This window comes from Glandiceps talaboti, chromosome 20, assembly GCF_964340395.1.
Source record: "Glandiceps talaboti chromosome 20, keGlaTala1.1, whole genome shotgun sequence".
Lineage (NCBI taxonomy): Eukaryota > Metazoa > Hemichordata > Enteropneusta > Spengelidae > Glandiceps > Glandiceps talaboti.
In genome coordinates, this window is record NC_135568.1 from 15,157,514 (window position 1) to 15,229,602 (window position 72,089).

A 72,089-nucleotide genomic window follows, 5' to 3' on the forward strand; every position below is an offset into this window, starting at 1 on the left:
ATGGGGACAGTACCTGTGGTGTCTAGTTGGGAGATTGTTCAAAGCAACATGATCAGATCACAGGTGTGTGATTTGGGTCAAACCTGTCCTTATAATTAGTCAAAAAACTTAAATTCAAAAACTACTGGTCAGATTGATCTGAAATATTATGGGAACACTTCTTAGGGGTGTGTTGATTTAAGAATTGTTCATGTGTAGATGAAGGACGTGTATTCACGACATGATATGTTTGCATACAAATTGTTCATGACATGCATGATGATCCCAACAGTAATATGATAATATGCAAATTAGGTCGAAATATGTGTATTTTGTTCAAACAAATTGGCTATCCTAGCAGTTTTGGTAAATTTACTATTGTGCTGGAAAAGTTTACTAGGTCATTAGATACATTTAAACTATGGCAATCATATCAATTTCTTCTGTTCAAAATTTGAAAATCTGTATTTGTAGCCTTACTGAGGGTATGACAAGTAGTTATAAGTTCCCATTTTTGATGTAATTTTCTCGGTATCCTCTGAAATGAGAGTTGACAATCTAGAAATTTAATATCAATTGTGTACTTGTAAAACCTTATCATATCATCATGACTTTGATCAATCTCAAAATATTAATGTTTTCCCTTTACAGATAGTGTCCCTGGTAGATTTGTAAACCTTGGCTGTTTCGTGCAATCAGCATCAGACCCTGCCATTCCACCCATAGAGGGCACTGATGACAAATTATCAGACGACTACAAGCAGCGTTCACAAGCCATTCGGAAGTGTGCCATTGTATCTGCTAAACAAGGGTTTCCAATCTTTGGCATTCACGATGGCGGTCAGTGTGTGTCAAGTGATACTGCCTGGCTGACTTATGATAAGAATGGAGAATCGACTGACTGTGGGGATGGGAAAGGTGCACTCAATGCGATTGATGTATATGCTGTTGTTTATGATGGCGGTGAGAAATCTTCCTCCAGCTTGTGTACATGCATGCATGCATCGGCACGCATGCATGCAATTGTGCATGTGCACGTTCCACTATACGAAATGTCATATTTTACCATGTCTTTCCACCGGGGTAAATCTTTAGCAGAGAATGTGTAAATGTGGTGAGTATGAGACGAAGTGACACCTTTTTCATACTTTACCCCCAGTGATGTCTCCCCTGGGGGTTGTAGACAGTCAAAAGTGTCACTTCATCTCGTACTACCCCTTGACAGAGATGGTAGTTAGGTGGGTCACAGGTAGCATACAGCTCTTTCCAAAATCAACCGGGCCAGATAAGTACATCTAGCTTTTTCATATATTCTTTATGAGCACAACCATCTCTTTCAGATTGGCTCTGACCCCGTATTGTAATCTTTGGGAGTTGCCCCCCCCCCCCCCCCGCCCTTGTGGCATGTGTGGAGGGGGATGCAGCATATCACATACAATAATGCATAGAAGCAGTAAATATTATTTCTAACTAGTAATTATATCAATATTTATCTAATTATAATAATAAAGTAGACATAAATACAGCACTCGATAAATTAAGCTTGATAAATTATTTTCTCAGATGATACACCACCTGAAATGAATTGTTCAAATATGGTGGAAACAACATCTCCCGGTTTAGATGTCAACATTATATCAAAGTATGACATCAAGGTGACTGACAATGTGGACTTTGAGAGTGATATAACGATATCCTGTGATCCCTCACAAGGTGCTACATTTCCTGTTGGTGAAACCAATGTTACATGTGTAGCCACTGATTCGTCTTTCAACAACCAATCATGTTATTTCACTATACTTATTGAAGGTTAGTAGATTGTTGTATTTGTGGCATAATTGCCTTACAGATTTGCATGCAGCTCTTCTTATTAATTAGTTCTCATTTTTAGCACAACTGAACTGATAAGGCTCTCAGTAGTGCTATAGGCATGGTGCAGTGTCTGTCCGTCTGTCATTCTGTGTGTGTGTGTGTGTGTGTGTGTGTGTGTGGACAACTTAAAGTCAAAAACTACCAGACCGATTGGCTTGGTATTTGGTGGGGACATTACTTTTGGTGTCTACCAACAGGGATTCTTAGACAATTGAACAAACATTCAAAAAGTGTATACAAATATACTTAACAACAAGACCATGCCCATAGCAACAGCCAAATGATCGCATATATTTCAAAGATAACAAGGATTAATAGACAAGTGAATAAACATTCAAAAAATGTATGTTAATGTGGCTAGCAACAAGACCACACCCATAGCAACACCCAAATGATCATGTATATTGCAAAGAGGGATTAATAGACAAATGAATAGACATTCAAAAAGTTTATGCAAATAAACCTAGCAACAAGACCCCACCAATAACAAAAGCCTAATGATCGCATATATTGCAAAGATAACAACAGGGCTGGATAGGCAACTGGATAAATAATTCCGCAAATGAACACCTATACCTAGTATGGATCACCATGTGGGTAAACATTTTTAAAAACTGTACAGGTGTGATGCAATGCAATTAGCACTATTGTTTTGTTCTACCAATGAGGATTTTCAGTTGTATACCATGCATACATGGATCCTCTTGTGGCATACGTTTAGTTAAATGTGATATTATCAAAATGTTGTCTTACCAATAGTATAATTTCAGAAACGATATATTCTTCATTGTCATATTTTTGTATATTTTCAAGATTTTTTGTTTATTTGTCACATTTTTCTTTATTTTCACGTTTTTGTTTGTTACATTTTGTTTATTTTAAAGTGTTATCACATTTTTAATATCATGTATTTTGCTTGTTACATTTTTGTTTATTTTTACGTTTTTGTCAGTTTATATTATTTTCACATTTTTACCTCCCGTAAGTGTACGGGAGGTATCAAAATGGCGATGTCTGTCTGTCTGTCTGTCTGTCTGTCTGTATGTCCGTCCATCCATCTGTGTATGTATGTATGTGTGTGTGTCTGTCTGTGTCTGTCTGTCTGTCTGTCTGATTGTCCGTCCATCTGTGTGTGTGTGTGTGTCTGTGTGTGTGTGTCTGTCTGGCCTATGATGTGGGTTGTTGATACAACTTTTACCTTTAAAGAGTACATGTACTGTGAATAATTAATGATATTCAGTAGCGGTATCATGCACTCTTCAAATTCCGTATAATTTGGAAGATACATTAACCAAAGAAAGTGCACTTGTACAAAAAAAGACTGTTAGCATATAGCTTTATTTTAGTTTAAATGAGTTTGCATAATTAGTGATTCCCTTACAGGAGGCATTCAGTTTAAATCTGGTTTGTTTATTTGTCAGTTTTGTTGATTTTGACTTTTCTTTTGGTCACATTGGTGTTTATTTTCCCATTTTTATGTTTATTTGTCAATTTCTTGTGTATTTTCACATGTTTTGATTTTATTTTATCCTGTTTTTATCTATTTGTGACATTTTTGTTTACTTGTCAGACAAAGAATCACCCATACCCGAGTGCCCTGATATGACCATAGAAACCCTCCCTGGAGTTGACTACGGTGAAGTATCTGCATTTGATGTGACAGCAACTGACAATGTGGATGGTCAAGTAAACATCATCATAGCCTGTACTCATGACACAAACATTCAATTCCGTTTCGGGATAACATCTGTTTCTTGTAACTTCACTGACAGAGCTAACAACAATGCTAACTGTATGTTTGCGGTTAATGTTGAAGGTGAGTTTTATAATATTTTTACTGCTATACTAAATCTACCAAGTCTTCTTATACACTGTTTATTAAAACATGTAACATTAGACTGCTAGGTAATATTTGCATAAAGCAACATTTAAAAACAAAAATATGTGTTTCTGATAACCCTACCAACCCTAGCCTGTACATATTTCATTAAACAATCACAGAAGGAGTATTCTGACTAACATTTGCTAGAAATTGGTACTTTTGCAAGAAAGTTACCAAAGACAATCTTGCAAGACGAGTTGAATGATATGGTGTTTGATTGAGGTTTTATAAATACACCAGTAAAATTATATTTTTTGCGGAAAAAGTACAAATTTTCTTCCAAGATCGCCTAATGTTTCTGGAAAAAGTTTCAACATCTCGCAACCATTGTCGACTTTTTTGGAAAACATATCTGATTCAATATCTTTTGAGAGAGCCTTCTTTTCTGGAAAAAAATTTCAATTACATTTGTACTTGTAATCATTGTCTAGTTTTATGGAAAAAGTCATAATTAAATTCTTGCAATATTGTCTGTTTCTTTGGAAAAGTTTCAGTTTCTTGTAATTATTGTCTACTTTTCATGAAAACGTATAAATTTTTATACTGTACATGTCTGAATGAGATGAAGTTATAACAAATTAATCACTGCAAACAAAACAAAACAAAACTTTTCTTTCAATTCCATTCTTCGGATAGATAACGAACCGCCAACTGTGATGTGTGTTGATCAAAGCATACCACGTTTCAAACTACCTGCTGAATATAATAACTATAGCGGCATCAGTTTCAGTGACAATGTTTACGACGATTCTGATATCGAAATGACGTGTGCTCCTCCAGAAGGTAGTCAGTTTGCTGAGGGTGACACCCCTGTCAGTTGCGATTTCACTGACCCATCAAGCAATGTTTATCAGTGTAACTTTATTGTTACAGGTAGGTGAATCACTGACCTTTACTTTAAATTTACTTCAATTTAATTTATTCTTGCAGTATGTAGTTCTTGTTAAACGACCAAGGTTTCTATGACTACGTGTTTGTACCGTTTTGCTTCTTCGTGTTGGAAGGCATTGTCAAGCTGTCCGTTTTATGGCGTAATTCATCTTAGGTGGGTAGGGGGGGGGGTGGTGGCGTTGGAGCTGAAGTGGTTGGGTTTAGTTATTCTTGTTTTTATCAAATGACCAGCAGTGGTCTATCATTTCCTTAAATATTGCTGATGAGTTTTGTAATAGTTATATGATACTTGAATTACTTTGACTCTATACTAATTTGAAATCAATATTCTTTAAACCTAGCTGCACTAGCTGTAACTGGGGTGTTATTTTTTTGATCAGATGATCAACATTATATTCATTGAAAATTGTTCAAATACCAATAATTGGACATTGTATATGTTAATTAGAGGCAATATTATTATGTACATGTAGTATAAAGGTGAAATCGTGTTTCGGTGGGGTGCTGAAAATCAATTTGATCACTTACACAAATATGTTTATCCACACATGTGTCAATACTGTACGATATCACAATTAAGTCATTATATCTAGTACTAAAGTTTCAGAAAAATGTACCAGTTGCAGCTAGTGCAGCCTTACCTTCATTTTCTTCACCAATCTCGGTAAACTTCTTTTAGGTATTCTTGTGCTTTTGTGTGTTTCTTATAAATTTTGCTTGTACAAATCAGTTAACCTCAGTAGCATAAAATAAAGTCAAGTACCCAAGTCACATGTGGGCATGTGCCCTGGGGGGGGGGGGTACTCGGGTGGGTAATGGGTACATATGTACCCTGGTGGACAAAATTTACAACCACAAATACTACAAAAAATCAAAAAGTAGGGGTCAAAAGTCTACATTTTAGCCAGAAACGGGGGTCAAAACTCTGCATTTAACCGACTACAACATTCACGGCGCTGCTCCAATCGTCCGAGTGGTCATGAGTTTGAACACTTTTGATACACTTTCACATGACACGTGCATGCTCTAGTCATCGCTAGGTCATTGGCTGCCGGGGGTGCCTATTTCCGATAAAGATGACTGAAAACAACCCGTGGAAACAACCTTGTTCAAAATATGGGGTTTAAGGTATACATAGAAGTGGCCGTATGGATGATGGATGCGAATACTTAATACGTGATTGGTTCAAGCAAACTTTCCTATTTCACCAGTTGATTATATGATGAAAAAGAGAGTCATTCAAATACTCTTCAAATATAATTTTTTACTTTCAATGATGTTTTTATGGTTCTTATCAGGTATAGTATTGGAACTGATTTGCCCGGAGAACATTTGGAAAACTGTACCTGATATCTTCACTACACCAGAGAGTGCATATGTAGCAGTCAGCTGGGAACCACCATATACTTACAACCAGACTGATATCAAATTATTATGTACACATAAACCAGGGAGTAATTTCACACATGGCAATACAACTGTAACATATACTGTACAGGATGAAACAAGATTGGATTATCTTGCAAGTTGTTCTTTCAACATAGAAGTTGAAAGTAAGTTCTCATTTAAGCTTGATAACTAGATAACAAAATTACCCCGCAATAGTCCCCAAACTTTCTGCTTAAGGCACCAGGCCAACAAAGTTGAATAACATAGTAAAGCTAATATGTGTTGGATGGGTCACATGGAATTTGCACCTCTCTGGTTCATCAAGGACATACATGTATATAAACAGGGGGACGTGCCACACCTTGATTCCTCTACAGCCATTTGACAATTGAATTTTTAAGTCGCTTTTGTTGTTGATACTTTAGTATATTCAGATGCCATTTTATGTAGTGTTTCTCGAGTATGTTTTCCACACGAGACATAATCTGGCGTTGGTTAAAAATTGACAATTTTTTAGGCTATTTTATACAGAAATTTGAGCATTGATGAGGTCGAATATACATAGTTGAGTCAACACCTTTTTAACAGTACTGAGGCTATTGTTTCAAGAGGTATGAAGCTCCTAACTTTGTTTGTTTCCCAGAATGCCTCACAGCAGGCCTCTTCTAGGCCAGATTTGCCTATTCCTATAAATCAATTTTAGAGTTAGGTTGGGTATCTCAGGCAGGGAAAATGACTTAACCTAAAAAAATCGCAGCTATGATAAATTCACACCGCTTTTATTATGTGTGCTCCTCTTAAATTTACCACATGGTATCCCATTCTGGGATCGGCACAGTATCCCACAGGTTTTGTACTGGGTGCATACAGCTGTGCAGTTAGCAGCACAGTTTCTGCACAGAGATTGTTGCACAGCTTGTAAGTGAAAAATGCTGTCACACAAGTGCTGTGTTATTGAAATGTGATAACTTAAAGGCATATGTCAAACTGTAATTTAACTTCCAAAGGTAATCAAGCTGGCCTCACATCATCTCTTATCTTTTTATCTTAACTGCACAACTTGAAACAAAGACGCGTTTTTTGCCGTGGCAGTTACATGATGGAAGAAATCATGAAATGAATACAGAAAAAAACTAAGAAATAAGAGTCTCTCTCTCTCTCTCTCTCTCTCTCTCTCTCTCTCTCTCTCTCTCTCTCTCTCTCTCTCTCTCTCTCTCTCTCTCTCTCTCTCTCTCTCTCTCTCTCTCTCTCTCTCTCTCATATTAATGAAAAATGTTCTTTTTCCTTAGTTAACGAAGCGCCATATGGTGGACGGTGTATCATACAAGCAACAGGTAAGAGGTATATGTAGAAGAGGCCATATGGAACATAAGTGGGTATATTTAGAATTTACAAAATAATATACACCACTGAATTCCATGTTTATTATTCACTGAAATGCCAAATAAATTATCTGAATACCTAAAAAACACTTTCAGAAATGGCAGATGACTTAATTAGCATCACTATCCTCGCGACATTTTGCCAGGTGAAATTTGTATGTGTGTGCAAAACTCAAAGCACACAACTAAGTGCAAAATTTAACATGTTATTGTGATACAAGAGTAATACTTTAGTTTATTACTTAAAAAGAAAACACAGGTGAGACTGATCTTGTACTAACTGCATTGGTTGGTATCCAGTAAGTCTTCAAAAGTCACTTTCATCACAAGGACTACATTGCTCGACTTCTCTAAAAATAAAACAAATGAAAGTATTCAAATTAGTCATAACGTTAAGTGGCCTCTATGCTGTGGTAAGTAATTCTGGGATTGGCACCAAATTACCCATGCTGATGTCACCAAGAATACAGTATTTGTATGTAAAATGTTTAATAGTTACACCTTACATGCTAATGAAGCGGAAACAATTCAAAGTGATAGACTGGGACACTGGTGACATCAGCATGGGTATTTGGGTGCCAATCCCATAATTCCCTACATTAGTGTACAGAGGGCCAGTTCATGGCAAATTTGAATAATTTTATTCTTGCGCTATGTAGAGTTGTGAAAGTGAATTTTTGAGACTCAGACTGGACATCAGTTAAAGGACCAGAGCTATGACAAAATCACTCTCGTTTATATTCCCCTTTAATCAAAACTTTACAATAGAACACTTTGCATCCCACAGAGAGAATAAACTGTTAAGCATCCATCTAAAGTTTGGTGATCTTTATTTTGATTAGCAGACTTTGATCTTTTACAACAATTTAAAGTCACTTGTGTTGGATGGAAAGATGAAGGCTACAGTAAAGCGACATCTGCTCAGAATGTTGACATCAACAATAACACCAATGGTTTAACATACGAAATAAGAGCAAAGACTCCTGGTGATGAAACTCATGGACAACTTATATACACATCCAACAACTCAACGTCACCTCCTCTATGCTTACCCCAGGGTCGACAGGAATCGGACTTTACCATTGCAGTTCTGATCAGCATCATCGACGTTTTTCAAGCATTTGATATCTTCACTATACCTGTTAAGGTCAGTATGCATCATACGTTCATGCTTTGTTAGCCAAGATCATAATAATGTATTTTACAAATCTTGATGAAGCAGGACCAGCACAAGTTTTACTACATGACATATGTTTTATTTTGATTTGTCACAGGTCAATTTACCCATGACTAATGCAGAAATCGTGATGGAAATTGCTACAAACGGTGAAATGCTGAATACAATATTGGAAAATGATGACAAGATGTTGATATACAATGTTTTATACATCTTAGCTGATATCATCTATATTTGTAACGAGGTAATGTTTTCAGGTCTTCTTTTTATTTCTCAATAAATAAAATTAGCAAGAAGAGTGGCATGATTGATATAGATAACATAATGTAGCTTCATTAGTACAGCATGTTTAAAATAATTGTGATGTTCCACTTTATGAGACCAGTTGATGTGACACCAATCTCTGCTCAAGGCTTTCGGTAGATGGACCATAGGCATCACAATTGTTTTTAACTGGCAGTTCTAAAGTAGTGGTATCTAGCTATCAACCTTTGGAACTGCAACTAGTCTAGCATATTATATATTGTTATAGATGGTAGATTTCACCAACAAAACTGAAGAGGTATTTGAAGGAAAAAACACAAAATTTAGGATAATGGAAACTTTCATCTTAATGTAAAGAATACATTCTTTGAAACCAGTTATAGCAACCTTGGGTTGTCAAAATTTGTCGATTTGTAAATAGGTCTCATTCACTTGCAGTGATTTCATCCAGGAAGTGATAGCAACTTGTACCTATATTAGTTTTGGTAACTTGTACCTATATTAATTTTGGTAACTTGTATCTATATTAATTTTGGTAACTTGTACCTATATTAATTTTGTCAACTTGTACCTATATTAGTTTTGGTAACTTGTACCTATATTAATTTTGGTAACTTGTATCTATATTAATTTTGGTAACTTGTACCTATATTAATTTTGGTAACTTGTACCTATATTAATTTTGGCAACTTGTACCTATATTAATTTTGGTAACTTGTACCTATATTAATTTTGGTAACTTGTACCTATATTAATTTTGGCAACCTGTACCTATATTAATTTTGGCAACTTGTACCTATATTTATTTTGGTAACTTGTATCTATATTAATTTTGGCAACTTGTACCTATATTAATTTTGGCAACCAGTACCTATATTAATTTTGGCAACTTGTACCTATATTTATTTTGGTAACTTGTATCTATATTAATTTTGGCAACTTGTACCTATATTAATTTTGGCAACTTGTAATTTTGGCAACTTGTACCTATATTAATTTTGACAACTCGTACCTATATTAATTTTGGCAACTTGTATCTATATTAATTTTGGCAACTTGTACCTATATTAATTTTGGTAACTTGTACCTATATTAATTTTGGCAACTCGTACCTATATTTATTTTGGTAACTTGTACCTATATTAATTTTGGTAACTTGTACCTATATTAATTTTGGCAACTTGTACCTATATTAATTTTGGTAACTTGTACCTATATTAATTTTGGTAACTTGTACCTATATTAATTTTGGTAACTTGTACCTATATTAGTTTTGGCAACCTGTACCTATATTAATTTTGGTAACTTGTACCTATATTAATTTTGGTAACTTGTACCTATATTAATTTTGGTAACTTGTACCTATATTAATTTTGGTAACTTGTACCTATATTAATTTTGGCAACTTGTACCTATATTAATTTTGGCAACTTGTACCTATATTAATTTTGGCAACTTGTACCTATATTAATTTTGGTAACTTGTACCTATACAACTATGGAATATAGAGCGTTGCGGTTGCTTGCACGAAGTGAGCTTCAAGCAGAGACAATTTAGGTAAAGACAACAAGATAAGTGACACAAAACAACAGCCGGTGCCTCTGATGTCGGTTGACGGAAAGCTTTATGATTTTGTTTATATCTGTCATGTTCTAAAATAAACTCCCACGGTGTTCTAGGACTGTTCATGCCGTCAACGTGACTTCCTTTACTGCTGATAACATTAGATTAGAATTAATTTTGGCAACCTGTACCTATATTAATTTTGGCAACTTGTACCTACATTAATTTTGGCAACTTGTACCTATATTAATTTTGGCAACTTGTACCTATATTAATTTTTAAAAACTGTCAATCAAGTCAGACACTGTATACAATTTTAATTAAATTGCTCTGAAATTGTTTATCATTTCAGGAATCATGCATGGAAGAATCAGTCGAAGCTGAACTGTTGACCAAGGTAACTTATACTATCTTGTACTTTTAGTAACCCCAAAATCAAGGCAGGCAGACCATCTGTGCATCCGTCTGTAATACAACATTTCACAGACATATGCACTATTTGATTTCTGTTAATCTAAAACGATTAAAGTTTGACTGGACTTTTCCTTTAAAACTGCACTGGCTGTAACTGGAATATTATTTTTTGATTGGACAATCAACAATATATTTTATTGAAATCATGATCGAGTTGCAATGTTCATTTTAGGGTGTGGACCGAAAATTCAATTTGATAAAATTTATTATACCATATCATGTGTACATCAACTACACAATTGCCTACAGATGATTCAATACTGTATAGAGTAAATGATATAATCATGATTCAGTTGTTAATAGTTAAAATAAATGTTGCAAAAACAACTTCCCAGGTGTACAAATTTTAAGAGCCTTATTCAGTTGAGTCATGATACCAACTGAAAATAAGGTAAAACTCGACCAATCCCAGTATTCACCAAATGAGTCTCATATGGGTTCACCATCACAGCTGGTAATTTCAAATTTTAAACATTTGTCTGTCATACAGCAGCAAAGGTTTAGGCTTGGTTGAGTGCATAAAATAGTACTAACACACATGTAGAAAATACCAGGACAATTCTCAGTTTAGAGACCTTCTTGTACATGTAATAGAGTATTAGTAAAACCAACATGATGTTGTGTCAAAAAAGTCTAAAATAGAAAATTTCACTTTAATACAGGGCGCATGGTGGATAATTGATACATTGGAAGAGGTCATGAGCACTGACTTGGACTTTAGTATCCAGGATACAGAAATTGTGGCCCAAACCTTAGCTGTCATAACAACTACTTGTACTTCAGACAGATTCACTTCAAAAAGTGAGGTATGTAAAATCAAAATGAGTTATAAGGATGTAAAGTAAACTAATTCACAGTTGTCTGAACTTGTCTAGTTGTGAATCCCTGTTTTCTTTTTCCTTTCTTTGGTTTAATTACTTATTACTATAAATGCTTGTTTATAGAAATGCCATGTAGTTACATTGTACCCAACATTCATTTAGTATTTGATGTTTCTATATATTATGTGGAGTCGTGATGGGTGAATGGTTAGCGTGACCGGCTTGGAATCTACAGGTTGCAGGTTTGAGCCCCATTGCTGCTGTTTGTTTCTGAGTGGCTAAAATCCTTGGGCAAGATTTGAACCACGACTGTGCCTCAGTCAACCCAGCTGTATAATTGGGGACCTGGTAGGATGTACGTTGCAATGTGAAGGCTTTAATCCTTTAATCCTATGCACTTAAATGGCTGCAATGGATTGTATGCCCCCCCCCCCGGGAGTTAAAAAAGTCTAAAGGACTGTTTTGCCGTTCTGATCTGAGCCTGTGGTAATAATTGCAAAGCGCTTTTGAACATGGCATGGGAAAGTGCTATATAAGAATTCAACATTATTATTCCTCATCAAGTGAGAAAATTTCTCACTATGGACCAAATACAACCCATTGCAATTTACCTTTCAGTGGCTCTGTTTGATATAACCTTGCAGAAACTAATAAGAAACTGCATATGCTACACTTTAAAGATAGCAAGATTAAATGAATACAGTTTCTTGTGGCATTTTGTCAAACTGAAATGAATCGATATGCCACCATCAAATGCAAAACAAATGTCAAAACTTTGGTGCCCATGTGTCTTTCTCGTTGCATTATGTTTCAATGGTTTATTTCATTTAGGCAAATGTAACAAGAAATTGCTATCTTGCTATAGTGTAGAACATGCCATTTCATATTGATTTCTGAGTGGTTGTAACAAACAGAGTCGATGAATGGTAACTTGAAAGTGCTGCAGCTGTGTTTTGATCATAAAGGACTCTACAAAGACTAATTTACACCTCCCAATTTAATAATATCTGCTAGTCTAGCATGTAAATTAATAAAAATTACAATTTACAAAAAAATCATTTATATCATAGATGATAAAGAAAGCATCAGATATGATTGGAACAGCAACAACATCATTGCAGAGATTCATGGAAAACAACCCTGGTAGCTATATCAACAACACACCTGTAGAAAAGATCAGAAATGGTAAGTCGTACAATCTGTACAAACCTGATTTGTATTAGTGAAACTGCTATGCTCAATTATATTAATTACTGATAGCATTGGTCTCTTACCAAATCTCCTTTTTTCTCACTTATCTTTAGATCTTCTTCGTTCATCTTCTAATATGTTGTATGTGGTATATGATTCTACTGTACAAGATATTGGTGAAGTTGACAAGGTATGAGAACAAAGGCTAGCCGTCCAGCAAAATCTGACTAGTTTTTAATAGAAAAGGCCAACTATACACTGGAGCAAGGCATTTGGGGAAACAAAAAAAGTTAGGAGCTAAAACGCATACAACAATAGTGTCAGTTTGGGGAGAGTTTTGTAGATAGTTAGCTGCAATTAATGTTTAGTCCCATAATGCCTTGCCCTTGTGGACAGTAGACCTCTTCCGCGTCAGATTTCCAATTTGTATTTAAAAGCAGTCAAGCCATGTAGAAGTTGGTGTAAATAACTTTTCTTGGTTCCCTAAACATAATTTGACTATATTTAGAGTTGTAGAGTGATGTGGAATGTTTATTCCCATAATGCCTGGTTCCAGTCTACAGTAGACCTCTTCTAAGTCAGATTCCCAATTTGTGTGTAACTATATTTTAGAGCAGTCGAGCAATGTAGAATTTGTGGAAGTGAATTTTCTCGGTCCAAACTTTTTATGCATTATGTGGATAGCGGACAAACTATTAGCTCCGTTCTCAGTAAAAGCTGCAAGGAGCTTAGGGGTTAGGATTATTCTCCGCTGTGCATCGTCCATCCATCAACTTCCCTACTTTCGTCTTCTCCTCTAAAACTGGATGGTCAATTGGCCTGAAATTTGGTGTGTATGTGTCATGTGATGAGCAGATATGTTTGTTCAAGACAAGTTGATTGGGTTATCAATATGCAAATTAGGGGTAAAAACAGAATTTTTTTGTTATAATATAAAAGTACAATTATAGTTTACCAACTTTCTGTGTGAAATGTGTTCTATAGTGTGTGTATGTTTGTGTGTGTGTGTGTGTGTGTGTGTGTGTGTGTGTGTGTGTCATCATATGAAACCACTATAACAACTTTTAAATTATTACTTTGCTAAACCGAAACTGCATAGTGGAAGAGCTGAACAGCAGAACCACTTCTACACATGTTACAAAAAAAAACCAAAAAACCCAGCAGTGCTATTCCAATGATAGGTCACTTGTAATTATTAAATTTTGCAAATCATTAATTTATGAAGTATTCCTTTACTAAATATATGTCACTTTTCTCTGATCCAGATAAAGGAACCTACAACTACTCTATTTGATGCAATTAGTACATGCCTTGATATTACTGTGATGGCAGCTGACATTGGTAATAACTTGGCTATGTACGAAGATGAATGGATTGTTGCCATGGCCGACAGACGTAGTAGAAGTGATTTCCATGGTAGCGAGCTAACATCTGAATTTGGCGGTTTCACTCTTCCTTCTGGCAATGAAAATGATAATGAAATCGAAATCATGACTGTAAAGGTAGGATACAAATGAAAGATTTGACAATTAGTTGGTGGGGAAGAGGCAAAAGAAGAAGAATGTGTACTAGGAACAGAATTGTCATTCCAATTATCATCTTATCCTTGGGCATTAGTATATGCAAAAGGCATACTGTCCAACTTTGCATACATGCGTCCTTGTCCACATGTATCTCTGGAATGTATGAGTCAATTTCTGATCAAATATTGTGCATATTTGCTTCATTTTGATTTTTTGACCTTCATGTATCGCTGCATGAATGACTGCCATAAAAATTCACATGTATCATTAAATGTTTGTCTCTCCAACTTTGGAATCTTAATAGATAGTGACCTCATTTGAGTGTCCAGACCATGTTATCCATGGTGAATGTTTTAATGAGACCTTGACCTTGGACTCTATGTTTAAATTCAAATGACCCAAAATATACCAAGTGTTCATGTATGCCATTGACATGAATGGACAAACCCACAGAAGCTGGCGCTGTTGCTTAGTTCACCACTAGAGGGTGACCTGAAGGGTTGCCTTGCGAGTGCGAAGCATTAGCGTGCTTCGTACTCACTAGGCAACCCTTCAGGTGGTGAACTTAGCAACAGTGACAGCTCCTGTGGACAAACCTGGCACAGCTGTCAGCTACTGTAGTCAATTTATGTACATCACCTTTTTAATTACCTTCGCAATAATGACCGAACGATAGCCATTCAGAATATTCAAACTGTCGGGGACTATGTTTTCGATTAAACTTTTTCTTTTCTTTTTCTTCACTACCATCTCACAATATCATCACCATCATCACATTAACAGAACGAGTCATCATCATCATCATCATCATCATCATCATCATCATCATCATCATCATCTTTATCATTATCATCATCATCATCATCACCATCATCATTGTCGTCCTTTCATTACAGTATTGAGACTAAATTAAGATATTCAAGTAAATACTATTACACAAAAAGTACTAGGATGAGCTCTTAGACAAATTTTGTAGAATACATTCTTCAATTGAATGATTTTACATTTACCAAATGCTCATTTTTCTTGAATTCTAATATGTTTCTCCCTTTTCGTCATAGTTCATAGGAGTTGCCATGAACCCAATCACATGGAACACCCCCAAACCATTAATAGGTTCGCCTTTACTGTCTTTGGAAGTGCTTGATGAAACCAGAACCGCTGATCCACTGCCAGGAACTAATGTTCTTGAGATAAAACGTCAAGAAAGAGGTGATAAACGTAAATCAGTAATTACCACAATTGAGACAAATCTGCTGATTGAGGAAAGGCTGTACTTTCAAATCAACGAATCAGAGCCAGAGAGCCTACTGACTTTAACCATTGATTCAGACGACCCGACTTCAGAGATTGACGTCTACGTCATGACCGATGTCTTACCTAATGAAACCATGTATGACAACAAGTGGTCACTTACTGGAGACTATCCAATGACAGTGTTCTACAACAATGATAACAAAGACATCCACTCATACAATCTGTTGATTACATTCGGTGAGTTATATGACAAAACCCCATGGTGAGTGAGTGCATGTGTAGCATACTCAGGGTATTTGCATGAGTGTGTATAGTGTTCAGTGTGGTTGTACTTTCATGAGCTTAGTGATTGAAAGGCACAAAACACTGCAAATATACATATAAACCTGAAGTACTCACACTGACACTCCTGCAGGATGGGGTTGTGTTCTTATTACACATATTTATCCTAAATAGTTTTCACTACATGTAGTTACAAAACAGACAAACTTTTAAAGACTTGGACTTCATATCAATGTTTCTCAAAAAGTATACTCTATCGCCAGAGGGATTCTATTGTATTTTCCATGAATTAAAGTAAGGATGATAATAAGATTTGACAAAATAAAATTTTGTTATCTCTTCCCTTGCATGTCTAGGAAATTGGACACAAAATACTCAAACAGTAACTTTGAATGCAGGGTTTAAAATCTGCCGATATTGGGATGAAACTGATGAGGAATGGAAATCGGATGGATGCTGGGTAAGTACAAGTTTATACTTCACTTTCTATTTTAATACAATATCACTTTGTGGTATCATATATTTAGCATCTGTATTTTAGTTTTAACAAAAACTCTGATAATTTTGTTTATGAATAACATTATACTGAGGTGTATGCAAATAACAAGAATGTTTTTGTTTTGTGATTATTTTTTATTGTCGGCACCAATTTTTTTGAGAGATTTTCTCATTATCCTTTTGAAATAATGCAGTGTGATGTAATATTACTAAGAAATAATTGATAAGTTAAATTTTTGCTGTTATATCATGTTAAAATAGTTAGGAATACTGACCACAAGGGTGTGATTCTAGTTAACCATGACAGAGTTTGACAGCTTTGCATTGCTGATCATTCAGCCTGAATACAACAAGTAACACAGACGTAAAGCAATTTCTGTATGTGGTACACTCATTTATAGCATTCATATCAAGTGTAAAAGTATACTGTTTCAATTGGTTTGATTAAAAGCCTAGCATGTGGCCTTTCTATGTGGTCAATTAGCAAATTAAACAGTATATTATTAAATTTAATATGGATGCTATAAACGATAGACCTGTTGTCGGTTCCAAGATGCATTGGCCATTGTGCGTTTCTCCATGCAATGACATGTATTGAGTACGTGACCATACCCTGGGTTCACCTGTAAAATCACTGTCTGTCATTGTGGCATTTAGTTTTATGTTCTATAAAATCACTCATAATCAAAGAGGTGAACATGAATTTCCATCATTTCCTGATGAAAATGTTATTTCAAACGTAATAAAGACAATGCAAGACTAAATGTAACAATATATTAACCAACGTCCTCTCACACAATGCATCTTGGAACTGGATAATCGACTTTTGTGGTACATACAGAAAATGCTTTACTTTGGTGTTATGGGTTGTAATATCTAACAAGTACGATCATGGCAATTGGCCATTTAATGCTTGTAGCTGGTGTACAGGAAATTGAAGTACTAACTAGCACAGTGACCCTTAGTGAAGTTCCTTAAGAACTGGTGTTCATGTTTGTAACTGTGTAATGATCATACCAGTATAGCTGAATTCTCTGTGTTGCAATGGCTTAATATACTCAATATACTAAGTATTAATCCATACAGCAGAGAATTGCCAAAGTCAAGTTTTAAAAAAAATGATGCTTGAACAAGCTTATAGCAGTTATTTTTGGAAAGGTTGTTACGTATGTGGCCAATTGTACGGAGATGAAAGTAATTTGAAAATAACGTATAAAGGGTGAAAGAATATTAGATATGTGTAATTTGTCGATGTCTCACAAAACTTCTGCATTCTATTCCAGCCTAGTGATCTTGTAACCAGTGACGGCACCATAGTATGTGAATGCAGTCATCTGACCAAATTTGTTGCTGCTGATATTATTGTCCCTGTGAATACAATAGACTTCAGTACTGTGTTCACTAAAGGTATTACTGACAACTCGGTGGTGTTGTTAACGATATCAGCTTTCTTCATCGTTTATATATTGATTGTGATGTGGATGCGAAGAAAGGACAAACATGACTTGATTGAGGTACGTTTCATTATATATTAAGCTTACTAAAAGTCTAATAGTAATAGCAAAATAAATCCAGTGCAATCCACTTTGTTTAAAGGGGAACTATTAGCTGAGTTATACACTTTGGGTGTAATTTAATGTACAGTACATATTTAGGCATTCATAGTATTCTACTTACTGATGCATACTTCACCATCACATGCAAACAATTGAACTTAAATCTTGTATTAAGACATAATGATGTAATCACTGACATACTTTATTATATGTATATTATGTGTATTATTAAAATGTTGAGAAAACCACTACCATGCAATTGTAAATATTCCACAGTGCCAGAAGCCAGAATGTCATAGAAGGCATACAGATCAACAAAAACATTTAGAATTTAATCATGGCTTAAGTATTTTCATGCCCCCCACCCAGAAAAAAAAGATAACTCAGCTTGTGCCAATTTTAGTTATAATGCATTTCTTCTTTGTCAATATTAAAGCATGGTATGAACCAGTATACTTCATTATAGGACGTTCTCACATTTTCTTTTCATCATTTTGTTCAGAATTTCTAGCCCAAGTTGTGTGCTTAAGTAAACGTTTTTACGACAGTGTCTCTCATTTTAAATATATGTTTTGTCAGATATTATGCCCAGTGATAGCTCAGAAATATTTATCTCAATATTTACTTTTCCAGTGGCTGTCGCCTCCTTTATTTGGGAACAAGACTGAAGACAACTATTTGTACCAGATAACTGTTTACACTGGACTCAGACCAAATGCAGGGACAACGTGTGATGTTTCATTTGAAATAACTGGTGAACAAGATCAAAGTGGGGTCAAATTCCTCAAGGATAAGGAAAGAATTGTGGTAATATGTTGTATGTTGTTCAATACTAAAGATAGAACCCAATGAAGCAGAAGTATAAGTGTTGCGATGAATAGTTGGAGTATTTGCATGAATGTGTACAATGTTGCCCAACAGTCCTATTTTCACGTGCAACAGAAAACACCACAAGCATTTAGTGCAAATACCCCAAAGTACTCGCTCTGGTACTCACACGTCACACGTCCAGCCTAATTTCTCCCGGGGTGGGGGGGTGGGGGGGTGGGGGGGTGGTACTCCCCTTATATGAGTATACGTATATGTGCCGCCCTTTGGGGTGCATTTTCTAGCCCTTTTGGTCTAAAATGGGGTGTGTTTTTTTGAGTTGAAGAGTCTAAAATGGGGTCCACTTTCTATTATTTTTTATTTTGCTTGGTCTAAAATGTGGTCCACTCTCCTTACCAAATCATAATTGCCATTAATTGCCCCAAAATGTTGCCTCCTAAGGAAAATGTTGTTAGGTCTAAACTTTCATCTTTTAGAAACCTGTAATGGTCTAAAATTTGGTTTTGATTTTTGGTCAAAATGGGTCTAAAATGGGGCCTGGGGTTTCCAGCACTAGCCACACATCCCTACCAGAGTTGGCCTCTGGTTCTGCCCCCGGGAATTTCTCCCCTAGAACTACTGTGCACGAGGTTCTGTCATTATTACATAATTGTTTACCTAAAACATGTTAACAACAAATTCTCTAACAATCATACTGTGTAATCACATGATTTGGTATGCAAGGAACATTCACATACACTCATTTGCATAAATGTGTACAATAATGTTTTTGGTACCATCTCACAGTAAAAATAAAGTAAAATACCTACTTTATTTTGTGACGTTGTGTTATAAGAAACAACCTTTTTCATTTTTGCCTCAACATAATTCACCTGTTAAATGTCATGTGATAAATTGAACTGCAACTTTGATGTCATAGTTTAAACAGTCATGTGGAGAATCTCTGATGCAAAATAATAACTAAAGCATTCTTATTTTAAATTGTATTTGTCTTATATGCTAGTTTTGTTATGTTCGTATGTTATTTTATATCATGGTGATGTCAGTGCTTTTTCTGCTTTCTTATCTCAGAATCCAATTTCTTTATAAAATTTATGAGAAAGATGTCATTCTCAATAGAGGATATTAGGAGTTAAGAATAACTAGAGGCATGACCCATCTACTAAAACAGAATAACTTGTCATCGACTTTTCTGGACAAACTTTTCGGAATTTTCAGTTTTTACCCTTTTAATCATTTTTGAAATATTTCTCCTGCAGAAGCTGTCCACTGGCTCAGTGAGAACTTTCATTATGTCAGTGCCCAAGTGTCTTGGCCCATTGCTGTACATTCACATCTGGTTGAATATTACTAAGGGCAAGCTGGTTGATGGTTGGTTCTTGGAGAGAATTGAAGTCCTTGATCTTCAGAAGAAACACAAGTATGTGTTACATTTCAATATATTTCAAGTGAATTATCCATTCTAAGAGGCCATGCTTGAATAAGTTCAACATAAGAGAGATAGTCATTTTCAAATTTGTTTTTGTTATTTCTCTTAATAATGCATATTTATTTTTTCACCATTCATGCCTCAAATCAGGGTCATTATAAGTTATGTGCTGCAGTGAGTTATCATATGTATCTATAATAATGTGTTGTGTATTACAATGAAAAGATCAAGATGCCATGCACTAACTATCCGTAGCGTGTCCCAGTACACTGCCCATTGTACTTAAACCCATTTTGTGATAATGCCTTTAACTTATCTTTTTAAATGTTTGAAAGACTGACAGAGCTTTCAATACCTTTGCCAATCAGCCCAACATTATTATATAGTATTGTCAATGCCAAACATGTGTGCATAAATTAGCATGTTAATATTGGGTATACCTTTTTGGCCAAGGTTTTTATACCTCATTAGTATTCGTTTTCAGCCCTTCTTAAAGTTTTGCCCTTCCGTACAATCCGTTCTTCAAGTCATAAAGTCTTAATGTACACAATATGTACAAGCCACATAATAAACATAAACATTATAAAGGAAAAGATATGGGCTCCTCCAGGATTTGTCCTTGAAGCTAAACTAATTAGCAGCGATGAAAATATGATAAACTGTAAAGAGATTGGCAGATACGTTTAAAGAGGTACACATACTTACATTTGTAGTAACTGAGTATTATTATGTGAAGTTCTCTCATATTCTCTTTACTAATTGATTTTACCTATTGAAATCATAATAAACATCTTTTGATTTTGACATATAGATTCCATTTCACCTGTTACAAATGGTTTGCTATTGATAAATCTAGCAGCACTTTACGACAAGTACTACCAGTTTGCAGCAAACCCCAATTGACGAAATTTGTGCATTTGATGTCAAGCCATGGTCGAGATAAAATGACCGATGACTACCTATGGGGTTCCGTCGTAAATAGGCAAATACCAAGTTCCTTTACACGAGTCGAACGCCTATCCTGTTGTCTGACTGCCATGTTTTTAACAATGTTGGCAAATGCTATGTTTTACAACAGTGATGATAGAGTTCAGTCAACAAAGATAATACAGTTGGGACCGATAGAGATTCCTCTTGGCATGATCTATACAGGATTGATCAGTTGCCTGGTAACCTTACCAGTATCCATCATCACAGTGTATCTATTCAGTAAATCCAAGCCTTATCATGGTGTAAAGAGAAGGCATGGTTCAGCAACTATTCTGAACACCGCAGACAATCTCTCGGACATCGATGACAAAAACTTCCCGTTACCTTGGTGGTGTAAATGGATTGCTTGGTTCTTAGTTTGTATTTGCGTACTTCTGTCAGCATTCTTTGTTGTACTGTACAGCCTACAATGGGGTCCAGATGTTTCAAAGGAATGGTTAACATCTCAACTTTCATCTTTGTTTCTGTCATCATTGCTAATTGACCCATTAAAGGTAAGCAAGTTAAACATTTCATTTTTGTATCATTATTAGTGTAAGTACATGTAAATCTGCTATACCCTAATTACTGTATACATACCAAGTATACTATATACAATGAACGTGACACGTAAGCATACTAAAAATAATATAAAATGTAATATTGTCATTGTGTATGATACACATATACATGTACAATATTTTGTTTATCCATTTCTGCATACATTTCAATAGGAGTGTCTGTAGAAATAAACACCGCCTTTTTGTTCTAACATTCAACTTATTGACTTATGCGACATAGTGTAATAAGTAACTTTATAGCTACAGTTTATTGACGTGATCTTTTTTAGAGTAGCATACATTATCTGTCAAATTATCTCATTTCTCTAATGCTAACAAAAGGAAATGTCACTGATTATATTGTCCTTCTTCATGTTCTCTTTATACAGGCAATCCTAATAGCCTTTGTGCTTACACTGAAGTTCAAGTTGCTCAAAGAACCAACCAAAGCGGAACCAGACAGCAGTGATGAACGTGGTATCAAACAACCCATTCAGTTTGATTCCATTAAAGTGGAAGAGACTCGCAAACTAAAATGTGAGTAATCTATGTGTAGTATACATACAGTTAAAGCAATGTAAATAGAGACCATATTTCTGCTTATATTGGAATTGATAAGAAAGCCAATCAATCAATCAATCAATCAATCAATCAATCAATCAATCAATCAATCAATCAACCAAATAATTTGTATTTATATCACCAAAATCCAATGGGATGTAATGTTCTATGCTACTAAACAGGGACAATAGTACGAGTAAATCGATGTCATTTTAAACAATATTAAATACATTGTTGCAAACCACGGCCTGTTTTACGGCACAATTCTTAACTGCCCCACTGGAAGTGTAGCGGAAGAAATAACAGCTCTGGTTTGTGAGAATCATTAAATATGTCTATGAACAAAATAGTTTAAACAAATGTTTTCTAGCAAGCAAGATCGAGCGGCTCAATGTCAATGATATCTTGCTGACGTGTGAGCATTTGAAATTGGTGAACCAAACCTAGAACCATTGCAAGCAATCAATGCACTGACTAGATTAAACATACCATACACATCAACCAAGTACATGCCTGTAAGTGTGTAAGATATATTAGATGGGAATGACTGTACACTGTTTTAATTCTGAACTAAATGGTTCTAATGTCCAAGGTAGAAAATTTCTCCCTCTTCTCTTAATGTAAGACACCGTCTTCATTACTTATTCTACGAGACTAGTGACATTTCAGAGAGACTATCAAAATACCATAGTGGTATTTTATTTCTGTAGGAATTTATAGATATTTGCCCAGATTATAGTTTATACTAAAACTTTCAAGATTCTCATTATTGATATCATTTTGTGTTGTTTTTCTATTTTCCAAACCTTCACCAATCAGACACAAGTGACTTTGCCTCTCCCCCAACACCAAAGGAGATAAAGAGTGCAAGACAACTTTACATCAAACATAGGAAGCTGATGAAAACGATGAAAGACATGATATTTTGGATACTGTTTCTTGTGGTGACAGTACTGATCACTCAAGTGTACAGATCTCCATCCCATTACTATAGTAACAAAGCCATGTATCAGACTATTGGGCGCAGAGAAGCACTCCAGGTAATTTAATACATATTTGTCAGGCTGTGTTGTTAAAGTGGTCATATAGATGAGATATTGTTATTTATTTGAGCAAAATGTTTAAAAGATGAAAAGTATTACTATCCTGTTTCTATACTTTTAAAAACAATTATTATGTTAACAATTAGACCAAGTCTGGATTTGTAAGACAATTGCAAAAAACCCAAATGATATGTTTGACTAAAATTCACTGCCTATGACATTGGAGAGCTCTCCAATGCCTATGCCTATATAAACAATAACAAGTCTTTTACAATAAATAAGTAACAAACACGGACTTGATCCATGTTGTTCCTCATTTGGTATTTTTCAAGCAGAATAAAATAGTAAAGTTGTTTTCTTGATCAAAAATCCATTTAAATACCTATTTGTCATCCATATGGCCAATATAATCTGTCGTGTTCTGTTTATATGTTTGATTATGTAATGTGATTGTTAGTATGAGTGTTTGCATTAGCAATGCTGGCTTGTAGTGTTTTTTCAGTTATTTTGTTTGTTTCTTAGCTTTTTATTGTTCTGGGGTTAGGCCTCGGAAATCACGCTACAGTTTCACTTTCAAGAAGACTATCTATCAGATCATCCAGAATAATTCATTGCTGGTCAACTGTTGGCCAGCCACAGCTCTGACGGTCACATGTTATATCCATCAAATGCTATATTTGTGTATTCAATTTGTGAAACTACAATGTAGTATTACTACATACCATTAATTTGGATATGTAACGTCTTTCCGTGGTTGTCTGTGTTTTTTAGTGCAGGGATGTTAGCTGTATTCTAGAATGGATCAACAAACGGGCACTATATTTTGACAAAGAAATCACAGACATGTCCTATGTTGTCAGCAACATCACCTTGCGACAGCAACGTATCGCAACAGGTAGGAATGAAAAAACGATAACAAGTTTGATTCTGACATGAAAATAATCATTTTCAATTTTTTTATTTCCTTTCTGGCTTCCTTAGCTAACCTGCACACATTACCAAGATATTTATTCATGTTCAGGGCTGTTGAATGCCATACATGATCTGCATTCATTTGATCTTCTTAGTATAATTTTGCATGGTTCCTACAAATGTGAAGTAATTAGACTATAAACTCATTTAGACTTAATGATATAGTCATTGTTTAAACTAAACATAGCTTTAAAAGTAAGAGACACTTCTAGTTCTCATAGCCAGGCAATAAGTGGGTACTATGTTATATTAATGAGTAAACATTATTAATAGCGATTTCAGGTTTTCAATACTAGAGTTGCTCCTTTTCATATGTCATAGTCTCATTTTGTTCCTATCATTTCATACTTTTTCAGACCTCTGTTCAGATAAACCAGTACTGAAAGCAATTCATGAGAAGTGCATTTCTCATGAAGAGATGGATAAAGGGGCATACGGAACAGGATGGACAACATCACAATCAGACAATGTAACCAACTTTACGTACTCTCCATGGGTGCATAGTAGTCATCACCACAACCATCTAAAGTACACACTCTCTGTCTGGGCACCAAGTGGCAATCGATACAACGCAGATGGTTTCATTGCACCACTCGGTAAAGATGGGCGTGCAGCGAGAGATTCCATAGACACTCTAATTGATAACGGATGGGTCGATAGGTACACACGGGTCCTTATCTTGGAGTTCACCACATACAACCCAAATGCGAATCTCCTCAGTGCGGTAACATTCCTAGCAGAGTGTCGTAGTACAAGTATCATCTCTACCATGATTGAGGTTTCTACTGTGGTCTTAATGGATCCATTCCAAGCCAAGAACGACGCAGTCTTTCCGGTAATATGTCATGCCCTGTTCAGCATTCTCACACTACATTTGTTGTTCAGATATCTCTCTGATGCAGGTGTGTGTGGTTGTAAAGTTGCATGGAGTTTCTGGAACGCATGGTACTTGACAGGTTCGGCTTTAGGCATGATTTCCACCGCCATGCTGATTCTACGATTGGTCGTGATGAAATGGGTACTTCAAGAACTCAGCCACTGTGAAGGTAATTTACATGCCAAGTTGAATTTACTTGACTGTCTGCTTTGGGGTTCTTATCAATCTGATTATCCTCTCCCTGTCTACAAGGGGGTATTTGTTTGTACACAAATTACTACACATTAAACAAATAAACAATTAAAATCTGATCAAGGTGGATGCTTATTCCCAATGAAAAACATAGAGAACCACAGCCTCCTTAGTTATCAGATTCATGACCCCCAAATGGTTATTACCGTCAAATGAACTACTCATGAATATTCATGTTCTACCATTGCATATTTCTGCAGTACACAGGAGCGAGCCAAAATCATAACGAGGAGCGAGGTTGAATTAGGTTTTACTTGGCAATTATGTGTAATGAAAGTGATGTAACAGTACAAAACAACTCTCCAGGATCAAAAATTACAAAAATGTCTTAACTCCTGTAGTGTCATTCCCCTTTAACAAGCAATGACATATATTTATTTCAGACTGCTATGGAAGTGTACGATATCTGACATTTATTGATGACATCCATACAATAGTCCTTGCACTTGTATCTTTTGTTTCAATTATTGGATTGATTAATATTATCTCTCTGAATCGAACCACGTCTATTCTTGGCATATGTATTGGTATTGCTGTGCGACGACTTCTCTTATTCACACCACTATTCTTTATTATATTCTTTGCATATGCTCAGTTGTTCTACTTCTTGATAGCACCAACTTTAGGATATGCTAGCCTGTATGACACAATGACACAACTGTTATTTCTCCCTCTGACTTCTTCACACCACAGTGAGTATGCTGATTCTGTAGTTGCACAGATCATGATCTCAACACTTCTCTTTCTGAAGAACTGTATCTATGTGGTGCTTGTTATGTCTATTGTCAACACTGCATTCAAAGAAGCACATCTCCAGCCAGGACTAATGGGTGAAAGACGCAATACCTATGACAACCTGCTGGATAAGATTCGCCATTGGTTTCGAAACAGTTGGATTTATAGACGTTACATTTCTCTTTGGAAACAAGATACTAGTAGAAAAGGCAAGTATTCCTGGGCAACACTTTTTTCTTTTTAATAAATGTTATTCAGTTTTGTCAAATAAAAGGAAAGACGAAAAGAAAAGGAACATTTTATCGACAAGCATTTTCAAATCCTTCATTTCTTTAAACCTGCACTTGCTGTAACTGGGGTATTATTTTTTGGATAAGACAACTGACATCATATTTACAAAATTGTTAAATATGCGAAAAATCTTATATTGCCCACGTCAATTTTGTTTATTTTATCTATGTTGTAACACTATATAGTAATAACTTGAAATCTTAATTCATCGGGAGCATTAATTTTGGGTTGCAGAACTAAAATCAATTTGATGGCATTGCACTAATATGTATCGCAACAGGTGATTGAGTACTTTTCAAGGTGTATGATATTATGAGTATAAGTCATTTTATCAAACAATTTGAAAACAGTTTTGTTTTAAGAAAAATTCCAGTTGCAGCTAATGTAGCTTTACTAGAGGAATTGTTAATTGATGGCCTTCAGTGTCCCTTTGCTTTTTGTACTTCTCATGTGCTCTGTATAACATCCTGCTACTTTGTATTGTATTGAAGTATCCTACGACAGAACTATCTTAACATTATCAAATAATGTAGATGTTGAAATTGCTACATGACAAAAAATTTCTTCTCTGACAGAAAGATAGACATGGTTTAGCGTAGAACCTTTACAGGGTTGATCTTGACAATATCTACTCAACCAGTAAGTTGACAGGACATTATCAAGATCAATACCAATGCTAATACATCGAATTGTTGCTTGCATGTATTTCAAATCTCTACACCAAGCAGTATTTGTAATTATAAAGTCATGAAAATCTAGTGTTAGGACCAAAAACGATCATCAACTTGGTAGTCACAATCAAATGACTTACGCAGGTTATGCAAAATGTATAATGCACAAGTAGTTCAAAGTTTTTTTGACATTGACCTTTTAGAGCTCTCTTCGTCAAATGTACTAGATTTTTGATCTATTAATATGGGTTAGTACACTAGAGCTAATCTTTTGATTTTACAATTCTTTATCATACAGATAAAAAATTACTACATTCATAATTTTATCATTTTTATTCAGTGTTCAAACGTAAAAGGATTCGAAAGATTCCAAAGAACGTGTCTGCAGTCAACGACCTAGAAGAACGTCTGAAGGTGATAGAAGAAAGAGTTGACAAAATGAAATAAGGATGGCATACAGTGTGTGTATGGTCCTGTCGTACTTTACCAGGTTTATGTTTAAGGGGTTTAACTCAATCTCGACCCTCACAACAGTCAACCAAGTTTATGCTCTGAATAGTTTTGTAGGTTGGCTGAAATTTTATTGCTGTTTTAAGATGATAATAATGTGTGTGTTTTATTGTCATATATATATATATTCAGTTGTTATCAATTCATGGAATCACGGTCATTTGACATATAACCATAGCTATTGTGGTCATTCTAAAGTTCATGTTTTGAAAATTCAATGTATGCACCATGTATGACCATAACAGTTATGGTCAACGTAAAGTTCACTTCTTTGAAAATATTGATTTACTCATTATGTATCACCAGCAGTGTTCCCTCTAAGTTTTTTGAGACTGAGCAACTTAAGGAGAAGGAAAGAAATGGAAAAGTTGACATGGTGGCCATGTTTGTGCAACTGGGAGGGGGGGGGGGTTCAGAAGCTGGGTATCCCCCTCCTCTGGCCAAAGGCCAGAAGCAAAATCATATATTTATTCGGAATACAAAGCAAAACTCTTTACCTACTCTTCGATGCCGAATAGAGAGAAATAAAACTCTCTGACAACATTTGATTTCATCATTGATTAACTTCATTTGTATATAGTTTCATTGCATTCTTGATACTTGGATATAAGGTTGTGCAAAACATGAAATTTGACTGTAAGAGCAAAATGGAGACTTTGTACAAGTAGCGTGCTAATAAGCCTTAGCGGGGACACTGATCACCAGCACAGTTTTGGTCAATATGTAGTTCACTTTTGAAATTATACATGTAAGTTGTGTCTATTTTAAGTATGTTTAGCCTAGATCTGGATTTTGACTAAACGTCTCTCTGCAGATTATTCCTCACATAGCTCCACCCTTCTCGTTGATTCTGTGCATGCTCACATGGTGATGTCACTGACATCATCTGATACAGTGGGTAGATCAATAAATAAATAGTTCTAAAATTTGCTCATTTTTTCCCCAATGCGTCATTAAAGTAAATTATCGAAAACACCTCTACAGAGGAACGTTAGTTAAAGTCAGACTTTGTCACAAAGGATGCAGGCTACAGTATATTATATGTTCTTGGTTGTGTTTGTATGTGTTGTACTTCATGATTATGTTACAATATGAGGAATTAACTGACAAAGTGGCATTTTACTTTGGCATCAGTCTTCGATCAGATCATGAACTGAAGTAATGTGCAAATGCACCAGCAAATAGTACCATGTCACATTTATGACAAGTACAACCAGAGTCAATAATGGACATTGCAAAGTTAAAGGTATACACCCTGACAAATGGCTATAAGGAACATATAGGAGTCATGATAGGTGAATGGTTAGAGTGGCTGGCTTCGATTCTGCAGGTTGCTGGGTCAAGCCTCACTGTGGTCGTTTTTCTGAATGGCTAAAGTCCTTAGGCAAGATTTGAATCATGATTGTGCCCCAGTCAACCCAGCTGTATAATTGGGGACCTGGTAGTATAGAGGTTGCAATGGATTGTATCTCCTCAGCTAGGGAGATAAGGAAGTGCATAGGTTGTGGTGATAGGTTTGTGACAGGGATAATATCTGTAATAATAAAATTTCCCACTTTGAGCGCAACGTGAGAAGTGGTATAAATATAAAAAGTGACATTATTATTGGCTCTACCATATGGCCATCATTTCGGGGGGGGGGTGGTTGAAATGCATGATAGAAATATAATAACCATGTTTGACAAATTGTTATCCGTCAATTCCTTGTAATGTGTTTGTCTGTTGCATGTATTATTGTACCTCTCTTAAAGTGTACATGCAAAGGTACATACTTTTTTTCGTAATTATGTTTATTTTGCCATAAAAATAAATGAAATTGCATTCATACCTCTAAATATTGCGCGCATTGGCAAGAAAGTCGCAAAAATACTTGCCCCCTTAATCCCCTGTGCTTCGACTAACTTCGGCACCGCAACCAGCTCACGAAAGGTGTCGAGGTCCCACGTGTTACAAAAGCCTTCTAAGCCTTTGTGTAATGTTTACTTATGAATTACTAATTACGCTTGCATTATAGTATTATCTGTAACTGTACATATTGTGGTGTACCAGTTTAGTCTTCCGACAACAATGGTTCCTTGGTGTTTTGTCGGCAGCACCCGCAGTGAAACATCACCCTACACACATTTCCGAGTGATATAACTGAGTAGGTAATAATGGGTGAAGGCAGTTGAAATCACGTAAAAACTGGACAGTGACGCCATACAGTGAAAGTCGGTAAATGTTACCGGGGCCGGGGTTCTCCACGCCACCGGTGTAGCCATGATCAAAGCGAAAAAAGGAAGACAAATAAAATAATTTGAAATGATGTTTTCAAGAAAGCAAGTTAGCTTCATAAAATATTTTCATTACGATAGCATTTGTTTTTAAACAATGCGTAGTCCGATTGTATGTTTTGATTTCCATGTTGCTGGGAGTCGATCGTTTTCATTGTGATACATCACATACATCGTCGGAATCATATCAAAGTAAAAAGACGCAACGCTCATTATAATGTTGCTATTTTTGTTTCCATTGTTTTGTCTACATGAACAATTACTGTGTCATGCCAATCACATGTCAAAAGTGGATGGACACAGCAAAGTACAGTCAGCACTAAGCATCACGCTCCCAGGTCAAATAACTTCAACAACGTAAGACATGTCTATCCATAAAAAACTCAAACAAAAATGGTCGGAGACAATACACAATACACCACAGTACGGTTGGCTTCAGTGAACATGGGCCGTGCTTTGAAAGAAGATGAAACCACTTCATGTCACTGTGTGGATGGTAATGAACGCAGTAAAAAATGAAATAAAGTACGTGTACACATAGCTTTCAAGAGGGACGGTTATCCAACAAAACGTTCTGCTCTAACGAATTTGTGGGTCTACTTTCGCGAAGATTTTGAATGGTCATAGATTGAATGTACTGTTACAACACGCTACATTTGAACAACTTGAGAGAATATTATGGGGAACTCTTGAAGCCATTCTCATTCTCTGTATGTTTGATGGGAATGGAAATATTACATAATTTTCGTTTCGATTACATTGTCTGCAGGAGCTGTTTTCCACCCATTGAATAGTTATGTCAACAAAGGACGCTGAACAGCATTCACTTTATGTAAACAACACGGACATACTCATTCACTGCCAGAGGAACTATCGTTACTGCTAGCGGTCGGTTCGAATGAATTTGGCTAAATCACACCATCGGATGTTAATGCTGGAGTGTATTGCTCTACGCTTGAGGAATCTGATCAATATTCAACGTCGGGTTCTGGCGAAAACGGGTTTTGAAGTTGACCTTCTGGTTCGACCATAATGGCTTTGCATGTAAAGATACACTAACGAATGCGTTTGTGTTCCCGAAGTGACGTCATAAAGTTCCAAATCCTGTCCTATCCATATGCAAATGAGAGGTACTTACCTGAAGGTGCTCTGTGGCTGAGCCAAGAGTGCCTCATTTTTCGCGCAATTTCTCGTGTTAGAATTATATTGTACTATTACAAACCCGATTTCCTTTATTTTTATGGCAAAATAAACATAATTACGAAAAAAAGTATGTACCTTTGCATGTACACTTTAAGTTAACACGGTGAAAGATAAATATTTGAATATGAATTCAGAACCACACCCAGTAAGGTAACAATTAAAGTAACACGCCATATAACAACATGCTTTTTTGTTGATGTTCATACTAATTACAAAATATCGTGTGACCGACAAGTGCAGTCTGAGAGTGTAAGGGAAATACTACAGAACCGTTATTACTTGATTTGTTTTGTTGTTGATGGCTGTTATTTCATATGGCAACCTTATCGACGCGTACGTACTAGTAAGTGTTATTGAATTGAATTTAATTCAATTTAATTAATATCGTATCGAACGACCACCGTACTTTGAAAAATGTGATAATGTTGATTAAATGAATGAATGTGAAAGTTGAGTTTGTCTATTGGCGAGCCAGTTCTGATTGCTATGTTTCTACAGTAACACCTCTAAATGATGGTTCCATCGGTTTATTAAAATTATTTTTTAAAGTACAAAAAAAGTAAGAGTATGTTCACATATTTGATATACTTTCATTTCATAATCGTACTTTAACAGTCTGACGGTGTGATTTTTTCTAATCCTGCCGTACAAAGAGTCATTTGTTTACGTCAGATTGGTGAAATGTAATGTCTGTCGGGTCATGAGAAACATTATAATTAAGTACGACACTTTTAGACGCTTTTCGTTAATGGGTGATTGGTTTTTGCACTTCAAATTATTTATTTATTTAGCTATCTTTTCGTGTCAGTATTGTTCACTATTTGTTTGTTTGTCTTTCTGTCTGTCTGTCTGTCTGTCTGTCTGTCTGTCTGTCTGTCTGTCTGTCTAAATATCATGTCAAATCCTGAAGGTTAATCAGTTTTCAAGTTCAATATGACAAATATTTTAGCAAAATATTTCAAAAAACAGCAGCGTAAGCGGTATAGTTCTAGCAGAAAGTTCATGATAGATTGATTACGCCTATGTATTGGCAATTGCAAGCTATTTGGCAACAAGGTACTGTAGCAGTCGTGGCATGGTGTGATGGTATGTTCTGGTAAGGAATGTGGTAAAAGGCCTCGTGGAAGGTAGAAACTGTGACACTGCATGCATCATACCATAGACAGTCCCACCATTGTCTATGATCACAGTCTTTAGTACAAATCTCGTGGATGGACTAGATCGTCTTGGGGAGGCCGGGGTGTATAGTTTGTAACTGTTTTTACAGCTACAGTTGCCTTTCTTCTACATGGCCATGGGTTTATAACCTGTGTAAGTCATGTATTATGAATTATGTGGACTGTGATGATAGCTGTCCATATAGATTACGTCTCGACTGGGTGGTGGTACCGTGAGGTTCGAATTGAACACACAAAATATCACGAATCCCAAAGGACACTGTAACTGTCCGACTTATTTCAATGATTTAATCCGATGATACTAATCTCACTGTCATTGGGGCGATATATTGCTTAGCTGGTTCCACGCTCACCTACAGTGCAGTGCGGGTTACGGTCCATTGCTTGTCTTTGACACAACCAGGTCATAAACCGATAAGAAACTGCACAATACTAACACATCAAGATAGCAAGATTACATGAATTCAGATTCTTGCTACATGTTGTCTACATTTTGCTTAAAGAAATTGGTGCCCGCATGTCTGCGTCTACTTGCAGCGTGTTTTAAGAGGTTAATTCATTCAGACTAAATGTAATGTAGCAAGAAATTGGATCTTGCAATCTTAAAGTGTAGCATGTGCAGTTTCTTATTAGTTCACTCAATGTTGTAATAAAACAGAGTGAGTGAACAGTTACCTGCGACGCGCTGTACGCCCAGTCCTTACATCACCTTGACCAAATCGATTGGGCTTTTCTTCAAACACACTTGATGAAACTCATATTGAGTGACATGCCTACATTCATTTATCACGCGTTCTCAGTCCACAGACATGTAAGACTTGCCTGTGCTCTCACGGAACTCTCCTGAATAAAAATTACAAAGTCCACTATTTCTGTACGAACGTTTGTAACATTCAGCTCTAATGAATAGTAGTAAGTCGGTCAGTTTCCCTTTGACCACATTTTGGTTGACCGTATTGTCGTCAGCTCGGAGTACATATATAGTCGTGATCAAAGGCTTATATATAGTCTATAGATGCATTATCACCACCAGCTATGTTACATAGACTCATTTCACCATAAAGGGCTGTATGCAATCATTAAATACCAACAATGCAAGCTAGCTAGCCACAAGTCACTTTTCAAAAATGCGCAACTCTAGTACCAACATCTCTAGCTCTCCCGCAGAAGTTGCACTACTTAATTTATTACTCTCCCTGTTTTAAAATCCATCTCGGTGGAAACAGTAGAAATGACAATTTTGAATTGTCAAATATCAATATTTGGCACGAGTAAGCTTAAGCTGAGCTGATTAGGACGAATTGAATGTACCGTTTCTGTCTATTCTTATAAGTGTGTACTGTAGTAGACTTAGGGAAGAATAGACATGTGGTCGTAAGCAGCCCAGAAAACTTGTATCCAGAGAAAACATACACTGCACATGGAACAAAGAGGGAATGAATAATCACATCCAGACGCCTAAAACTTCAAACAATCAACTTTTACCACGGAATTTCCTAAATAATATGAACTTATAAAGCTGTGCTACTAGCTGCAACTGGGACGGGTTTTTTTTGAAAATCTTTTGCTTAGGTACAATAACTTACTCCTAATAATCGTACACACAGTGTGAACAATATTGTATCACCTGTGGGTAATCGTATTGTTGTAGCTGTATACACGAGCAATCAAATTAAATCAAATTTTGGGCCCCGCACCAAAAATTAGCGCCCTCAATGGCAATCATTATTTGAATCTGTTTCTGTACTACTTATGGCTAATATCGACTACTAATTAACATGTACAATGTCTAATTATTGGTATATAACAATTGTAAAATGATACACCAGTTACACCTAGTACAGTTTTGACGATAGTGACAGATCTAAAATCGAGCATTCGCTCAAGATTTAAACTTGCGACTACATCCCCATAGATAAAATTCACCACTACAACAGATACAATGTCTTTTTTTAAGCACTTGGATAATTTTTAGTTAATATATTTTTGGCTATATGATGAAAAAATGTCCCAGTTGCAGGTAGAGTAAGTTTGATAACAATAACGGTGGTGTATTTATAATGCGCCTGCTCTCCTGGGAGCTCCCGGCGCTCACTTAACAAGTGTCCCCCCAGCATGGATCTATAACGTTACGTCGCAATAGCGCTTTGACTTCTGAAACTCCCTAGGGAGAATGCAATCCAATATATCCTTTATAAGAGTATAGGATCAAAGCATTCACAGAGCAACCGCTATCCTACCTATTATACAGTTGGGTTGGCTGAGGCACAATCGTTGTTCAAATCTCGCCCAAGGATATTAACTGTGTGTTTTTTTCAATTTTACTCTATGCTCTGTGGAGAATGACCCGAGCTTGTTTGAACTGAGATATATTCACATGTCTGTCACTCAGACTATTTTGTCCCGCAGGGTACACGACATATAGGGGAAGTATATTGCATTACAGTTGTAAGTTCATTTAGTAAATGAGATACTCTTTCTCTTGCTAGGTGGCTGTAACCTTGAGTTAGTGACTTTAGTGACGTTTACAGAAATTGACGAAATATTTCCCCCACAGTTACTTTAGCTTATATCTCGCATACCAAGTGTTTATATTCTTCATCGTTCATTCGTCATACGCCACTGCAATTTCAAGACTTTTGTATATGATCCATCAGGGACAAACTTATTTCATGAAAAAATCAGAGACAAAAACAGTAAAATGTATACTTATACCGAATCATAACTTGACACTGTTACATTTGTATATGAAAAAAATTCGTTCTTTTTTCCGCATTGTCAGCACGGACGCAATTTAATTGATAATCTTGTCGAGTATTTTAGTTCAACTACTGTGACAGCAGTTTAAGGATAGTCGTGATAAGGTTTATCATTGCGATTTCATGCTTACCTCTCGATCATCAAGATCTGGTGAATTCATCGCTCCGACCATCTGATCTCCCTCGGTGTTGATCATACAGGCACCGCTACCTTTCGCTGCATCGTCGGCGTAGTCGTAGTATGTGATTTCCCCCTCGAACGAACCATCTAGGGTTACATCGCACGTTAACTCTGCAGAAAAAGACAAGTCTGCATTGTACCAACATAACCAAGTGATGACAAGATATCGCCCAAACATTTTGGAAGCTGTTTTTTGAGTTCCGACGTAAACTTTTCGTTAATAATCCGATTCGATCGATTATCCTCTTCCAAATCTTCGCTTGCGGCGCTGTCAATGCATATAGACGGTCAGATGAAAGGGGCTAGGTTTAAATAGCAGTTGACAGGATTCCCCCTAGCAACTGTCACCATCGGATTCTTTCATTGGAAACACACTGATATTGTTGATGTGGAAGGTTACAGAGGTCAAACTGACCATGTACTGTAACTTGTACAAATAACGATATACACGACGTTTGAAGACCAGGCGTGTCGTCACTCGGTGGTTCATTCTCTTTATTGTCATAAGTGACACATCTATGTCAAGTAAATATATTGAAATTGTCAAAAGTGTCCTCAATTTCTGATATTATAAAGTGGTATTTTTGGAAGTGTCGCTACTTTTTTTGCTTGTTTAATTTTGCTGGTTTTTTTTTTAATTTGTGGCTTTGCCTTAGAAGTGTATCCTATGTTGTGCTGTTGTATTCGTTTGAGACAGACAAGGTATATAGGGTTTGATGTGTCTTGTATAATGTTATGTTCACTTATTTTCAGGGGTCTTTCACTTTAGAGTTACATAATATAACAAACTATACAATTACGTCTTGCGGTCATATATCATACATAGACCAAAGTATGCATATACTCTAGATCGCCTAAAAATATGGGAAAGAAATCAGTCCAAGTAAAAAGACAATATAAAGTGTATATTCTAGTTTTCATTGTTCATTTATTTATCTATCTATCTATCTATCTATCTATCTATCTATCTATCTATCTATCTATCTATCTATCTATCTATCTATATATCGATATGTCTGTCTGTCGATCTATCTATCCGTCTATATCTATCTATCTATCTATCTATCTATCTATCTATCTATCTATCTATCTATCTATCTACCATTGCCTGTTTGCTTAGTTCTCTCTCTCTCTCTCTCTCTCGCGCGCGCGCTCTCTCTCTTTCCTTTTGTGATTTACTTTACATAAAATACATTTCTGCTCATCGCACAATTTCTTTTTTCGCTTCTATCCCTATTCCGTGTTGACGAATTACTACTTAATTAATACATTTTCAATTACGGCATGATGGGTTGTATGTCTCACACAAGGTGTTTTGTTACAAATTACAAAAAAAATATAGACACTGATAGCGAGCAAGCACTTAAAATGATACATTTTATCTCACAGTAAACACAAATCAACATCACTGTCAGAGAGATTCAAACACAAAACTTTATTTGTGTTCACAGTGAGATAAAATGTAACATTCCAAGTGCGTTCACGGTATCAGTGCCTGGCTGTATGTTGTTTATGTCATTCGTAACAAAACATTTTGTGTGAGATGTAAAACGGTATAGTCTTTCTAGTTTGGGTAGTAAAGTTAGTCAAACATACAAACATAAATAAAAGTCTTTGAAAGAGCAAGGGTGAGAAAATTCCACTTTATGTCTAAGATTGCGTGGTCTGAGTTTATGCGTAAATTTCATGTATAGTACTTTGATCGATTGAAAATATAATATAATGATAAGGTAATAGAGAATCTAGATAGATTGTATTAAATTTGTTAGTGTTTCTTTTTCCCTTTCATTTTTTTGTCTGTGTACGTGTGTAATGTTTGAGTAGAGTTACTAAAACTTACAAAGATGATATAGTTTCTAAAAGTTTGAGAAGAAAGTTCTGTGTAAGCTCAACGAATAGCATGTTGATTAAGTATATTGATATAGTAGAAACGAGTCCTGATGCATTGTATCAAACCATAATGGTTAAATAATTACTGGACTACACATTGTGCTTTTAATCATAGTCAGTTCATGGTGACTTGCGTAGTATTCGCAATCTTAGACGGCAAACAGAATATTGTATAGATCTGTTTTGACCCAGCCTGCTATTAGAGTCTGAGATTTGGCGTGTATTTGCGTCAGCAACGGATATTGTACAAAAGAATGAAGTATAGTCCTCACTCCTATTATACCTCCACAGGCTAAAGTTTCATCTCTCTCTCTCTCTCTCTCTCTCTCTCTCTCTCTCTCTCTCTCTCTCTCTCTCTCTCTCTCTCTCTCTCTCTCTCTCTCTCTCTCTCTCTCTCTCTCTCTCTCTCCTGCTCCCGTTCTCTCTTGCTTTCTCGCTCACATTCTCTCTCTCGCTCCCTGTCTCGCTTTCATCCCTAATTTGTATACGTTCGCTGTTCGTCCCAACATGGAGCTTTCAGAAATAAAAGTGACAATCTTTGCCAATACAGGTCACTTGTTCAAACTGTTTCAGCAAAGTAAAGCAACATCTCAAAGGAATTTACTGTGGTTCTCTCAAGTGTCAATATGATTATTCCGGGATGGTGAGAGTGATTGGGGAACAGTGAGCCTTAACAAAGGTGGACAAAGAGTATTTTAACCAGGACAGCGTGAAACGTTAACATGGAGTACAACACAGTGAAACTGTACTTCAAGTCAAGGACAATTATATCGGAACAATACAACAACTGCCGACAAAGGAATGACTGCAACAATAATGGAATGGTACGTTTAAGGATAAGAGAAAATGAAGTACAGGGTGCTGCAGGTTACTGTTTACTCGACGAGTTCTGTTTGACACAACCATGCAGAAACCTATAAGAAACTGCACATGCTACACTTTAAGATATCAGTATGTCTTGTTACTTTTTGTCTAAATAGAACGAGCTAACATACCAGCATGCAAACATCATATTCAATTATACATACATGTATATCAAAATACTGATGTCTGTCTGTCCATCCATATGTCTGCTCCTAATTGCAGTATGTTTAAACTATTTATTCCATTCAGACTAAATGTAGCAAGAATTTCAATCTTGTTATCTTAAAGTGTAGAATATACAGTTTCTTATCAATTTATGCGTGACTGTGTCAAACAGCGTGAGTTAACAGTATCCTGCTATGCGCTATATGACAAGAGACATAAGAGGGGTAAGCAAGTGGTACTACATCAATGTAATCGTGGACTGTAAAAAATAATCAAGTCTGAACTGGTAATCAGATTACTTAGCGGTTGCCTAGATAATTTTAACTTTTGAACTGAACATTTTAGTTACTGAGTGTGGTCATTTTCATTCCAACGTAAGGGGTTTCTATTTATAGCAACCATTTCTGCAAATCTGTACCACTCTTTAATAGTGTTAGATATTGTAGTCACCACTACGGTGTGCCCAGCTGCAGTAACATACCTTGTATGTGTGACGGTGTAGTATGAGTACAGTAAAGGCATTGTTGAAAACTCGAGCTCGTCAAAGTTTCAGTTCTTTCATAGAAGATGGTAGGGTGTAGACTTGTTGAAGTCTCTAGGCTTTTTTTCTTTCTTTCTTTGTCACACAATTGTGTCCATTTGTGCAAAATAGCGACCTGAGTGAGTGATTGCGAACAGTCGGGTGAAGGCTAAACCCATTGAGATTACTTGTAATGGGGGGGGGGTGACCACATTATCCTTCCCAGACTTTGAAATGAATAACAAATTCAAAACATTTGTTGATTATGAGACAAAAACAAACCTCCCAAAGGGAAAGGTGACAGCCTAGCCCGGGTGCTTTTCTTTCACCGAATACAGTCTCAAGATAACAAGAAAAGCGCAGTATTGTATTAGCGCCACATCCAGCTAGGGGATGGACTGCGACAGCCATGATTGACAGCTGGGATGGTGACACTTACCACGCACCGTGCACCGAATTAGATCTTTGGAGTAATGCTCCAAAGGAACGGTAGCTAACAATACCTGAATGACCTCATTTATTCTCGGCATGATGACATGTAACATGGATGGTGAACAGAGAATTTACAAAAGCGCTAAAATTTGGACACAAATATAAATTCGGCCATGCAGCGATACTAATTTGTACATAGTCATACAGACCACAATTATTTTTTGTGAATTATTTTTGTTTGGCTCAGCTTGACACCAAACTGTCCCAAGGGAGGCACAGCAGGCAATCTGGAGTACAAGTGAAGTGTTTTTGCTAAAAGGTACTAGTGTGAAATTGACAAAAACTTGTGGTCGTTAATGCTGCTGGTATTTTGGTGTAGCAAGCTGAGACATTTTACTGACCAATGTCACAATTTTGTACACGAAATCAGGCTTCCCTGGTTGCTGGCTTTGGGTATGGTTTCAATTCTTCGCAGCGTGCAACTCAACATGGGTAAAAAAGAACCTTCGTTGCCATAACAATAAATAATAAATGTAGGGTGTTTGTTATTGTCGATGCGTAGGACAGTGTTAAATTTAGGAATCCTAATGTTATAATATTATGAACCTTTTTTTTCAATAAAGCGCCCTCACACCGCAGACTATTTGGTATCACGATTTAGTATCGACATTTGAGCGAAATTTACATATAATAAAATCGACCTTATTCCAATAAAGCAAATACTTTTTACATAGTAAAATCCTGTGAAGTAGTTTTCATTCGAATTCACGCAGTTTGAGTTCTCTAGTTACTGTGTTGATACTTTTCCATACAAGGTTAGTATTCTCATCTTTATGTAAATGAACTACTCGAAGGGACAAAAACCATTTATACAACTTATCCAAGTGTTGAGAATCATTCAAAAGCAGTTGACGAAGTAATTTTGACGACATTTTGGCCAGAGGGACAAATTTTGAAATTCTTCAGATACCATGTACTGCGCCCTCATCGTTTTCACAAGACTTTTAGAACAACATCACAATTTGTAAATAGGCAAATTGTGATGTTGTTTGTTTGTTTGTTTGTTTGTTTGTTCGTTCGATCGTTCGTTTGTCGGTTTGTTTAATAAATCCAGGAAGGATCTGAGGGTACAATTTAACCACCAACCCCCCCCCCAAAAAAAAAACAAAAAAAAACAAAACAACAACAACGAAAAACACCACCATTCTGAAAGGGTTTGAAAGTGAACAAGATACGACATCTACTGTTAAGATGTTTATTTCAATTAAGTAAAGATCATAGCAGTAGAAGTAGTGTCTTGTTTACTTACAAAACCATTTACATTTCTCAAGATGCGCCTGTACTAGGTGTCATCATTTTGTCGTTGGACTGAATCGTGCTTCATAATAAAAACCAATTCTGATAGCTGACAGTTGTTGAGATTATGTAAATTATGGTATTCATTTTATTGTGAAAAAAAGATATACATTAACTTTTGTATTACCTTCGTAATTTTTGTGAACGCGTAATTTTCTGTGCACTGTAAACTGTACTTCATGACGCCCTCCCCCCCCCCCCCCCACTCACCTCCTCAGAACATTATGGAGTGTTATAAACACATGTTTACTGATCTCAATGTGGAATGTCATCCACTATATTTTTATTTATTTTTAGTAGGGGGGAGGTGTGGATTACCCCAACACAAACTGTTTAACAAGTAGAGGTTTCCACAGGTTATTGACAGCGCTTTGAGGAAACAGACGTGTGATGTTGCCATGTGATCAGTCAACTTTTTTTCAATAATGGTAATTGTGAAACTAATATCACGATAATTATAATCAACTCTTCCGTCATGCTTGGTACCAGGGGAGAGATAATTAAGCAATAAACCACCCCCTGGGGATGGTATACCAAGAGGTTTTGACCAGTGAACGAAATATATGCACGAGCGATAGCGAGTGCATATATTGAGTTCACTGGTCAAAACCGAGTGGTATACCTTCCCCAGGGGGTGGTTTATCGCTATTATATTATACCAGTATATTGAAAATATCGGAAACAAGATAAGAACTAACGTTTTCTCGTTTCATATGCGCCCCTGTGGCTAATTTGCATAACAATGACGCTGCTTTCAAGACAGCTGATCTTGGGCTCAACGTGAACGTCGTGCAGCGACTGGATTTATTTTACCTGCGAATCGTTTCTAGGGATAATCTGTACATAGATCGGCTCATTAAAAGTGCACAGTGATGAATAAACAACCTGTTTGACTCAAGGTATAAACTTGAAGTGGTTTATTGAATACAGCATGCTTCGCTCGTTCCCGGCCAATGTTTCTACTCCAACTAGCCGCGCCGCGCCGAGGTTAGCTGGGACCGATTTCGTGCATGCCTTGACCTTAGTACATGTAGTAGGTGATGATTTGAACAAATGCGCGATGACTTGGTTGCTTTCGAAATTTCCTTCAATAATTTCTCATAAAATATTGTCTCATTGAGAGAAAATCCTCCTCTGACAATTCGAAGAGTTCACTATCAGTATCACGGCGGACTACAACTCAACGCTCGTAGACGAACAAAATTTGGACGCGTGCCAGCAGTGCATTATCGTACCAGCAGTGCATTATCACTCGTTTTAGACGCGCTAGTTCGATGTCTAGACCAATCAGATCCCTCGATTTCCACCATCAATATACTGGTATAATATAATTTCCAATATGCAATATGTTTTAATTAATTATTCATATTTTTTACACAGTAATAGGTTAAACATATCATTCAGTTGATAGAAGAACATCATTGGAGACGTAATATGTAAAAAATATTGCATTTCCCTGTGTATCTACGGACAAACAGAGAAGATTCGCAATTTTGCTACAGGGAGTTAAATCTCTACAGCAATGATTGGGTTAATTGTTTTGATACTTCAATTGTTTGGACCACTGGTATTTGTTGTGCCTACTGAAGGTAAGACAACTACATATTGCATGTTTGACGCCCCCACACCCACCCTTACCTGCATGCATATATGAGTGCAGCGTCAGCTCACAACATCCATTATTAATAGCGTTAGTAACAGTAGCCAAAATCTCAAGGTTTTGTTTCAGATTTTTGAAGAACAATTTAAATGCTGTTTTTATTTTATTTCAAACAGCTACACTTGATATACTGTTAGTATAAATTACCTGTAAACGTTTTACTTTCCATACTTAAAAGTAAAGGTTTCATCTTTGCTCTGTGTAGAGTGTGCTGGGTATTCAGCAATTTGAAAGAAGTACGACCTTGACTGATCTAAAAATGCTTTACAGCATAGTAAAGGAAGTACGTGTCCTTATCATGATTGTAATTCTTGTTGATTACGAAAATGTAATGTTCATATTGCCTGGAAAAGGGGCGATGTTGAAGGCTTGAAAGCAAAGCTACATTGTCAATATGTCTAGTTAATGTTATGGCTCGAAACGCTTCGGGAATTGTTAAAGGTACGTCGGAGAAATTACACCACTGTGAGTTGACTTTTCAACAGTAAGCCGACGAACGGAAAAATGACGAAAAATCTGAAAAAATACCACAACACTAAACATGGACTGAAAATGTAAACGTTTAAAATACGATATCGACAGTGAAGGATTGACATTAACATGTGTGACACATGATCGAACTCATCACCGTCATGGGAAATGTTGACTTCAACTTTATAACGGAACACAAAGATGACAAAAGAGACACTTGAACTAATTATAAAATAAACAAAACAAAAAGGATGAAGAAAGTAGAATTTCACAACGTACACTAATGTTAAAAGCCTGTGGTGGACACAGAAATATGATTCGTTGTGAACAGTTCACTTTTCTCCCCATGGCTATAGTATACTATTTTAACCGTAAGTGGTGACATTGCTGCACGGTTTCATTAATATGTGACATTGTTTGGATTTTCGTTTGAAAACATACTTATTTCATAAGTTAGGAATTATTTCTGGACGGTGTGTTGTGTATCATTGCTTTTACGTGCAGGAATGTTGATATAATTGTTTGCTTAGTTTCTAGAAGCTATTGTTCCAGTTCACTGAGTTAAAATACAATGTTGAATAAAGGTGTACTAGCTCACATACTGGTATGCAGTTAGGATTGTAGATTTTAATGTTATTAGAGTTCGCTTAATAAGAATTGTTTTTATACAGTAGCTATATTATGTTGAATTAACATAAATATTGGTATGGCGTTGATATGCCTTGATATTCAATTCTAGCATTTACTGTTTGTTATCTGGCGTACTTGATATATTTGTATTCAAATATGAGTGTACTATCAGTCATATTATCCTGAGATGAGCTGTACATACATATGAAATGTTGTTTGGTGTCTGACTTTATTTTTTCTGAAATCATATGAATCATGGGTACGATATCGTATAGTGACTGTGTCTGTTAAAATAGCTTATTAACTATGATATAATTGAATCAAATTTGTATTAGTTTGTTTAGGGGTGAAAGTCAACTTCATGTGTATTTCCAAGGTTCAGCATATTTAACGACTTATGGAACGACCACTAGGCAATGATTACAAACATTTGACTAACTTTACTAATTGAGTTTTTTGTGTCAGTATACGTCGAAGAAATTAAAATACATAATTCTATTTCACTTTTCATAAGTATCTGTTGCATATTATAATCAAATGTTCTACATTCCCTTGTTGTACACACGTGATACTTCTTAGCAACTATACGAAATTGTAATATTCAGACTTGCTACAGTCAACGTGTCAATCAGGACATGTGTACTGATCATGAATAGTGTGTCAATCTGTTGACAAAGACTTAAGTGTACAGTCAAAAGTTTGAGGTAAACTTTCAAATATGTGTTTGCAACAACAGTTCAGTTCAGTTCAGTACTTTGTTTAACAACACAGGTGAATTTCCATTTGAAGACTGATAATTTATTGTCTTTGCAATTATGTTTGTTTGTTTGTTAGTTAGTTTATGAAATGCGGCAAGGATCTGAGTGTACAATTTAACTTCCAGTCCCCAAAAAACTTTGAAAAACACCCCACCATTCTGAAAGGGTTTGAAAGTAAACAAGATACAACATCTACTGTTAATATCTTTATTTGAATTAAATAAAAGATCTTAGCAGTAGAAGTTGTGCCTTGTTCACTTACAAACCTATTTACATTCCTCAAGATGCGCCAGTACTAGGTGTCGCCATTTTGTAATTGGACTGAACCTCACTTCATTGTAAAAACCGATTCTGATAGCCGACAGTTGTTGAGATTGTGTATATTATGGTATTTATTGTAGTGTGAAAATGGAAATACATTTATATTACCTTCGTAATTTTTGTGAACTTTGAGGAAACAGACGTATGATGTTGTCATGGTGATCAGTCAACGTGTTTTCAATAATATAATTCTGAAACTAATCCCAATACAATTATAATCAACTCTGCCGTCATGCTCGATATCAGGGGAGAAATAATTACCCGTGGTGCAATATGTTTAATTAATTATTGACAGTTTTTAACAGAGTAATAGAGAAAACATATAATTCAGTTTCTCGAAGAACATTATTGGAGACATATGTAAAATATTGCATTTCCCTGTATATCTACGGACAAACAGAGAAGATTCGCAATTTTGCTACAGAGAGTTAAATCTCTACAGCAATGAATGGGTTGATTGTTTTGATACTTCAATTGTTTGGACCACTGGTATTTGTGGTGCCTACTGAAGGTAAGACAAACTACATATTGCATATTTGACAATCCCTCGGCCTTATCTGTATGCATATATGAGTGCAGCGTCAGCTCACAGCATCCATTATTATTAAATCGTTAGTAATAGTACCAAAATATTTTTAAAAATGTTTTCCAGTTTTTAAAATAACAATTTAAATGCTGTTTTCATTTTATTTTAAACAGCTACACTTGATATATTGTTAAGTGTAAATTACCTGTAAACGTTTTACCTTTCCATACTTGAAAGTAAAGGTTTCATCTTTGCTCTGTGTAGAGTGTGCTGGGTATTCAGCAATTTGAAAGAAGTACGACCTTGACTGATCTAAAAATGCTTTACAGCATAGTAAAGGAAGTACATGTCCTCTATCATGATTGTAATTCTTGTTGATTACGAAAATGTGATGTTCATATTGATTGGAAATAGATTGATTTTGTCGGCTTGAAAGCCAAGCTAAATATGTCTAGTTAATGTTTTGGCTCGAAACGCTTCGGAAATGGTTAAATTTACGTCTGAGAAATTCCACCAATATGTGAACGGACCGAACCGAGTAAGGTATCGATAAAAGAACTATATTTTATGCACTACATACTGATTTGAGATTGATTGTGCGGTTGGAAGCAGTTGTCAATTTTGGCAAATTGAGTAAGAAGGGGTGAGGGGGGGGGGTCTGAGGCCTAACTATAAGAGTTTAGTTTTTTATCCTACCATTGATAAGCGAAATCGCAATTTCTTACAACATTTTGTGTAAATACAATAAACCATTTAATATACGTACTACCAGTAGACGCAGGTACACAGGCGCCAATTTTTTGAGGTATGTATTATCAATCTGATTAAAATTTGAGGAGGCGATCAGGATAAAAAAATGTAAACATGTACCAAAAAGGTTAATTCAGGCAAAATAACGACGGTAAAATAGCAATGAACGATTAGCCGACATCTACATCGGATTTTAATTAGATTGGGTTATTATATTCATTTCATTTTCCAATCTTCCTATCTCAAAGTGTAGCATGTGCAATTTCATATGGTGTCTGTGTGGTTGTATCATACAGAGCCACTGACATGTAACTTGAAATGAACTGTATACTCGTGACCCCTGAGTACTTATTACTTTCAAATCAATCAATCAAACATGAATGTCCTGAACTGACATGTTTTTGGGTCGACATCCTAATGAAATGAATTTAAATTTAATGTCATATGTCAGGATAATAAAATCTCCAAACAATATGTAGTCCATCTCATTAGTTTAATGGGTGATAAATTTTCCTTTACTTGGGTAAAATCAATGAATGTAATTTAGCTTTGAAATGTGAATTTGTGTTGTGTAAATTAATCCACTATTTAGTGAGTAACCACACATTAACGAGAGACACACACACCAAATGAGTGGGCACAATGGGCAACTGGTTTAATGAGTTAAAAGTATCATTCACATATCACCAAACAAAAGCTGCCCTATAAGTAAGAAGTCTAAAAAAAAAACATTGGAAACAACATAGAAATGATGTAATGTAATAGCATGACATGTGGGTTTATCTTCATAATAGGGTTGGGTGGGAGGGTTTTGAAACACACTGCATATGCGATCGAACAGCGTGAAAGCAGGTTGTACATGCGCAGTAGTAGTAACAGTTAAACAATGATCGGCGTTGAGGGCGCCACACCATAAGTACCCACTAGATTACAAGCCCGTAGCCACCAGTGATCATTCAAAGTGCCATGTCCTGTGAAGAAAGTAGATTATTGTTTATTATTTACATGTATCTAGATAATGCATCAGTGTTTTTGTATCCTGGAATGTGAACAGCATTCATCAGGAAACTATCTCTTGCACAAATGTAGAAAAGCTTTCTGAGTAGAGAAGCACACTTCTCATTGCGAGATGAGCCAGAGCGAATCATTGCAACCACTGAGGAATTATCACAATGGAATAGAATTTTATATCCAGCGAAATTTGAACCCCAGGTGTCTGCTGCACGAACAATAGCATACAGTTCCCTCCAATTAATTGAATGGGTCTTTGGTGTATAACCAGGTATCTCATCGGTGAACTTTCCGTTCAATGTCTGTTTTCCATATACACAGCCATAGCCAATGTCCGAGGCGTCTGTATATAGGTGTAAGTCTACGTTATTTGTCCAGTAACTATCATAAAACATACTAACTCCATTCCATGTTGGAAGGTAATCAAGCCACCATTGCAAGTCAAGCTTAAAGGCTTTCGTCAGTCTGATTTTGTGATGCAGATGTTTAAGTTTCTTTGAAGTGTCTATCAGTCTCCTTAAGAAAGTCCTGCCTGGGCGGCAAACACATGTAATGAATGATAACTTTCCTATAAGAGAGAGAATTTCGCGTTTTGATGCCTTTGTTTTTTGGGTCCAAGTGTGCAATTCCTCAGTAATCTCATTAATACGGTCCTGTGATACACGTGCTTCCATATTTTCAGTATCTAGTGTAATACCAAGAAATTCCATGATCGTGGATGGTGATGTGACTTTGTTTGGATTGACTGGAAATCCAAGTTCATGACAGGCAAGTAGCATTCCTTGGAGGTTTGTATTACATTGGTCAGTATTAGGGTGTCCTGCTGTGAAATAATCATCAAGATAGTGGTCTACAGGGTTAACATGATACTTAGATTCCATGGCAAACTGGAGTCTGTCTGCAAACTCAGTAAATATGGCTGGGCTGCTCCTTAATCCAAATGGCAGAACTTTACTATAGAAGTAACATTTCTTTTGTTCACCATCAATATTATGATCCCATGAACAGACAGGTAACTCCCAGTCATCCGGTGTGACAAGAATTTGATAGAACCGGCCTTTGACCTTTATATCCGATAGGCACCCCTTCCCGGATCCAATTCAGAATTTTCTTTGCATATTGTTTGTTTGGATGTTTATTGAGGACCTGTTGCCACGCCTTGGCGTTGAAGTGACATGCAATTCTGACAGGTGATGAGAGGGGAGTCTGTACCACATTTCTTGCACTTGTGAAGTCGTTTGCATCTTGGGAACTTGCATTCTCCGGTTTGGTATAGGAGGCATATTTCAGTTTTCTTCTTCGTGTACATCGTCTTTTTCTCCTTTGATGTGGATAGTTCCTCCTGAAATGGACACTCCATGGCTAAATGATCGGTACTTCTGCAACGATAACATTCCCTCCATGTGCCCTTTATAGCAGTAGGATCCATATATGTAGTAATATACAGGTCTTGGTTCATGATATGATAATCAAAGGAGTGACGGTCCCCTAGGTAATGGCGGAATTTAACGTCATATGCATAGACTGCTGGCCATGCAAATTTTCCATCACAGTTCTGTATTAGGTGGCGGTACGACAACAGGGATTTTGCAACATAGGGTTTTTTCTCTAATAGTGTGCTCTCCACCACAGACATCGCACTGAGCCAGGTACCAAAAGACGATATGGGGGCTTTCTTCCTCTTTGGGTTGAAAACAATTTGACTGCCATCAATAGTAGCCTCCATTTTTTCAGTGCTTGGTGCATTGAATGAGTTTGTGGGGTGTAGATCGCTTAAATCGACGTACTCACCCGCTAGCACCTTCTTCTGTGTCCCAGCTGGTACTCCGTCATGCAAAGCTGATTTCTGCACTGGGTGGGCTGACATGTTTTCAAAGTCGTGAGGAATCGGCCCGTGAGGGCGCAACACATGGTCGTTGTTGGCTAGTTTGTGGCGGGAAGTGACATCGTCATAATCACGCAAGTTCAAAGACTGTTCGATGAGATCTGCCAATTTATCGACTTTGTTTTCTAACTTGTCGAGTCTTTTAACGACGTTACCCCCTTTTAATAAGCTGATGTGTGTGTTGCAGCGATCAGTAGAATCGGCATAGCTATCGATGACTGATGCAGGAGATAGTGGTTCCACATCTTCATTTTTCAAGTAGAGTTTCACTGGCGATCCATAGTCCTCAGTCTCCTTCATCTCGTCTGGGCATGTAGCACATGCATGTGACACTATTTGATTCCTGGGTCTGAGGTTGTATGACATTTTTGACTTCGATCACCGACGACGAGTTTTTGAAACACACTGCATATGCGATCGAACAGCGTGAAAGCAGGTTGTACATGCGCAGTAGTAGTAACAGTTAAACAATGATCGGCGTTGAGGGCGCCACACCATAAGTACACTAACATTCTTTAAAATAAATTCTAAAGTGCAAATGTTATCCATGAAACATGGATGTGCAATATTATATATCCTTTCATAATGAATTGTGATGTTATTTATTTATTTATTTATTTATTTATTTATTTATTTGTGTGTGTGTGTGTTTGTTTGTTTGTTTGTTTGTTTGTTTGTTTGTTTGTATGTATGTATGTATGTATGTATGTATGTTTGTTTGTTTGTTTGTTTGTTTGTTTGTTTGTTTAAGAAATGCAGCAAGGATCAGCATGTTTAACTTAACCACCCCCCCCCCAAAAAAAAAAAAAAAAAAAAAACACCTCGTAATTCTGAAAGGGTCTGAAAGTGAACAAGACACGACGCCTTCTATTAACATCTTTATTTCAATTGAATAAAGATCTTTAGTAGTAGAAGTTGTGTCTTGTTTACTTACAAACCCATTCCTCAAGATGCGCTTGTACTAGGTGTAATCATTTTGTAGTTGGACTCAACTTTGCTTCATTATAAAAATCGATTCTGACAGTTGTTGAGATTGTGTGAATTATGCTATATATTTTAGTGTGAAATGGAAGTACATTTTTATTACCTTCGTAATTTGCGTGAACATTTACTTTTTTGCAAACTGTACTTGATGTCCCCCCGCCCATCTCCTCTCAATACATAAAATTATGTAGTGTTATAAACACATGTTTCAATTATGTTTCTTTTGGGTTTGTGGATTACCCATATACAAACTGTTTCACCAGTAGATGTTTCCGCAGGTTATTGACAGTACTTCGAGGAAACAGACGTATGGTGTTGCCATGGTGATCAGTCAACGTGTTTTCAATAATGGTAATTTTGAAACTAATATCACGACAATTTTAATCAACTTTGCCGTCATGCACGATCTTAGGGGAGAGATAATTACCTGTTGTACAATATGTTTAATTATAATATTAGTTTTTTAAACAGTAATGGAGTCGAGTAAACCACGGGGAGCAGCGAGCATGTAACTGATTGATCGATCGATCGATCGATCGGTTGATTTGTTGATTGATTGATTTATTATTTGGTTGAATGATTGATTGATTGAATGATCACTTTTTGTCATGCAATATAACTTATTTTGTGTGCGATATTGATCAATTCACTCATTGAGTTTTAAAACTATTTCTTTTTCTTTCCCTGGTTACTTTGCTCTCAGCTATATCTCAGACCACTAGCAGTCTGAGGCTGTATGTAATTCTCTCTTTTCTTTATTGACTAAGTAAAGACACCTTGTCCATTATTGGCCTCTTATCTTAATTAAAACATCCCTTATCTTATAATAGGCGAGATATCACTTACATTAACAGTTTGCTTAATCTCTCATCTGCTGGGAGATTATCACACTGGGCAAACATTCGATCATGCATATACTGGTAAGGAAGAGTTCTCTTTTTTACCCAAAATGACAAGGGTGCCATTACATAACGGACAACGTATTTTACCCACTAGGGCGGTGAACATTGGGAAGTGTTGTAAATAGGGCTGTGGTTTTATGACGATGTTAAAACTGCACTAGTTATAAGTAAAGAATTACCTTTTCAATCATAGAAACAGCAATATATTCACTGAAAAGTTTCACATAACAATTAGATGTCGTATAGGTCAGTAATGAAAGACTCAATTCATACATTAGTAGTACAGTTAGGTTAGGTTGAAAGTGTATTCACGCACGTCAAAGTGGACCCAAAAGTGAATTTATTGTACCATAGTATGTGTACAGCTATACAAATACTTACACATAGGCGATTCAGTAATATTCAGGGTGCACGTTATTACTTCAGTACTCCAGTGTGCACGGTGTGTGATATTACGAGTAAGTTATATTTAATGTTTTTTAAAGAAAGCTTTTTTGTTAGATAATATCTATCATTTCAGGAGATGTATAAAACCATTGATAACGTCAAACTTTAAATTTCCCGGAAATGTATTTATATCACAAACTGGAGACATGTAATACTGTGTTCACCTGGATATTGACTATATGCCATTGTAGAAAATGATTTTTTTATTCCATCACAATCGAAAATACAATGACTCCTCCCCCAACCACAATTTTCAAGACAGCATGAACCCCCCCTACTGCCACTTTCATAAACAGGGTGACCCCCCCACCACCACCACCACCACCACCACCGAAGAAACTGACCGGTCCCTAACTCCCTAGCTTCATATAAAAAAAGTTGACTACGGCCGCCATGTTTGACAAGGTCATGTACGTACTGGTTATGATCGCTGTCTATACTTTTGAAACACAATCCTTGGAATGAAGGTGTGAGGCTCGTATATTTACATTTTGGCTTACGGTACTTCTGCTGCTTGTAGAGGTCGCTCTAACTTTGGCGAATTGCATGTATGAAATGTGTAAGGCATTGGCACTGAACGCATGTATGTCTGAGCGCGAGCATGGATGTAGTGAGATGGTCTGAGTGGGTATGTCTCCTGGAAGCGGACCCCACGTCAATATTGGACCCAAACCCTGTCTTAACACAACTCGACCCGAGCAACCATCGCCCTGTTATAAGCAACATGTTTCCAATTACACGTTTTGTTATTACTAGCATATATGGGGGCAACTATAGTCAGATCATGGAAGTAGAACTACTTCCATGGTTCTACTTCCATGGTCAGATCGTAGTATCGACACGGCAAAGTGTGACCTCGCACGCAATGCACTGGCGAGTCAGTGTTGTAATGTTGATCTGTAATCCATAGTGATGGTTACAAAAAACGTATCTAGGTATACCCCCACGAGTATCTGTTTATTTGCTGGTTTATTTTATTATTTTATTTGTCCCTATACTTGTCGTTCGTTTGCTTGTTCATTTGTAATTTATTTGATATGATAGTTGATTTTTTTTTTTTTTTTTTTTATTACTTTTGTTTTGTTTTATTTTGTTTTGTTTTGTTTTGTTTTGTTTTGCTTTGTTTTGTTTTGTTTGTCACGCGGTTCCTGGGTCCTCTGTGCTACACTGAGAGAATAGCAATACCGGTACTCATCACTTTTCAATGTGATTGGTTGAAGGATCCTGTATGTGCTGTGTCGATATTATTGTTAGTTTGGAGTTGAATTGTGTCTATCTTTAAATCATAATGTCCAATAACCTCATACTGTCAAGATGCTATTAAACTATATTTCAAAATTTTTCAACCCTATGTAGTTGCTTTTTACATGTTGGTGCTGTCTTGTAAAGCTTGGAAATTATTGTCTAAAAGGGCCTGAATAGTTTCCAAATTGACTTTTCAAAGTAAAATACCTTCTGGGCTTCTAGGAGGAGACTAGGACCCCTATAAGAGATGTACACATTCCCTTCTTAAGCTTTCCCCTACCTTTCACTGTCAAGATGCTATTAAACTCCTTTTGGAATATATTTACCCTGTGTAGTCAATAATTATAATTATGATTATAGTGCTAACCCGGGATCTTATAAAGTAGATGCAAGACAGCCAAGCAGTCCACACTGAGTCACGATCAAAAATAGCTGTCATGTGAATATTATATATATATATATATATATATGGTGGGGGGGGGGGTGATCATGCTCTAGAATTAAGTGATGGGGGGTAGCCTGTTTTTGGTTTTACAGATGGGGGGGGGGGTCAGTGGATTTTTGTCGGCCCGATTTAAGAGCTCGCATAATCTACAGATTGAAATTGGAAGACATAAAAGACCAAAAATAGATATAAAAACAGATTATGTAACATCTGTAATATGATAGAAGATGAAATACACTTCATCACAATGTGCAACTTTTCATTGGAATGTAATACAATGTATTCTTATACTTGTTATTTTTATCCCACTTAGGGACAAACATAGGACTGGTAAACTTAGCTATAAAGGAAGTAACAACAGAGAGTGGTACTGTTGTTGAGGGTAAACTTCCTGATGTGTTAGGGGATGGTGATAATAGTACATGTTATCACCTGGAAACTGACAGTACTGGTACTCTCCCTTTGTTGAAAGTAGATCTGGGGGATGAAAAAAGATCAGTTCATCATATCAGTAGTGTTGTCATCAAAAACAGATGGGACTTCACTGGACAAGGTTAGTATGAAACTGTACTATCTTGTCTAATTTATTAGAATCATGTACATGGCTAAAGTATTCAGAAAATTTTCTTCTACTTTGGATATGTAAGGGTGTTAAATTTTGACAAGTGTGAAGTACTAGATCAAGCACAGAGCCTCAATAGGCCCTGTGTATAAATTACAATGCAAGAAAATATGTTACATCTTACAGATCCTTACGGACTGATTCGACCATAACATTCTGCGCCATGTCAAAAGAGATGAAGTACTATAGATGTACGGTAACACTTTTCTCGTACATGGCCTAGATCCGATACTTTGGACCCATACTTTCCACATTTAGCACCCCTTACAGGGAAAATGGAGTTTCAGTCATGGGACGTGATTCTTTTCATAAACATAGAATACATTTAAACTCCACACTAACAATAACAGACACCACACGGCTGGATGCTTTTTGCAAATCACATCAAAAAGTAATAAGCATTAATTGCTACATTTTTGTATTCTTGTACAGTCCAGTATCAACAGGCTTCTGCAAAAATGATTCCAAAGGGACTTTATGATATTAATGGCTTCAATTGTTTACTTTCCTACAGATAATCTGCATTATCACTTGAGTGCATCTACATCTCAATCAACTATGCACGGCACCTATAATTATTTATTTTGCATTTGAAGTTGTCTGAGCATGTGTGATAAATGGTACGTTGCACTAGAGAAACACCACAACAACTTAATTTTCCCTGCAAATACATGTACCTGAAGGCTCTGCTTGCAGCAATTTATGGCCACAGTCGGTAATCAAAGTAAAGCAAACACAGTTTTGTTTATTGATATATAAACTCAAGAATTTGCAGATGCTTTGCCCATGGTAACCTTGACCTTCAGCCTCAGTGGATTTCAACTAAATCCACCAGCCCAAAGCTCTTGGCTAGGGTATGCCTAGGGAAACATAAATAAAATTTAAAATTAGGAAGATTTACATGGGGAATACAGAAAACGTTGATCAAGAATATTTAATTTTCCATTTAAAAATTGCCTTCAAGAGTGTGGTGACTTTAAAGAATCATGTGGTAAATCATCAAAAGAATGGTGACTATATAGGCCCAAAAAGTATAATTGTTCATCGCCTCTTTAAAAGAATATTGACGCCCATAGCAACAGCCAAATGATAGCATATATCGTCAAGATAGCAACATGCTTGGATAGGCAACTGGATAGTTATTCAGCAAATGAACACCTATTGTTAGCATGGACTACCATATGGATAAACATTTTTAAAAACTGTACAGTTGTGCTACAACCACATGGTGCTCAGGCTCATTTAGTTCTGTTAACAAATATAAACAAAACAAAATAAACATACAAGTAAACAAACAAACAAAAACAAACAAATAAATAAATAAACAAGTAAACAAACAAACAAACAAACAAAATAAACTGACAAATGAGTAGATACATACATGAGTAAACGACAACAAACCAACGAACAACCAAACACTGTTCATTTAGCTGTCAATTTCGCCGGTGTTTGGGTGTTCATTGGTTTGTTGTCGTTTACTCATGTATGTATCTACTCATTTGTTAGTTTATTTTGTTTGTTTGTTTACTTGTTTATTTATTTATTTATTTGTTTGTTTTTGTTTGTTTGTTTACTTGTATGTTTATTTTGTTTTGTTTATATTTGTAAACAGAACAAAATGAGCCTGAGCACCCTGCTACAACGCCATTGGTGGTATTTTTTCTTTCTAACACGATTCCTAGTCTCCTTGTGGAAAATCTGGGGGTTTTTTATAGCAAAACCAAATGAGCAGTTTCCCCATGTTGATGTTTATGTAGGAATGTATCACAGTCAGAAACACCAGTAATAGCTATCCGATAACATTTATACTGCCAAGTAGACAAAAAGAAAAACTTCATTGTTTTATTTACAGTCACGTGTTCTAATAGTTCCCAATATTTTTATTGTCGTTCAACACACATATAACAATGTTATATTCTTTCATCGATGTGAATAAACTTCATACAATATTTATATATAACAAAATAACTGATTCTTTATCTTTGGACAGATTGTGGTCTTGAGGTGCCGCAATTCGAGATAAACAGTGGCTATGATACTGGGCCTGCTTGGTATGAAACCATTCCTTCCACATCAGAGCAATGCTATAGTAATTGTAGAAACAACCCAGATTGTAAATCATGGTCAGTTGACCATAATCCTGCTTGTTGGCAATCCTCCACAACATTAATGTACCATGATGAAATCACTGATCCAGCACATTTCCCTTACGGTAAGTACACCTCTAGTCATTACCATAATATATACTGATAAGATAAAGATTAAATACAGTGAATTTCAACTTTGATATGTAATTATCCAATCATTTACATCATTAGATACAGAATAGTAGAGTTTTCAATAACTTTTAGTTTTCATTTTTTTATGTCTGTCACTTGTTGACATGGATACTATAAATCTTCAATCTAACACTAGTATTCACAAAACAAAGTGTGCATAAGGCGGCCATTTTTATGTCTGTCACTTTTGGACATGGATACTATAAATCTTCAATCTAACACTAGTACTTGCAAAAAAAAGTGCGCATAAGGCGGCCATTTTTTATCTCTGATGTGTCTCATGCCCTGACTGACCCTATATTACTTTGATTTGATAAAATGATTGTAAACAAAATATTAACCAGAAATTTTTTTTTAGTAAAATCAATTAAAATCAATTATTTATTAATTATTGAATTGTTAACCAGAAAAAAATGTGATGTCATTGAAGTAAGATGGCAATATAACAAGTTCATATATAGGCGAAAGTTGTCATCTATCTTTGTAATTTTGTCCAAATAACAAAACAAATGATTGACATATGCATTGTTTTGACTTCACGAGTTATTTCTAGGCTATCCAGATTGTTAAAACTACCGGTATACACACAGACAGTTAATTTTTTCTTTTTTTGTTTTCCCTCAATTTTAACCAATTTTAATTTTCTGTTGTTAGATCCCACCACATTTTTAAAGGCATTTGTTTTTTCCCACTACTACCACCACAGTGAGTTTGTGTTTGTATTAAATCGATGCCTGTGTTTGCATCTAATTGGCTGAGCTGAAGGCTAGAACTCCCACAGAATAGATGAGCACACAACTGGTAACTTCAGGACAGAGGTCAACATCTCCAGTCCACCACATTATCCACAATATCTTTACTTAATGTGAGACCCTCTCTAACTAAACAGTAAATTCACTGCATTTCACTGATATGTTATGATATTACTTTACCATTATGGCAGTAGTGGGGTGTGGTAGCATGAGGATTTGGAACTGGTGGCAGCAGTAGGATCATGCCAAAATCACAAAATAATCCAAAGTTAGATAAACGAAGTGGGTTAAAGTAAAATATTACCCTACCCTGACTTTTAATTTCTAAAATTAGAATATGGTCGTCCCCGAGGACCAATTAGTAAAGAGTGACCCACTCTCTAATTCTCCCAGACCCCCCCCCCCCCCCCGAAGAATTACTGAGGGCTCTCTAACAGAACTTGATATGATAAAAATTTAAATAACACCCCCTCCCCCCACCCCCACCAAACACACACACACACACACACACACACACACACACACACACACTCAATGTGTGCGCTTATTGTTGATATTTGGTAGAATTGAGTTCAAATGTAAGAACCATTAAAATACCAAGTGTAAAATACCACATGATGATTACCATGTAAAGCAAAGTGTACATGCTGTCACGTTGGCGTTTGTGGAGATGCGTTTGAATCAATCAGTTTTCCAGTTTAAGGTAACCACATCAAAATCAGTCTAATTTCTCTTTCCAGATGATGGTGGCTGGACTTCAATATTCATGTATGGTGCAATTATACGTGCTGGAAACTCATCAGACATCCGTTCCAATCCAGTCTGTGGGGAAGAAGTTGCTTTAGAAAGCACTACTAATAGTGACCTTGAGTTCCCATGCAATGATAGATTTGGACGATATGTCAGTATTGAACAGAGTGGTACATACAGTCAGCTGAGAGCCTGTGAAGTCGAAGTGTATGCAGGTAAATGCTGCTGGTTTATGTCTCTTTAAAAAAAAATTCTTCATTTCTTCATTTCTTCATTTTATACCACCTTTCACTGTAAACATCAATCTAAATCCTCAATCTCTTCGATTAAAAAAAACGGTCCTGGTTTTAAGGATATGTTTTCATAAAAATGTACATCTCGAAAGAATCATTGACAACAGAAAATTCTTTCAAAAGCGACATGGTCTGGATTTCCTGTGAATTTTTGCTTTATGATAAAAATGTATTTATGCATTACTAATTACTGAAACATGCCTAAGCATCATCAATAATCACCGACAGAACTCTTACAATATAGGCTGGTGTAACTACACTATATTTACATTATGAAATCATTTGTCCTACGTCTTTTCATTTGATGTATTGACTTGACCCCCAAGTCAAATGGTACAAGAAACTATGCAAACGTTGATTTGAATCATACTTTTATCACCTTGCCAACCAAAGTTCTAGGTGTTCAGATCACATCCTTTTCACATTTCTTTGAACAGCTTTTGATATCCAGTTTACTGCTGTAGACTTACAAAAGTTGTTATGTATCATAGCGGGTCATTTGTTCAGTACTAAGGTCAACGCAAACTTCGTTTCTTCAAAAGAACTCACGCCAGACAATGTATTTTCAATCGGTTCTTGGCATGCATCCGATCAATAACCCAACAATAGATTTAATTTTATGTAAGTATTTACTATAAAATATTCAGTCCTAGCACTATGTACTGTCTAGTTTCTGTAACAACTTTATTTTTTGTGCGAAACGAATTCTGTGTTGATCATCCTGTAAATCCCACCAAAGCTATAAATAATGTGACTGACAAGACTAGCATGTTCGGTGAGATATTGTCTAATTAGATTTAATTACGATGACTTGCATAACGAGATCAGTCAATGCATCTTGATCATGGTCTTGATCGAGAAAGGGATTGGCTGATGTGTGAGGGCATGGTCTTGTTGCTAGGCACAATTAAATCATATTTCAAAAATTTTGTTATCTTTGCAAAATACCCTAGCGTTTGGCTGTTGCTAAGGGCGGAGTCTGGTTGATAGGAATAGTTGTGTTAATGTCATGACCTAAGTCTCCATATAACCACCTCTAAAAGCACCTTTGACAAATTTTTGACTGTTCTGCCCTCAGGCTGTAAAAAAAATTATTTAAAAAAATGTCCTTCTTTGTCGACTTAATTTGCATATCAATAATGTGATCATACCTTGCCTTAAACACCAAAAATCACTCTTTTAGACTAATTTTGGCTTATGGTTATTTTTCCTGAACAGATTTCTTAATTAGACACTAAAAATAACAAAGTAATCGACCCAATGATATTGTACTTATAAACCGTCTAATAATAGCTTTGCTGTGAACAGCGCCCTCATTATATTGGTGGTAGAAAATGGTAGAGTCAAAGAGCCTAGATTCAGTTCGCACAGTAGTTCCAAGTAGAGGAGAATATTACATCCTGACGAGGCTCGTTTTTAATTTTTTTTTTTTTGGGGGGGGGTCGTTTATTGATCATTTTTTGTCGTTTTAGGCAGTTTTGGCTCGTTTGGGAAAAGTTTGGCTCATTTGGTATGTTGTCTAAGCCCTGCAGAACGTGTGTAGTACATACTAGTACTATTAGTGGAGTCACGTATCCAGCAAGCAGACATTTATTCAACTCTCTACTTTGTGAAATTCACGTCATCATTTTCTCTTTTATCTGTACAGATTTTGTGCATTATGTCAGCCTTGGATGCTACACTGACGAGCTGAATTCTCGTGTCTTTCCTGAAAGTAGTAAGCTAGAAGATAACGACCTAGTTTCAGATTTATTAGATGGTGTCTACAGAGACAGACAGGATGCATTTAAGAAATGCTCTCTTGCTGCTAATCGACTCGGATTCTTGGTTTTCTCACTACAAAATGGAGGGAAATGTTGGGCAGGCGATACATTAGGGTTAACCTACGATATGTATGGTACATCTAATGTTTGTGCTGATGATGGAGAGGGTGGACCCCGATCGAATCATGTTTATCTTAGAGTAAATGGATTCAGAAGTAAGTACAGTTTGTTTAAAGTGGCATAGACTGATTTTACAATATATTTACTATTGTTAGTACTTAAACCTCAATTGAACTATTTTCTAGATCTTACTGTTAATGTTGATATTAACAGAGAGGACGCTTTTAATGCTCTCTTGCTGTTAATTGACTCGGATTCCTGGTTTACTCAGTACAAAATGGAGGGAAATGTAATACATTAGGATTAACCTACGATGTGTATGGTATATCTGATTCTTGTGCTGCAGACGGAGCAGGTGGACCATGGGCAAATCATGTTTTAATATCTTAGAGTAAATGGATCAACACTTTTACAAATAAAGAAATAATTAGTACTTAAATCAATATTTTCTAGCCGTGGCTTGTATATGTAAATGTTGATCTACGTTAGCTGCGATAATTGCAGCGTTGAATTTGATGTTTATCTTAGAGTAAATGGATTCAGAAGTAAGTGTATTTTGTTTAGTAGCATAGGCTGAGTTTACAAAAGTTTGACTAAAAGTAAACCTCAGTTTAAGTATTCTAGTATATTTTGTTAATGTTGATGTTAGCAGCGATAATTGCTAACTGATAACGTTCAATAGTGCTATAGGCATGGTACGGTGTATGTCTGTCTGTATGTCTGTGGATATGTGTGCGTGTATGTGTGTGTGTGTGTATATGTATGTATGTATGCATGCATGCATGCATGCATGTATGTATGTATGCATGCATGCATGTATGTATGTATGTATGTATGTATGTATGTATGTATGTATGTATGTGTGGGTGGACAACTTAAACTCAAAAACTGCCAATCTGATTGCCTTGGTATTTGATGGGGACAGTACCTGTGGTGTCTAGTTGGGAGATTGTTCAAAGCAACATGATCAGATCACAGGTGTGTGATTTGGGTCAAACCTGTCCTTATAATTAGTCAAAAAACTTAAATTCAAAAACTACTGGTCAGATTGATCTGCAATATTTTGGGAACACTTCTTAGGGGTGTGTTGATTTAAGAATTGTTCATGTGTAGATGAAGGTGTAGTCACGACATGATATGTTTGCATACAAATTGTTCATGACATGCATGATGATCCCAACAGTAATATGATAATATGCAAATTAGGTCGAAATATGTGTATTTTGTTCAAACAAATTGGCTATCCTAGCAGTTTTGGTAAATTTACTATTGTGCTGGAAAAGTTTACTAGGTCATTAGATACATTTAAACTATGGCAATCATATCAATTTCTTCTGTTCAAAATTTGAAAATCTGTATTTGTAGCCTTACTGAGGGTATGACAAGTAGTTATAAGTTCCCATTTTTGATGTAATTTTCTCGGTATCCTCTGAAATGAGAGTTGACAATCTAGAAATTTAATATCAATTGTGTACTTGTAAGAACTTATCATATCATGACTTTGATCAATCTCAAAATATTAATGTTTTCCCTTTACAGATAGTGTCCCTGGTAGATTTGTAAACCGTGGCTGTTTCGTGCAATCAGCATCAGACCCTGCCATTCCACCCATAGAGGGCACTGATGACAAATTATCAGATGACTACAAGCAGCGTTCACAAGCCATTCGGAAGTGTGCCATTGTATCTGCTAAACAAGGGTTTCCAATCTTTGGCATTCACGATGGCGGTCAGTGCGTGTCAAGTGATACTGCCTGGCTGACTTATGATAAGAATGGAGAATCGACTGACTGTGGGGATGGGAAAGGTGCACTCAATGCGATTGATGTATATGCTGTTGTTTATGATGGCGGTGAGAAATCTTCCTCCAGCTTGTGTACTGTGACATGCATGCATGCATCGGCACGCATGCATGCAATTGTGCATGCGCACGTTCCACTATACGAATTATGTCATATTTTACCATGTCTTTCCACCGGGGTAAATCTTTAGCAGAGAATGTGTAAATGTGGTGAGTATGAGACGAAGTGACACCTTTTTCATACTTTACCCCCAGTGATGTCTCCCCTGGGGGTTGTAGACAGTCAAAAGTGTCACTTCATCTCGTACTACCCCTTGACAGAGATGGTAGTTAGGTGGGTCACAGGTAGCATACAGCTCTTTCCAAAATCAACCGGGCCAGATAAGTACATCTAGCTTTTTCATATATTCTTTATGAGCACAACCATCTCTTTCAGATTGGCTCTGACCCCGTATTGTAATCTTTGGGAGTTGCCTCCCCCCCCGCCCTTGTGGCATGTGTGGAGGGGGATGCAGCATATCACATACAATAATGCATAGAAGCAGTAAATATTATTTCTAACTAGTAATTATATCAATATTTATCTATAATAATTATAATAATAAAGTAGACATAAATACAGCACTCGATAAATTAAGCTCGATAAATTATTTTCTCAGATGACACACCACCTGAAATGAATTGTTCAAATATGGTGGAAACAACATCTCCCGGTTTAGATGTCAACATTATATCAAAGTATGACATCCAGGTGACTGACAATGTGGATATTGAGAGTGATATAACGATATCCTGTGATCCCTCACAACGTGCTACATTTCCTGTTGGTGAAACCAATGTTACATGTGTAGCCACTGATTCGTCTTTCAACAACCAATCATGTTATTTCACTATACTTATTGAAGGTTAGTAGATTGTTGTATTTGTGGCATAATTGCCTTACAGATTTGCATGCAGCTCTTCTTATTAATTAGTTCTCATTTTTAGCACAACTGAACTGATAAGGCTCTCAGTAGTGCTATAGGCATGGTGCAGTGTCTGTCCGTCTGTCATTCTGTGTGTGTGTGTGTGTGTGGACAACTTAAAGTCAAAAACTACCAGACCGATTGGCTTGGTATTTGGTGGGGACATTACTTTTGGTGTCTACCAACAGGGATTCTTAGACAATTGAACAAACATTCAAAAAGTGTATACAAATATACTTAACAACAAGACCATGCCCATAGCAACAGCCAAATGATCGCATATATTTCAAAGATAACAAGGATTAATAGACAAGTGAATAAACATTCAAAAAAATGTATGTTAATGTGGCTAGCAACAAGACCACACCCATAGCAACACCCAAATGATCATGTATATTGCAAAGAGGGATTAATAGACAAATGAATAGACATTCAAAAAGTTTATGCAAATAAACCTAGCAACAAGACCCCCACCAATAACAAAAGCCAAATGATCGCATATATTGCAAAGATAACAACAGGGCTGGATAGACAACTGGATAAATAATTCCGCAAATGAACACCTATACCTAGTATGGATCACCATGTGGGTAAACATTTTTAAAAACTGTACAGGTGTGATGCAATGTCAATTTCTTGTGTATTTTCACATGTTTTGATTTTATTTTATCCTGTTTTTATCTATTTGTGACATTTTTGTTTATTTGTCAGACAAAGAATCACCCATACCCGAGTGCCCTGATATGACCATAGAAACCCTCCCTGGAGTTGACTACGGTGAAGTATCTGCATTTGATGTGACAGCAACTGACAATGTGGATGGTCAAGTAAACATCATCATAGCCTGTACTCATGACACAAACATTCAATTCCATTTCGGGATAACATCTGTTTCTTGTAACTTCAATGACAGAGCTAACAACAATGCTAACTGTATGTTTGCGGTTAATGTTGAAGGTGAGTTTTATAATATTTTTACTGCTATACTAAATCTACCAAGTCTTCATATACACTGTTTATTAAAACATGTAACATTAGACTGCTAGGTAATATTTGCATAAAGCAACATTTAAAAACAAAAATATGTGTTTCTGATAACCCTACCAACCCTAGCCTGTAAATATTTCATTAAACAATCACAGGAGTATTCTGACTAACATTTGCTAGAAATTGGTACTTTTGCAAGAAAGTTACCAAAGACAATCTTGCAAGACGAGTTGAATGATATGGTGTTTGATTGAGGTTTTATAAATACACCAGTAAAATTATAATTTTTGTGGAAAAAGTACCAATTTTCTTCCAAGATCGCCTAATGTTTCTGGAAAAAGTTTCAACATCTCGCAACCATTGTCGACTTTTTTGGAAAACATATCAATATCTTTTGAGAGAGCCTTCTTTTCTGGAAAAAAATTTCAATTACATTTGTACTTGTAATCATTGTCTAGTTTTATGGAAAAAGTCATAATTAAATTCTTGCAATATTGTCTGTTTCTTTGGAAAAGTTTCAGTTTCTTGTAATTATTGTCTACTTTTCATGAAAAAGTATAAATTTTTAAACTGTACATGTCTGAATGAGATGAAGTTATAACAAATTAATCACTTCCAATAAAACAAAACAAAATTTTTCTTTCAATTCCATTCTTCGGATAGATAACGAACCGCCAACTGTGATGTGTGTTGATCAAAACATACCACGTTTCAAACTACCTGAATATAAGAACTATAATGGAGGCATCACTTTTAGTGACAACGTTTATGACAACTCTGATATCGAAATGACGTGTGATCCTCCAGAAGGTAGTCAGTTTGCTGAGGGTGACAACCCTGTCAGTTGCGATTTCACTGACCCATCAAGTAATGTTTATCAGTGTAACTTCATTGTTACAGGTAGGTGAATCACTGACCTTTACTTCAAAATAATTAATTCTTGCAGTATGTATATATAGTTCTTGTTAAATGACCAAGGGTTCTATGATTACATATTTGTACCTAGAGTACCGTTTTGCTTGTTCATGTCAGAAGGCATTGTCAAGCTGTCCGTATTATGGCATAATTCATTGTTAGGTGGGGGGTGGGGGTGGGGGTGGAGATGATGTGATAGGGTTTAATTATTCTTGTTTTTATCAAATGACCAGCAGTGGTCTATCTTTTTCTTTAAATATTGCTGATGAGTTTTATAATAGTTATATGATACTTGAATTACTTTGACTCTATACTAATTTCAGCACTAGCTGTAACTGGGGTATTATTATTTTTTATCAGATGATCAACATTATGTTCATTGTTCAAATACCAATAATTAGACTTTGCATATATTAATTAGAGATTTTATTATGTACATGTAGTATAAAGGTGAAATCGTGTTTCCGTGGGGTTATATTTGGTACTAAGGTTTCAGAAAAATGTACCCATTGCAGCTAGTACAGCCCTTCAATTTTTTTCAGCGATGTCGGTAAACTTCTTTTAGGTGTTCTTGTGCTTTTGTGTGTTTCTTATAAATTTTGCTTGTACAAATCAGTTAACCTCGGTAATATAAAATAAAGTCAAGTACCCAAGTCACATGTGGGCATGTGCCGGGGGGGGGGGGGGTACTCGGGTGGGAAATGGGTACATATGTACCCTGGTGGACAACATTTACAACCACAAACACTACAGAAATTCAAAAAGTAGGGATCAAAAGTCTACATTTTAGCCAGAAACGGGGGTCAAAAGTCTGCATTTAACCGACCGCAACGTTCACGGTGCTGCTCCAATCGTCCGAGTGGTCATGAGTTTGAACACTTTTGATACACTTTTACATGACAAGTGCATGCTCTAGTCATCGCTAGTTCATTGGCTGCCCGGGGTGCCTATTTCCGATAAAGATGACTGCAAACAACCAGTGGAAACAACCTTGTTCAAAATATGGGGTCAAAAGTCGTACGTGGGTAAAACCTCTACATAATGCTTTAACGATCAAGACTCAAAAGTCAACATGAGTCGAAAAAGGGGGACGGGGGTCAAAACCGCGGTACATATACGTATATATACCTTTTCTATACCTTTTACGACGGCTTGTAAATACTTAATACTTTAATCACATGATTGGTTCAAGCAAACTTTCTTATTTCACCAGTTGATTATATGATGAAAAAGAGAGTCATTCAAATACTGGTGAGTCCTGGGCCTCTATGAACTAATAATCACAGCAGGGAATAACCAACAAATAGAGATGATGTAGATTGCTTAATGTCTTCTTCTGTTCTTCTGTTGGATGGGTCACATGGAGTTTGCACCCCTCTGGTTCATGGACATATATATACAGGGGTGCCACACCCTGATTCCTCTAATTGCTTTCGTTGTTGATACTTTAGTATATTCAGATGCCATTTTATGTAGTGTTTCTCGAGTATGTTTTCCACACGAGACATAATCTGGCGTTGGATAAAAATTGATCATTTTTTGAGGCTATTTTATACAGAAAGTTGAGCTTTGATGAGGTCGAGTATACATAGTTGAGTCAACACCTTTTTAACAGTACTGAGGCTATTGTTTCAAGAGGTATGAAGCTCCTAACTTTGTTTGTTTCCCAGAATGCCTCACAGCAGGCCTCTTCTAGGCCAGATTTGCCTATTAATCTATAAATCAATTTTAGAGTTAGGTTGTGTATCGCAGGCAGGGAAAATGACTTTTCTAGAGTCCCCTTAACCTAAAAAAATCACAGCTATGATAAATTCACACCGCTTTTATTATGTTTGCTCCTCTTAAATTTAGCACATGGTATCACATTCTGGGATCTGCACAGTATCCCACAGGTTTTGTACTGGGTGCATACAGCTGTGCAGTTAGCAGCACAGTTTCTGCACAGAGATTGTTGCACAGCTTGTAAGTGAAAAATGCTGTCACACAAGTGCTGTGTTATTGAAATGTGATAACTTAAAGGCATATGTCAAACTGTAAATTAACTTCCAAAGGTAATCAAGCTGACCTCACATCATCTCTTATCTTTCTATCTTAACTGCACAACTTGAAACAAAGACGCGTTTTTGCTGTGGTAGTTACATGACGGAAGAAATCATGAAATGAATACAGAAAAAAACTAAGAAATAAGAGTCTCTCTCTCTCTCTCTCTCTCTCTCTCTCTCTCTCTCTCTCTCTCTCTCTCTCTCTCTCTCTCTCTCTCATTAATGAAAAATGTTCTTTTTCCTTAGTTAACGAAGCGCCATATGGTGGACGGTGTATCATACAAGCAACAGGTAAGAGGTATATGTAGAAGTGGCCATATGGAACATAAGTGGGTATATTTAGAATTTACAAAATAATATACACCACTGAATTCCATGTTTATTATTCACTGAAATGCCAAATAAATTATCTGAATACCTAAAAAACACTTTCAGAATGGCAGATGACTTAATAATTAGCATCACTATCCTCGCGACATTTTGCCAGGTGAAATTTGTATGTGTGTGCAAAACTCAAAGCACACAACTAAGTGCAAAATTTTACATGTTATTGTGATACAAGAGTAATACTTTAGTTTATTACTTAAAAAGAAAACAAAGGTGAGACTGATCTTGTACCAACTGCATTGGTTGGTATCCAGTGAGCCTTCAAAAGTCACTTTCATCACAAGGACTACATTGCTCGACTTCTCAAAAAATAAAACAAATGAAATTATTCAAATTAGTCATAACGTTAAGTGGTCTCTATGCTGTGGTACGTAATTCTGGGATTGGCACCAAATTACCAATGCTGATGTCATCAAGAATACAGTATCTGTATGTTAAATGTTTAATAGATAAACCATACATACTAATGAAGTAAAAACAATTCAAAGTGATAGAGAGGGACACTATAATGACATCAGCATGGGTAATTGGGTGCCAATCCCAGAATTCCCTATTTTAGTGCACAGAGGACCAGTTCATGGCAAATTTGAATAATTTTATTCTTGTGCTATGTAGAGTTGTGAAAGTGAATTTTGAGACTCAGACTGGACATCAGTTAAAGGACTGGAGCTATGACAAAATCACTCATATTTATTCCCCTTTAATCAAACTTTACAAAGGAATTGTGCAGTGTTAAGCATCCATCTAGAGTTTGGTGATCTTTATTTTGATTAATAGACTTTGATCCGTTACAACAATTTAAAGTCACTTGTGTTGGATGGAAAGATGAAGGCTACAGTAAAGCGACATCTGCTCAGAATGTTGACATCAACAATAACACCAATGGTTTAACATACGAAATAAGAGCAAAGACTCCTGGTGATGAAACTCATGGACAACTTATATACACATCCAACAACTCAACGTCACCTCCTCTATGGTTACCCCAGGGTCGACAGGAATCGGACTTTACCATTGCAGTTCTGATCAGCATCATCGACGTTTTTCAAGCATTTGATATCTTCACTATACCTGTTAAGGTCAGTATGCATCATACGTTCATGCTTTGTTAGCCAAGATCATAATAATGTATTTTACAAATCTTGATGAAGCAGGACCAGCACAAGTTTTACTACATGACATATGTTTTATTTTGATTTGTCACAGGTCAATTTACCCATGACTAATGCAGAAATCGTGATGGAAATTGCTAGAAACGGTGAAATGCTGAACACAATATTGGAAAATGATGACAAGATGTTGATATACAATGTTTTATACATCTTAGCTGATATCATCTATATTTGTAACGAGGTAATGTTTTCAGGTCTTAATCTCTTTATTTCTCAATAAATAACATTTCTTAAAACAAAATATATAGCAAGAAGAGTAGCACGATTGATTGGGGTCTGTCACCACAGGACTCGCTGGCTGTAACCAGGCATGTGGGGCACAGACCACGGCGGTGCGAGACTCACACACAGACCCTGCACCGCCCAATGCTCTGCCCTGTTCGCAGTACACGCCCCTGCTGGTGGCTGGTAACAGGTACCACGCCTGCCATGACGTGACGTCACTCAAACAGGCAAGTGGCTTCACGACATGGCTGTTGGCCACGATACCTGCATGTGGAGCTCGTCCCCCTTTCTTTAACAGCACATCTTGTCTCCGAGTCATCACATATTGGCATTTATGTTGGGATTATAGCATAGTCATATAATCGCGGTTAATGCCAGGGGATGACTCCCATCAACTGCGCGGGCTGCAATCCGAAACCAAACACTGTTCTCCTATTACATTAATATACTAGTATATACCACATCCTCACTCAGCCTTTCATTGCCAACGTTCGCACAGTGAACACAAGCACCATAACAAGTTTCCCACCCACCCACTCCTAAATACACACCTATGTACCATACCCATGTCTACATGTAATGCTCTACTCATACACAATGCTCTGATCTCACATATGCACCACAGGCTAACACCAATGGGCATCACGTACTCCATCGTCAGGACACCCGCCTAGGGCGTGCTCCATGACATAGTTATCTGCTATGACGCCTGCCAATTATCAGACAAGAAAAAACAAACAAAAAAAACACAGAACCAAATAAAAGAGTAAGAATGAGCAAATGTTATCAGTAAACACAGTAATTTAAGGGTTCCCTGCTGCTGCCACGGTTCTTGCTAGATGTAACCAGGCATGGGGCACAGACCACGGTGGCATGTGAGACTCACATGCAGACCCTGCAACAAACAAAGCTCCGCACTGTTTGCAGTATACGCCCCCGCTGGTGGCTGGCAACACTCAGGTACCACGCCTTCCATGACGTGACGTCACTCAAACAGGTGAGTGGCTTCACGATATGGCTGCTCGCTACAACACCTGCACGTGGCGCTTGTCCCTCCTTCTTTAATGGCACGTCTTGTCTCCTAGTCATCATTTATTGGCATTAATTAATTTTAAAAAAATGTCAATCAGGTCTGTTTGTAAGTATAATTTCAATTAAACTGCAATTGTTTATAATTTCAGGAATCATGTGTGGAGGAATCAGCCGAAGCTGAACTGTTGACCAAGGTAACGTATACTATCAGGTATTTTTAGCAACACTCGAGTACCATGCCTTCAATGTGTGAGGCCACTCTCAAACAGGCGAGTGGCTTCACAACATGGCTGTTCGCTACAACACCTACACGTGAAACTCGCCCCCCCCCCCTTCTTTAGCAGCACATCTTGTCTCTGAGTCATTTATTGGCATTAATCATGATCAAGTTGTTAATAGGTAAAACAAATATTGTTACAAAAAAACCATCCCAGCAGTACAGTTTTAAGAGCCTTTATAGTAACAGTTGAGTAATGATACCAACTGATAATAAGATAAAACTTGACTAATCCCTGTAGTCACATGTCAATGCAATTACAAGTAATATGGGTTCACTATCACAGCTGGTCATGGTAAGTTCAAATTTGTCTGTTATACAGCAGCAAAGGTCTTGGCTTGGTTGAGAGCTTAAAATATACACACGTGTAGAAATACCAACCAAGACAATTCTCAGTTCAGAGACCTTCTTGTAATAGTAATAGAAAGACCAACACAAGTTTCTGTCATCAATCATCTGAAAAAGTCTAAATTAGAAAATTTCACTTCAATACAGGGCACAGGGTTGATAATTGATACACTGGAAGAGGTCATGAGCACTGACTTGGAATTTAGTATCCAGGATACAGAAATTGTGGCACAAACCTTAGCTGTCATAACAACTACTTGTACTACAGACGGATTCACTTCAAAAAGTGAGGTATGTAAAATCTAAATGAGTTCAAAGAATGTAAAGTAAACTAATTCACAGTTGTCTGAACTTGTCTAGTTGTGAATCCCTGTTTTCTTTTTCCTGTCTTTGGTTTAATTACACTTATTACTAAAAATGCTTGTTTATAGATATGCCATGTAGTTACGTTGTACCCAATGTTGATTTAGTATTTGATGTTTCTATACATTGATTATTATGTGTAGTCATGCTGGGTGCTGGGTGAATGGTTAACGTGACCAGCTTGGAATCTACAGGTTGCAGGTTCGGGCCCTGTCGCTACCTTGTTTCTAAGTGGCTGAAGTCATTGGGCAATATTTGAACCACGACTGTGCCTCAGTCAACCCAGCTGTATAATTGGGGACCTGGTAGGATGTAGGTTGCAATGTGAAGGCTTTTAATAATCATATGCGCTTAAATGGCTGCAATGGATTGTATGCTCCCAAGGAGTTGAGGAAGACTAAAGGGCCGTTGGGCTGTTCTGATCTGAGCTAGGGGTAATAATTGTAAAGCGCTTTGAATGCGGTGTTGGAAAGTACTACATAAGAACCCAACATTATTATTCCTCATCATCGAAATACAACCTGGTACAATTTACCATTCAGTGGCTCTATTTAATACAACCTTGCAGAAACCAATGAGAAACTGCATATGCTACACTTTAAAGATAGACTAATTCACACCTCCCAATTTAATAATATCTGCTAGTCAAGCAGATATAACTTAATAAAAATGATACAATTTACAAACAAACATCATTTATATCATAGGTGATAAAGAAAGCATCAGATATGATTGGAACAGCAACAACATCATTGCAGAGATTCATGGAAAACAACCCTGGTAGCTATAACGACACAGCTGTAGGAAAGATCAGAAATGGTAAGTCGTACAATCTGTACAAACCAGATCTGTATTAGTGAAACTGGTATGCTGATTTAAATAATTATTGATAACATTGGTCTCTTACCAAATCTCCTTTTTTCTCACTTATCTTTAGATCTTCTTCGTTCATCTTCTAATATGTTGTATGTGGTATATGATTCTACTGTACAAGATATTGGTGAAGTTGACAAGGTATGAGAACAAAGGCTAGGCATCCAGCAAAATCTGTTTAGTTTTTGATAGAAAAGGCCAACTATACACTGGAGCAAGGCATTTGGGGAAATAAACAAAGTTAGAAGCTAAAATGCATACAACAATAGTGTCAGTATGGGGAGAGTTTTGTAGATAGTTAACTGCTATTAATGTTTAGTCCCATAATGCCTTGCCCTTTTGGACAGTAGACCTCTTCCCAGTCAGAGTCCAATTTGTATGCAAGTCTATTTAAAAGCAGTCAAGCAATGTAGAATTTGTATAAATTACTTTTCTGGGTTCCCTAAACATAATTTGACTATATTTAGAGTTGTAGAGTGATGTGGAATGTTTATTCCCATAATGCCTGGTCCCAGTCTACAGTAGATCTCTTCTAAGTCAGGTTCCCAATTTGTGTGTAACTCTAATTTTAGAGCAGTCGAACAATGTAGAATTTGTGGGTGTGACTTTTCTCGGTCCGACCTTTTTATGCATTATGTGGATAGTAGACAAACTATTAGCTCCGTTCTCAGTGAAAGCTGCGCAGAGCCTACAGGTTAGGATATGATTCGCCGTTGTCTGTCCTGCTTGGTCATTTGACCTGACATTTGGTGTGTATGTGTCATTTGATGAGCAGATATTTGTTCAAGACAAGTTGATTGGGTTATTAATATGCAAATTAGGGGTAAAAACAGAATTGTTTGTTAAATGATGACTATAATATAAAAGTACAATATTTTACCAACTTTCTGTGTGAAATGTGTTCTGTAGTGTGTGTGTGTGTGTGTGTCATCATATGAAACCACTAACCACTTTTAAATTATTACTTTGCTAAACCAAAACTGCATAGTGGAAGAGCTGAACAGCAGAACCCCTTCTACACATGTTACAAAAAAAAAGAACAAAAAAAACCCAGCAGTGCTATTCCGATGATAGGTCGCTTGCAATTATTAAATTTTGCAAATTATTAATTTATGAAGTATTACTTCACTAAATATATGTCACTTTTCTCTGATCCAGATAAAGGAACCTACAACTACTCTATTTGATGCAATTAGTACATGCCTTGATATTACTGTGATGGCAGCTGACATTGGTAATAACTTGGCTATGTACGAAGATGAATGGATTGTTGCCATGGCCGACAGACGTAGTAGTAGTGATTTCCATGGTAGCAAGCTAACATCTGAATTTGGCGGTTTCACTCTTCCTTCTGACAGTGAAAATGATAATGAAATCGACATCATGACTGTAAAGGTAGGATACAAATGAAAGATTTGACAATTAGTTGGGGAAGAGGCAAAAGAAGAAGAATGTGTACTAGGAACAGAATTGTCATTCCAATTATCATCTTATCCTTGGGCATTAGTATATGCCCAAGGCATACTCTCCAACTTTGCATACATGCGTCCTTGTCCACATGTATCTCAA

At 36.4% G+C, this 72,089-nt stretch overlaps 2 protein-coding genes across 2 annotated transcripts; one reads left to right on the forward strand and one right to left on the reverse strand.

Annotated features, from left to right (window-relative positions):
* Positions 1-7,901: 7,901 nt before the first annotated feature.
* Positions 7,902-27,977, forward strand: LOC144450598 (polycystin-1-like protein 2). Its single transcript, XM_078141242.1, has 20 exons — positions 7,902-7,962; positions 8,241-8,542; positions 8,670-8,816; positions 10,752-10,796; positions 11,536-11,679; positions 12,765-12,879; positions 12,999-13,075; positions 14,151-14,387; positions 15,470-15,902; positions 16,304-16,407; positions 17,729-17,959; positions 18,635-18,808; positions 20,089-20,249; positions 21,070-21,742; positions 22,177-22,324; positions 23,168-23,388; positions 24,163-24,286; positions 24,720-25,409; positions 25,876-26,436; positions 27,530-27,977. Exons 1-20 carry the CDS (start codon positions 7,902-7,904, stop codon positions 27,634-27,636), a joined length of 4,755 nt encoding a protein of 1,584 aa, XP_077997368.1. The 3' UTR covers positions 27,637-27,977.
* An 18,660-nt stretch (positions 27,978-46,637) lies between these two features.
* On the reverse strand, positions 46,638-47,528 carry LOC144450599 (uncharacterized). Its single transcript, XM_078141243.1, has one exon. It carries the CDS (start codon positions 47,526-47,528, stop codon positions 46,638-46,640), a length of 891 nt encoding a protein of 296 aa, XP_077997369.1.
* Positions 47,529-72,089: the final 24,561 nt, after the last annotated feature.

Excerpts from the sequence above, each read along its gene's own strand:
- LOC144450599 (XM_078141243.1), bottom strand. The coding sequence starts at position 47,528 with ATGGAATCTAAGTATCATGTTAACCCTGTAGACCACTATCTTGATGAT.
- LOC144450598 (XM_078141242.1), top strand. The coding sequence starts at position 7,902 with ATGCTAATGAAGCGGAAACAATTCAAAGTGATAGACTGGGACACTGGT. Across the intron at positions 11,680-12,764 it reads GATTCACTTCAAAAAGTGAG|ATGATAAAGAAAGCATCAGA; the intron begins GTATGTAAAATC and ends TTTATATCATAG. Across the intron at positions 12,880-12,998 it reads TGTAGAAAAGATCAGAAATG|ATCTTCTTCGTTCATCTTCT; the intron begins GTAAGTCGTACA and ends ACTTATCTTTAG.